General features: G+C 42.3%; 3 protein-coding genes across 8 annotated transcripts in view; 2 read left to right on the top strand and 1 right to left on the bottom strand.

The window, feature by feature from the left end:
• Positions 1-289: 289 nt before the first annotated feature.
• On the bottom strand, positions 290-6858 carry gpr137ba (G protein-coupled receptor 137Ba). The gene is made up of 7 exons (XM_076285522.1): positions 6021-6858; positions 3849-3898; positions 3495-3717; positions 2786-2935; positions 1816-1944; positions 1101-1222; positions 290-871 (listed from the first exon to the last, which is right to left on the bottom strand). Exons 1-7 carry the CDS (start codon positions 6444-6446, stop codon positions 760-762), a joined length of 1212 nt encoding a protein of 403 aa, XP_076141637.1. The 5' UTR covers positions 6447-6858; the 3' UTR covers positions 290-759.
• A 4170-nt stretch (positions 6859-11028) lies between these two features.
• Positions 11029-37414, top strand: nid1a (nidogen 1a). The gene is made up of 20 exons (XM_076285521.1): positions 11029-11322; positions 13724-14026; positions 14394-14623; positions 14981-15300; positions 16465-16605; positions 16754-17005; positions 18310-18510; positions 18716-18952; positions 20335-20472; positions 21494-21622; positions 22047-22190; positions 24266-24385; positions 26254-26481; positions 27703-27869; positions 29846-29972; positions 30441-30612; positions 31834-31991; positions 32693-32816; positions 34754-34866; positions 36740-37414. Exons 1-20 carry the CDS (start codon positions 11119-11121, stop codon positions 36868-36870), a joined length of 3639 nt encoding a protein of 1212 aa, XP_076141636.1. The 5' UTR covers positions 11029-11118; the 3' UTR covers positions 36871-37414.
• Positions 37415-40462: 3048 nt separating this feature from the next.
• The window catches only part of lyst (lysosomal trafficking regulator), a 113689-nt gene continuing 103356 nt past the window's right edge, over positions 40463-50795 (top strand). For 4 of the 6 annotated variants that reach the window (XM_076285517.1, XM_076285518.1, XM_076285515.1 and 1 more), the window contains exons 1-2: positions 40463-40505; positions 41288-41592. In XM_076285517.1, coding sequence (XP_076141632.1) covers positions 41512-41592 — 81 coding nt within the window. In that variant the 5' untranslated portion in view covers positions 40463-40505; positions 41288-41511. Of the gene's footprint in view, positions 40506-41061; positions 41593-50795 lie in introns of those variants that run through there. The other 2 variants (XM_076285520.1, XM_076285516.1) reach the window with 1 other exon arrangement.

Raw genomic sequence — 50795 nt, 5'->3', positions numbered from 1 at the left:
TTTGGATGTTCGTAGAAACAATGAGTGAAAAGGGGACGGGGAAAGAAAATTATTTCCTTGTATTACGTAAATCAGTAGAGTACTGAGACTCATAAAGATATCAGTGATATCAATCTGTGCTTTAGATATTTGTCTCTGTCAGGATTTGAAAGTTCAGCAAAATGTCTGGAATGTTCGAAATGTCTGGGTCATATGTGTCTATGGTCTGGGTAGTCTATTGATCTTTCATTTAGAATTCTCTAAGGTGTTGGCGGAACCCACCACTCTCATCCAAGTCTTAAAAGACTACTTCCTTATAAAGTAGGTTTTATTCACATCTTCTTAGGTGTGTACAGGTATTATCATATCATATACACACATAATTGCACACAGGGAAACAATATGACGCCTTAAAAAATGAATTTAGAAGAGGGGGTAAAAAATGAGAGACCTCAAATAATTATTCATAATAAATTAATTTAAAAGTGGATTTCCAAACAATCAATAGAAAAAAAATATATACATTGAACAACCCATAACATTAACAATCAAAAATATATTAATGATCATGCTAACAAAACATACAGTGAAGTCAGAAGTGATGAGATATGCACCAATCGTTGCACAAAAATACAATAATTGTTCTTGGTTATTACTGGCTTTAAACTCTACATTACAAAAGTTGTAGGCTACTACAAAATATTTGAGTTTGTTGGCTTTCTCCAATATCCACACCTAGCCCTTGTCTCCTTGTGTCCTTGAGAGGCCCAATGGAGGGTGTTAGTAAGGGTTTAGTTCCTCAGGGGGTGGAGCCAGTTGGGAGTCCTCGTCACCTATATAGGCAGCAAAGCCACTTGTCTGGCTGCCCCAGTCATAGTTGTCTGCTGTGAAGCTGTCAGAAATACAGAGTGATAGGTTCAGAGACCAACCAACTCTAACATTTAAAAGTTGGCAAATCCGTGAAAAAAAATGACCTTCACATTCAAGGGGGTGAAAATAATGGTCAGAATTTTTGTGAATTTTGTGAGCAGAGCTTGAAAAATTTTGGGTAAATAGCTAGGTCGCTGGCATTAGCAATGAGTGTTTTGACTATTTCTGAATAAATGTCTATTCCTGTGTACCTTGCTTGAATATTTTGTGGGATAATGCTCCATGCCAGGTCATCATCACTGTCGTAACGTCTGGGGTTGTCAAAGAAATAAGCCCTTGATGAGAAGACATGACCAGGGATGATGGCAGCACTCTAAGAGACCCAAGATAAACACCAACAAAACATTTTAGCCTATCAAATATTTGATCTGCTATTACATTTTCTGATTACATAAAACTTGATGCATCTAGCATGCAATGAAAGTTAAAGGAACCGTATGTAAAAAATGTAATTCAATTAATCATAAAATGGCCCTGATTTGTCACTAGACATTAGGAAATCATGCTAATTTCAAATATTTATATCACTGACAACAGTAATCCGGCCAGGATATCGTCATTTAAAAAAGTGAAGTTGCAGCCCTCAACTGATGTTGATGTTTACATATTTGTGTTTTAGCCTGATCCGCCACCCTCCACCTATCTAGTAATCACAAAGTCAGTATGTTTCGGCATCTGGGTTGCCAGCTCTGCTCTAGTTACCACATTTGCGGTGTAGGCCTACACCACTCTACAGTATTTTGAAAGTGATTGTAGTGCAGTTTTGGCCAAAATCCTACATACGGTTCCTTTAAATTGAATCTAATCTGAAATTACCACAAGTGATTCAGCAAATTAACAGCAAAATGTCCTTGATCCAATATACTGACATGGGGTGAAATTTCCTTTAAGAGAAGGATTGCTTACTCTGTCCAGAGCTGGCCTCCGAACCCTGAAGAAAAAAACCACCAGAGTTGTAGGCAGCAGTTCCCACACAAACAAGATCACGCCGAACACAATGTATCCCGCATCCCCTAAGGTGGAGTGTAAATCCGCCTGAAGAAAAACAGGATGCACTCAGTTTGAAACATTATTTAAACCTGGATTACACAACCTCATGCAATAATATTGAATTTCAACTCAATACATCAACCAGCAATTTACCATCAGTGGTTCTGTTGTGAAGTGAAGGATGTAAAAATGTAGGATACATTTGTATTCATTATAATTTAACCAGAGGTTAAAATGTTAAAAGTGCTATGTTCAAGAATGTTCAAAGAGCAATAGAATGTGAAGAAATAACTGTTTTGATAGAATGACAAAAAAAATGCCAATATCCACTAAATGTTTATCATCTAGCCTTGGACCAAACTCTTTGTACCTCTAGTGGCTCTACACTGAATGCATGCAAATCGGAGTGTCATCACAGATGTAATGGTACATTAACCCTTCAGCAGGGCAGTTTTGAACATTCTAACAGAAGATTCTGTTCCGCAACAATGTAAGGTTGTAAAATTCCATGTTGAATTCAGTGAACCCAGATATTCTTTAGAACGTTCAATTTCCAACATTTTTGTAAGGGCAGACAACTTGAATCCTACTGTACAAATAGCCCATATGTTATTACTGTAGATATTTCAAATGCCCAAATATACTAGCTTGCAGAAAAATTACCAATACTAGTTTTTAAAAAAATGACCAATAGCTTTCAAAAAATACCAATTTGTCGCAGAATGACTCATTCTTAATTAGCTCTTATGCAATGTGATAATTTCATTTGCAAGTTGAGAGGTGTAAAAAAAAAAACAATATGATTGGCTAATACAGGATTTTAAAGTCTCCCAGCTAAAGAACTTAGAATTGAATGACAGAAGGCCAAAACTGATATGCTCAATACCTGGTCTGACACATTGTACCAGTCATAATCAAAAGAGTTTATGCTTTTGATGTTGGCGAGAGCAAGGACCACCAGGTTGTAACAAGCACGTGATGCATAAAGCAGAATGACTGTTGCTCCAATTATAGTCACTTGGCACACAGACGTTCCCTGCACAGACAGAAACAAGTATTCAAATCAGCATTTGAAAACAACTGTTCACAGGAAACACAAGCGAAGTTATGAACTTTTATTATTTGTCCTTTTTTACAGTCTACCAGCTGAAGCATTTTGAAAATTTTTGTTGTTTTGTTTTACTCTCCTGGTAACAAAATGTGCACCGAACTGTTGTAGTCTGATTCACTTTGCTTAAACGTGCATATGGGAAACTCAGCAGGACTAGCACATTGTTGCCTAGCAACCCCTCTCAAATAGTGAGCCAGCATGTCAGTGATGAGGAGAGGAGAGCACTCTTCATTCTCACACCAACCCCTTGCGTTTCACGGCTATTTTCAGAACTGCTCCACAAGCACATAAAACAGCAGCTCCATATGGAGATGAAACACATTTGTTACAGATGTGATGATCACTTTCACAAATTGACTTGACATATTTAACAGAAACTTTAATCCAAAGTTTATTATCAACTAAAACTCAGTTTTTAGTAAACATAAATGGTTTTCAGAAAACAGCAGACATCTGTTGTATCAGGACGGAGTTGCGTACTCACCTTAGACTCCAGGTAGATGTTTGCTAGGGACATCTTTGCGATCTTGTAGAGACACAAAGAGAGCGATATAGCACAGAGGACAAAGAGTGTGTCGTTGATGGCCACTCGCACCAGGACGATGGTCTTGGTCTCTGTGTTTGTCATCTTAACCAGGAGAGCGCAGGTCAGATTCACCACCAGGAAAAGTAAGCTGATGGACAGAAACACCAGATACAGAGGTAGCCTGTAGGAGAGTCAGACAGGTTAGTGGTTGTAAAAGATCAAGAGACATCCACGGCTGAATTAGGAAGCTGATTTTAGCATTTTGTGTTTAGTAAGACCATGACCATAGAATTTGAAGTCTTTTTCTATTACCTGTACTTGAGAAGTTCCGGTGAGTACTTGGACTTGGCCTTGAAAACAACCTGTTGGAGAGGACACATATAAATGATTCAGTTTATAACAAACGTCAGACTTTTGTAGGGCTTTTTCAGATATTGTGTAAACACAGATAAAACTTAAATTGTGCAGTTAAAGGCTTGGATTGCATTGTTTGCCTCAGAGTGAGTTTTGTAGTGAGGCAGTGACTGAACTGAACAAATGTTTGGAGAAAAGTGTTGTATTGCAGATATGGGCTTGTATTTTTTTCAGGAATCACATTGATATCCATGCTTCCTTCCTTTCTACTTGATATCCTGCTCTGGATTTTTGTCAGTTTCCCATTATAAAGTCATAAAATAAGAAGTGGGATTTTGCTTGGTATGTTATGTTTGTTTATGTAACAGTTTGTATGACCAAAGTACTTTTATTCATTATTTTTTATTAACCCATTACCAATTAATATAAGAAAGTTTCACTATCTTAATTACTCCCCGAACAGAACTGTTTTGCTGAAAAATGGCCCTTTACTGTAGTCAGAACAGCCTTAACTGCTCACGATGTTTGTTGTGAGTCAGAAACCACAAGCAGAAAAGGTCGTTTCACTTCTGCTTTCACGTTTCGCTCACACCCACCTGCCCCCGCCACTTTTACTGCATCCTCTGCACTCTCAGCAGACAGCTAAACAGGAAACCTACAAACTAGCGACAGATTTGCAGCCTGACAGAAATCTACCAATCTATTAGCTGCCTATTTACACTCGAGTGCCACCGAAAACAGAGACCGCTAGAAGGGGGCATTGAGAGAGTACAGACCCAGGGCAAGGCAATACAGCTCTGGTCTATGCAAGTAAAACCTGAGATATCGGTGTATACTTGTTTTTTTGTATGTCGACATAAACTCTGTCCAATTATGATCATAAGATGTACATCGCCTTCAGGCAATCAGTTTGATTGTAAAACGCTTCACTGTTGCATCAGTTCATTAATTCCATATTATGAAAACATGAACTGTCACTAAAGAAATGAATGAATTCCATATGGCACAACAGTAGCAAAAGCAAAACTAAATGACTAATGTTGTCTAAAGTCGAATTTGCTCCAAAATGTTATAGGTTCGTCCTTGGACATGGCTACACCTTTCACCAAGTTTCATGGAAATTCAGCTGGTAGATTTTCGATCCTGCACGCAGACAGAATGACAGATGAATGGACGGATTGACAAACCACACCAAAAACCTACCTCCTGGCGGACGTAAATATCCAAACATTTGTGCTCTGCATTGTACAGTATCTCTGTATTGATCAGAATATGGGCTGTTATTTCTAATTGAGGATCTTGTATGGACAACTTACTCATAGGGGCCAATACTAGTTAAAAACTGTGCAACCATGTTATGATAAATTATTCCATGTGACTATGGGATTCCCCAGCTGGAGCAGACAGAAGCAGTTATTCACATTAGAATAATATTTAGCTTTCCCCCAAAGCGTTAGGTTAAAGGTGACAACCCTGGCACAACCTCCTGGGGCATGGGAAGCAAAAACACATGTGTTCAGTTGTGTTTGCAATATACGTTCCAAACCAAACTTGCAAATACACATACACACTGACAATGTCATCAAAGTCAAATTGAAAGCTCACGTTCACAGCAGCAACCAATCCAGCCTGTTGTTTTAACTGTCAACTGCCATAATGCATCAAACAGTGACATTTGTTGGCAATCTTATCCAACAATTTTGTCTATTTGATTTTGACTCAGAAGATTTCATGTTTTGAAGTCTAGTATTTAAGGAACTCGGGTGCTTCCGCTCGAAAGGCCTTGTCTGTGGCTTTCTGAAATGATCTTTACAATATAACATACAGAGTGCCTTTACAGCATCAGTCCAGTTATCTTAGTTGCTCCTCTGCATAGCACAGCATCTCTCTCTTCATCACTTAAAGAGAGACCTTCAATAAAGACATTAGCTGGTATATCCTTCATTCTACTCTCATATTCCACTATCATACAAACAAATAACAAATATCATTACCAAATCTTTAAAAGGTTAGAATAGGCTAGCTACATGGGGTAAAACCTGAAAAGTGGCACGACTCTAGCACCAGGACGCCCACTGACACCACTGGCGTCTCAGAGCGTCCGGCCCTCTCATCTCATCTCAGACCCACCTGGGCGAAGTACAGGTTCATGAGGCTGAGTGTGAAGAACTGCAGGCAGACTGGGCAGCAGTAGAGCAGCCAGAAGGCGAAGGGCCCGAGCGCGTTGGCCGTCACGCAGTCTCTGAAGTAGAAGGAGAAGAGCAGGGCGCGCAGGGCGGCCCAGAGCAGGCACAGGAACAGGAACACCGTCTGGTAGCTCAGCCGCTTGTGTCGGTAGCGCAGCACCAACCACAGCTGCGCGTACACGAAGACAAAGAGCAGCGAGTAGAAGATGGTGTAGGCCACCGTCAGGCCCAGCTTCACGTAGGGTGGCACGGCCGGGCTCAGGGTGGGGGGAGGCATGGACTCGTTGGCTGCCGCCGCTGCCACCGCCGGTACTGCGGGTGCTGCCGCCGCCACCACCGCTGCCCCCGTCTCCCGCACGGGAGCCTCCATGGTTGGTCGCAGCAGCCGCTGGTGCTGCCGCTGCTATCGTCCCCGCCTCTCTCTCCCGGCTCCTGCCAAGGAGAGGAAGGCGAGAAAGAAGGGGCCTCTCTGTCCGGCTTCAGCTGGGTCTATTGTTCCTCCTTCTCTTCGGGTCCCCCCTTTTTCTCTCCGGCTCCACAGACAAGATAGTATAGGTGCTGGAGATGCAGCAGCACAGTGCAGCCAGTGGAAGGAGAGAGGGAAGGAGAGAAAGAGAGAGAGACAGAGAAGGAGGGATGGATTAAGACAGGAGGACAGGGGAAAGAGGTGAGAGAGATAGAAAAGTGAGCTCGGGAGTGGGAGGGGAGCGAATCTAAGCAGCGTACAAGAGAGGAGAGCAGAGGAGAAGAGAGGGGAGGAGTGAGCAAAGAAAACAGGCTTTCACTTCCTGCTGCGGCTTTGTGTGTGCCCGTGACTGGGGCCACATGATCTCTATACAGCTGGCAGGAAGTAGAACAGCATTGTATGGGGAACGCTAAGCAACGGAGGAGAGAGAGAGAGAGAGAAAAGTCGGCCCACATATCCTTTGCACCATGCTGACGCACTCCTCTCTACCGTTAACCCTACGTTGGAGTCGACTGTCTCCCTTTTTTCTACTCTTGATGTTTTCATCTGGCTTTTTCATGCGTTTATATCTTCTCACCCGCAGGCTCTCCTGATTATTTGTTTTTAATCTGTAGGACTACTGTTCCTGCTCAGCTCATGCTCCATACATTGTGAGTGGAAGCCATCTTTACCATTACTGTTTGGGCACAAAATGGTGTTTGGACTTGGGTGACTGGTATTAAAGATGTACCAAACCATTTTTGCATTGTTGCCTACTGAATGAAAGAAGATTGCATTGCTTGATAGGGCCACTTTTCTCTAACTTTCCTTCCAGGAGTGACAATAGTTGTTCTATACAGGATATTACAGTCCAGTTTTTTATTTACAGTTATGTTCTACATCCAGGAGCACATATACCATACATTCAGGAAATGAACCCTTTATGTTAGAATATTGCATTGCCCCGGGGACGGCATCCTGTCTGTGCTTTACTGGGTGTTTTTATGCTAATGCATGTCTCTTGCTGAACATCTTTTTCAGCATATTAAAACCCTAAGAATGCTTGTACAAATTGTGGTGCAAGAAATTGTGCTACAAAATGTTTAATCTGAAGAACAACCTCACATCTGAACATGTTTTTAACCATGTCTGAAATTTAAACTTTAAAACTGACACATTGTAAATGTACAGTAAGTATGTCATGTAGTGTTTTGTATTTTGAAAAGAAACAAATAAAACAAAATCATACTATATTATCATTGAGTTCTAAGTTGCAGTGAAAAGAGTGTTCAAAGACAATATTTCTTAATATCTTCAAAATATCAGACGTGTGTGAACTCAGTGCACCATTGGCAAGCCTTTTCATTTGGGATGCTTAGTATATGAAAGTCTCTTAAAGGGACACCAGGCAAGCCTGATACTTTTTCTCTACGAAACTCCCCCTCGCTCGGTCTGAAGCTCTTTTCCTTTTCTTTGCGTCTTCCGTCAAGGGTTTTCGCTGCTTCTTCGCTGGCTCTGCCATTATACACACGTTTGCAACAATCTCTAGCGTTTTGTTAGCCTGCCTCTGTGCTGTAAACTGATCCTGCTTCGGTCAGCAGGTAGGATACACCGAACTTGCAAGTGGGATATTCTTCCTACAGGCAGTAGGGGCGGGCGAGAGAGCCTTCTTTCGCCCCGTAATGAGTCATTTAACCATATACCGACTTACGAAGATGATTAATTAACACGAAAACGTTGCATGGTGTCCCTTTAAAAGTACATTATGCAGGTTTAGGTATTTTTGGTAGCATCTTTTTAGGAGACATGCTAGTCTGATGTTGCAAGTTTTAGTCCAGTGCAGAAATGTAGCTTACAAATACACGCACGCACACACACACACACATACACAGAAAGGGGGTGGGATTGGCACAGTGAGTCCAAAGGGCATGTGAATGCATAGAAATGCATGGAATGGAGGTCACAGAGCTTGACCTTTGACCTCGGACTGTTCTTTTTTTCTCTTTCATGTATGTGGCTGGCCACTGGGGACGGCCTTTGAAATGTTTTGTGGAACGGCACCTCCAGCCCTCCTCTGTGGTTGTTATCGTCACGTTAATCTCTTTATTCCGCTAGTTAGTTTCATAAAACAGGCACAGAAAATAAAAAATGGCACTTAGTATTTAGATTCTAACTCAAATTGTATACTGCCACATTCATACAGTAATATGTAATATATCTAATGCATTTATCTACATACCATAATCTTTCTTTCACTTAATGCACTTTCATGCACTTAATGTTTCGTTAAATACTAGGAAAATATATTCCAGGACCATTAGCTAATGTAATTTGCATGCTAATCAGAGTCTGGAGTGTCAATAGATTAACTGTGCTTGACGTGAGATATGCTATAATACAGTCACAACTCTCATTACTGTACAGGCGAAGGAAGCATAATGCTAAAATCAGAGGCAAACTTTATATTTGATTCCTTTCTTCTCTCTCTCTCTCCAAGTTGGTGGCTTGCACTGTGCCAAAGATTTGCCTAAATATGGGCATGTTTGACGTCAAAAATGTTCTCAGGCCAGAGAGGCGAAGTGTAGCCCTATGACCACAACAAACTGACAGACAGACAGACACCAGGGGCAGAAGTCAGATCTTGGTGACATCAGAGCTCTCTCTCTTGAGATGGTGGGCAAATGGGTTTCCTCTATTTTCCCAGGAGACGACCTGATCAACCACACACTCAAGGTCAAATGTGAACCAGAGGGCAGATTATTATTATTACAGAAAGTGTCTCTGCTACACATGCTCTTTAAAGAAGTTTTTGGTGGGATCGTGTTGATTTATTCCTATGATTCATGCACTTAAAAGCAAGTAAATTCCCTGTTCAATAACAGTAATTAAATTTACTCAACAGGTAAGAAACACATTTAAAATAAAAGCTAATATATGCAAAGCTAACAATGCCCTAATATGTTAATTCCACTGTGTCCCCATCACCTATTTCAAATCTGACTAACATGGAGCATAACTGATAGAGTTCACTAGAGGACACTCGTTTGACTGAATTTGAAGGTCTGCATCAGGCTGTACCATATTCCATCCCAAAACCACTGCTGTTCAGACTGTTAAATATGATTGTGGAAATATGTGTCTACACTGAGATACATTTAATCAGAGTTTTTAAAGTCAGAATCCTTCAATGCAATTGCAAAAAGCTTTGAAGACAAATTTGAACAGAACCATAGGGGCAGCTGGGAGATGTCCCAGTCATACAATGAAGCTTCAGAACGATTAGGCCTACTTGACCTGTTATTTTGGCATTTTGATGCATTTTGACGTGTTTGTTCGGATTTGCTGCCACAAGATGGCGCCCTCGCAAAACACTTTGACTTCGTCTTCAAATCACAAGCTGCAGCCAGGGGCTTCTCCTTTACAAGAATGATTAGTAAAAACTCTATTTACAGCACACGCGCAGAAAAGTTGAAGTTGTTGGAATCAGTTATTACATTCTAATGTCTTCTAATCTAGGCTACTACGTAGGCCTATAGCATCAAAAAGATTGTCTTCCTCGAAGCTGCTCTCCAATTAGATGCGCAATGGCCCCACGGTATTGTTGTTCAGTTTATGAAATAGGCCTAGGCCTATGGCACCCAGTGTGCCAAATTCAGGTCATGCTCTGATGACTTTTTGGAGTGCGTCCAGGTCCCCAGACCCAAGGACAACACCAGTGTTTGTTTAATAGTGGCTCTTTGAAAGACTTGGTGGAGCCTGTCGGCTTTATGCTGCTTGGATTGACCCGAATTATGCATTATATGTTCTAATGCTTGAATAGGTCCAAATAGATGCATAAAGCAAAATATCCACGCTAGTCCGGACAGGGCAGGCATGATAGCTGCTCACTTTGGCCCATTTCTGTGCACTGAGCCATGCTAAGGGGGAGACAACCAAACCCATAGATTGGAGGAGCGTTTCTCTTTGAAATCCAGCGCTTACACGCAAACACCAGAGCACAGTCTGTAGCCTATAATGCGCAACAATAAACGTATCCTATCCGCTCTGAGTTTGTGAATAACATTACCCAAAACGAATGCCATAGTGCGCGGGGACACATCTGGCACATCTGGTATATCAATTGGAGCGCTGTGAAGTTTCACAGAGGAAGCTATGTTGAAACTCCTGTTTCCTATGTCACAATCAAAAAAGCAGGTAGACTTTAATACTAGTTAAAGTATAGGCCTAATAGTTTTGTTTTTTGATTAACTCATAATTTTTATAGGCTAAATAGCCTACTAAAGTCAGTCTAGTCTATGGCTACACAATCTAGGCTGAACACGATGCAGACCTACCCTTGGCTAAAAGATTGACTGTTTCTGGTGAAAATATTTCGCGGTGAAACAACCTCCGAAATAATCAATGTTGAAGAGGATAGTTCGCATCTCTCCGCCCAGCCCAACTCCGCCCCAGACTGTTCTACCCTCTGACAACTTCGTCAAAGTTTTCTCTGCGCTTAACACAGCCCTGCGCAGGGGTGAGCCAAGTCGTGAAAGAGGCTCCCTATAACTTAAACTCCATTAAAACTATCTGTCACAGTACGTGCGTCGGTCTGAATATGGGTTGTCTCGGGCAAAGCTGGCTAATATGGGTTACGCTTCTAGATCTTTCAATCTCAACTCTAGGTATTAGCCGGCTGGAGCTGTTCCCCTATGGTCCCAGTGCAGGAGATGAATTGCTAGATTCAGGGAATGATCAGACGCGCGTATTTACACTGGATCACCCACTGATGTTCTTCGATGGAAAGTTCAGCAAGATCTACGTAAGTTTGCCAAGATGCTATATGCAATTTGATTAGTTCTTCATGGTGTTGAAAATATTTTCCCAGTGATATAGGCTACAGAAGATCAGTATGTGTTTAGTGGATTGTGTGTGTGTGTGTGCGCGCTTGATTGATCACATTAAAGGTAGTGTTGCATGATCATATACAATTCACTTTACTGTTCTTTGGGTCTGCACAGCTGAAGGGTCCTCTGCCCCCCCCCCTCCCCCCCGTGAAATGACTTTCACAGCACAACACTTCATGTGTTGCCCTCATCAGAAACACAGATGTCTTACTATGCCATTACATTTCCATTAGGAAGATTTCTTGCTTCACTGTCTGTTTTCCATGTAAATTCTCTCTTTCACTCTCTCTCAAACACACACTCATTTATGCCCTATTTTTACCTCCTGGTTTGTATTTTGATGTAATCGAAGTGTTGGATGGGATGGTGAGTTCTCTCTAGACATTTCTGGGGCCCTAGTGGAAAATGTTTCTGAATGCTAAGTGCAGACCACTCCTCTCCCCCACAGAACTCAGACTTTTAACTCATGTAAGAAAAGGATGTTGTGTGCTACCTTATCACTCAACTAAGACTAAACTAAAGATTCCCCTCTCCCTTCATCTCAATACGAATTTGTTTTTTTTTGTGCTTCTATAACATCTAGTATGTGTTTGATTATGTCTACTGAGCCTTGTGTTTGAGATTGGTTGAGGACAGTGGGACTGACGATAAATTAAGTTTGAGTACGGAGCAAGCAAATGACTTTTGTTAGCAGTGATTTTTTTCAGTATAGACATGTTTTATTTTTCATTCCATTGTGTTCCTGATAGCATGCTGAAAGAGTCTGTCTGCAGTATCTGTATTCCCTATGATTTTCTTTTTCTTTTTTTAACAAGAGGGACATACTGTAGGTGTACTTGGTGGCCATAAGTGTACCAGCAGTTATTCATTCATATGCCATCACGTTGACCAGCTGTGTGAATTCCAATTCCAAATGTAATAAGTAAAACGCATGTGAGCACATATATACATGCACTCTTGAAATGAATGTGTTGTCCCTATCTGAACACGTTTTCAACACATTCGTTTTAAGAGTGTGTCTGCATGTGGTTAATGGATGAATGAATGAAAGGTTCAGTATTTCCCTTTTTTTTCTTTAGCCCTGACATCCCATTACTGAAAAAGCACTGCTTTCTTGTGTGTGTGTAAAGGATGAACCTTGTCCGTGTGAGGCCACATTCTGCATGTGTGGAAAGTTGGAACTATCTGCACTGTACTGTTAAACATCCTGCACTGATACGTCTTCATAATGTTTTTAGTGTCTACCAGGAAGCCAATCTGATCTTGAATCCAAGCCATTTAACATTGTCCTTGAATGTCCTGCAACCTATTTGAGGTGTCAGAGGGAAGCCAACTAGAGCCACACACACACAATTAGCAGTGTTTAAATCACAATTAGTATTTCATAAACATGACATTTGTGTCCAACTGTCTTCTCAGACAAACTGTGTCCAGCCAGCTAGAGAGACTCTGCTTCCACAGGCAAAGCTTAGTTCAGCGGATTCATCGCTGTGTGCATACTTTGTTACTGATTTGTGCCAGAGCTAAATGCGCCCGAACCTGTAAAATCAACACCTGTCAAGACAGTCTGTGGCCTGCAGTGCTTGTGGACCAGACATGAAAGATGGAAACGCAAGAGCAAAAGACATGGATGGATGGATTCTTATGAGGGACAAGCTTATTCTCAAAATCCCATCAAGACATCTGTGAGAATTGTCTGTTTAAAATAGTACGTATCGTCTCCCTCTCACACGGACTAGCATTTGAAAAGGGGAGCGCAAGACCGAGAGGACTCTTCTTTCATCCAGCCTCTCACAGGAAGTGCTCCGGATGATGTGTCTAAATTTCATCAATCTACCAGAGAAACAGGAAGCTTCAGCCAGGAATAGAACTGTTTTTGCTTCAGCGAGGAAAAAGCTATCAGGGAAGGCTATTACCTATTTCATGATTGTCTCCCTGTCTTGTACGTGTAGACATGGCCTTTCCTCAGGAGACAGTACCTCCTAAGCTGTTGTGTCTAGCTTTTTGTCCATCTATTTACTGTATGTGGTTGTCCAGAGATGTGAGAACCAGTTAGTACTGTGTAGTTCCACAAGTCCTATATGCAAATATGCTATATGAAAATCAGCGCATCTAGTCCTGTGACACCTGCACATTTTGTACTCTCCCTTGGTGTTTGTTCTCAACATGCGGAAATAGGCTTCCCTAAAAATGTATATGTCAGATATAGCAGTGAAAGTCTAGTGTGTTTCATGCCCCAAACCAAGGCTGCGGTATACAGTATATAGCCTACTGTAGATATAGCAGTGACACACTGTATTACATTGCTCCTTCCAGGTGAACACCAATGGATTCATTGCCACAGCAACACCAGCAAAAGAGGAAGAGTACCTGGGAAAGATGCCAGCCAGATTTGGCATGATCGCCGCCCTGCTGGGAGATCTGGACACCAGTGATGGGGTGGGTAAGGTGTACTTCCGTCAGGACTCAAGCCCATCCACGCTGCAGCTAGCGGGAGACCACGTGAGCAGGGCATTCCCTGACGACGATGAGGTGACCCCCACACACATCTTCATCGTCACCTGGGTGGACATGACCACACACAAGGCCCTGTCTCGAGGACCTGGGCCACATCACAGGGTAAGACACTTCCCTTTACAATCATAGCTGTGTTAACATCTCTTATGAGTATATTAAAGCCTCATGAATACATGACAGTGAGGCCAAACAGTAAAATCAAGCAAATCAATCAGCTTTAATGGTCAAGTACGTTCACACATACAATAAATTTAGTTCCGGTTGTTGGCGTTGTCACTCTAGCATTACAATAGACAATATATAAACTATAGTGTGCAAGAAAGCGTTATGAATACATAAATACAAGAAAGCCCTAATGGATGCATGAAATCCTTATGAACGCATGAAAGCATTGTGTTTACAAAACAATGATCTCTAACCATGAAAGTCATGCAAATGCATATTGACTTTTAAATCCCCCAATATGTAGAGGAACACCTTCCAGCTTGTGATTGCATCGGTGGAGTCCACCTCCTACGCCATCCTGCTGTACCCGAGAGATGGACTGAAGTTCCTCTCTACCCACAACCCGGACGGCAGGAGCTCAGTGATCCATGCCGGTTTCAGTAAGGGGCAGACAGGTTCTTCGTCCTGGTCGAGACAAGGGATGTATTATCGCACCACTGATGACAAGGAGGCCTCCGTCCAGTCCCTTTCAGAGTGAGTATAGTAGGCTGACATTGTTCTCGCCAAGAATGAATATTGTATTTTTAGCACACAGATGGTGCACACAGCACACAGACGGTTTGCACAGGAAGCAAGAACACTGAGATTATTATGGGCTGCCTGTGACACCTTTTGCAAAGCACTGGAAGCTTTTTCTAAGGAGCTTTTTTTATTTCCATCAGCAAAAAGCTATTTGTGAGAGTTTTCTTTTGTAATATTTGTTTTTGTCAGTTGACATTGAGTGAGAGAAAAACATCAAACACTGATGTCTGTCAACCAAACTTGTTTCCCTAAAACTGCTCTTAGCTGCATTTTTGTCCAAACTTTGAGTGCTAATTGTGTGCCCACCAGGAAGACCAACTCGGGAAAGGGCGGCGTGTGGGTGTACGAAATAGGAACGCACCCGTACTTCACAAACGTGGCACCAGGGGAAGTGACCGACCTTCCGCCCGAAGACCTGGCGGACTCTGGCCTCTACTACCCCAGGCAGGGGCAGCAGCAGGTGGTTGAGTACCCCACCTACCACCCCGTGGCAGAGGAGCTTGAGCAGGTGGACCTCTACCAGAGCCCAGCTCGTCCCCTGCCCATCCATCCTGTCCAGTACCAGCCTCACCAGCAGCAGCAGCAGACGGACGACCTCGCCCTTCTGGACAGTGACATCCAGGTCAATGGTGAGCTGTGAGCTGATGAACATGTAGTCACTGTTAATAATCGCTCTCTGTGCTCTGGTAGGTAGTGTTGTGTATATGCTTTCCAAATATGAGAGTATGAAGTAGCAAGGAATATAGATACAAAGGAGAGGAGGTTCATTTACATTTACTCATTTAGCAGATGCTTTTTTTATCCAAAGTGACTTACACATGTCAATCATATTGCAAGGCCCATTGTCCCCAGAGCAACTCGGGGTTAAGTGCCTTGCTCAAGGGCACAACGGTGGAAGCCTGGACTTGAACTTACAACTTTTCAGGCTACTGCATGCTAACCCAGCTCCTTAGCCATTGCACTACAACCGCAGGTTCATAACAACAGGAACCCTATTGGAGGGCCATACTGAGAGGATCCTGTTAAAGTAACACAATTTGAGGCTTGATATTTATCCCTTCTCGTCAATGTACTGAGTACCCCTATAGCTTTATTTTTTAATGTGTAGGGCGGTCTGATAGACTTTCATGGAACCCTGCATTGTGTAAAATGACGCTAAAAGGCTGTATCCAGTGCGTCGAACGTTGAAAAGGGCCATGCTCTGGTATTTTACTTAGTGTAATACCGAACGTTCTGGGCATTGGCAATGACAGAGACACCATTCTTATAAAAATTTGGTTGTATCATCAAAATGAGTTTGAAGCGGTTAAAAGAAAAAAAAAATACTATATAGTGTTGGTTTAAGTGTGGACTAAGTTATGATGACATTACATTACATTACATTACATTTGGCTGACGCTTTTTTAGCCAAAGCGACTAACAACATGGTAAACAGTTTAAGTTTTAGAGCAATTCTCAACAATTTTAGGACAATTTAAAAAAACATTAGAGTACAGTAAGAATAAGTGCATCAGTGAGTGCTGTTTTTAACAGTTACGTGTCAGTTTAAGACGGCTGGTGAGTGCTAGGATCAGCAGGACTTGTAAGTGTTGCTATGAGAGGAGATGTTCTCTAAAGAGCTGGGTCTGACTAAATATACACATACACACACTGATACAAATGTGATTCATTTAGTTAGAAAGTTCCTCTTGAGAGTGTGACATGAAACTGTTATACCAACTGAGTTGCTCTCTGAGGCTTTGTCCACAGCAGACTGTGACCTCTGACTCCTCTGTCTTCTGGATGACTGATAGTGTTCTCGTACAACTCGGACACCTGTGAGAACAACCGACAGAAGTGCTCCCCGTTTGCTGACTGCAAGGACCACGCCAGCGGCTACTGCTGCCACTGCCGACCTGGGTACTTCGGTAACGGCAAGCAGTGTGTGTCTCAAGGTTAGTCAGACTTCAAACGTCCATTTGATATGACTTCTGCCTAGTCTAATAATACTCGAGCTTGCAAGTGCTTGAAGCAAGCTCTCAGGATGTGTGAAGTTTAGTGTCTGGATTGATTGTTCTTTATGTATACTGACTTCTCTGACAGGAAAACCTCAACGGATGAATGGGAAAATGCACGGCAGGGTGTACGTGGGCAACTCGCCCTATCCCGTTGACTTTGCCAGCAATGATCTGCACTCGTACGTGGTGTCCAACGACGGGCGAGCCTACGTGGCCGTCAGTGCCATCCCCCTTGGAGTGGGCATCTCCCTGCAGCCCCTTGCGGGCATCGGGGGCGTGATCGGATGGGCCTTCGCTCTGGAACAGCCTGGCTACGTCAATGGTTTTAGCATTGTTGGTAAGTCAAAGATACTTCAGGGGCTTCATGGAAATGACTTCATGGACGTCTTTGGCCAAATGGGTAAATGTCTATATTAGCAACAGTATAGCATTGTTTGTAAGCCAAGGATACATTTGTGAGAGCACTAAAGGCATTGACCAATATTGCACTAAAAACCATTATAGAGTGGTAAAGGCAGTGACCATGGAACGATACAGTAGTTATTCCAACATGTGGACAAGACAAAGGATGCACTTGGAAGGTTAAACAAATTACTACTTACAATTTGTTTAACAGATACACTATATGGACAGAAGTATTGGGACACCTGGCCATTACACCAACAGGAACTTTTATAACACTAAACCTGCAGGCATAGGATACCTATAACAGCATCAACTCTTCTGGGAAGGCTTTCTACAAAATTTTAGAGTGTGTCTGGGGGATTTCGTTTTTAGTCCATTCATCTAGAGAAGGATTTGTGAGGTCAAGCACTGATGTTGGATGAGAAGGCCTGGCATGCTATCTTTGTTCATCCCAAAGGGTTGAGGTCAGGGTTCTGTGTGGCCTTGGGCCAAACTCACCCAACCATGTCTTTATGGACCTTGCTTTGTGCACCCTATACAGTTGCACGTAGGACAGAACCATGCTTGAATTCACTGAGCTTTTCAGAGCGACCCAATTCTTTCAAAAATGTTTATCAATACAGACTGCATGGCTAGGTGCTTGATTTTTATACATCTGTGGCAATGGGTCTGAATGAAGCATATGAATTCAGATATTAAGTGGTTTTAAGTGTACCAATTAGTTTGTCCATATAGTGTCACTATCCTCTGCCTATAGATTTAAGTTTAAGTAAATCAGTGTACCCCTGATTGCACCGCATGTAAACGTAGGGTCTGTAACATGGATATCATGCATCTGCATGAAAAGTTTAAAATTATGTCTCACATAGAAACAGTACATAGAGAGGATAATTTTAACGGAGCAAATGAGATACAAAAAAAATCTCCAGTGTCACAGCACTGCAACACATGGTGTTAGAAACCACCTTTGAAAGTGATGTCTCTTTTCCTATTGTAAAACCAAACCCAAAACAAAAGCTAAACAGTGCGCAAGAACCCAATATGACAAACTAAACAACTAAACAGTTCTCTCATAAGACCCTCTTCCCAGTTCCCTCATTAACACTTTTAATTATGTGTTTCATTATATATTTTTTATTACATGAACATGAGGTGATAAATTGAGTGTCTGGTGTGTGGGGTTTAGATGACAGAACTGGATGTTTGACCTGAGCTTCCTGCTTTGTTTGTACATAGGCGGAGAGTTCACGCGTAAGGCTGAGGTCACTTTCCTGGAGGGCGGCGAGAAGTTGACCATCACTCAGGAGTTCAAAGGCATTGACCAACATGACCATCTGGTGGTTGACACCCAGCTTGAGGGCCGAATTCCGGAGTTGCCACAGGGGGCAACCGTACAGATCGACCCTTACACCGAGATCTACCAGTACTCCAACAACAGTGAGCCAAACTCCACACAAACAATGGCTCTTGATTGGTTGTGATATGATTATGTTCCGATTTTAACTTTACAGATAATAGACCTCCTTTCTGATTGTTTTGCTATGCATCAATATGAGGCTGACTGTACTTTTGTTTAAAACAAATGAATTAATATATAGGCTGAAATGTAGTTCAAATCATCCTCTATGTTTTGGTTTGCCAGTCGTAACATCCTCCTCCACTCGTGAGTACGTGGTCAGCTTGGAGGATGGCACCACAGAAACCAAGAAGTACCAGTGGAGAGAGAGCATCACCTACCAGAGCTGCGCCCATGACGAATCTGCCCGGAAAGTTCCCCAGACGCAGATGCTGCGAGTGGAGCAGGTGTTTGTCATGTACGACACCACGCAACAACTCATGCGCTACGCCATGAGCAATAAGATCGGGGACATGAACGGTGGTAAGTGCCACGAATGATCTTTACATTATCTATACATTTCCAAGAAAAAGAGGAGGATGTATGGTCACCCTAGTATTAGTTGTGAGATCTTTTTTAAAGGTGCTCTAAGCAGTGTTGGGTAACGACACTTCTGTTGAGGTTCAAACAAAACAGAGAGCTAGCTCGCTACTTCCTCCCCCTCCCTCCTGTGCAATTGAAACTCTTCTAAACGTGCATCTTGTCGGTGATTGGCTTGAACAGTGTTATGTTTTTTTTATGGTCCAGGCTGGACCATGTTTGGAGCCTGGGCTGTCCGCAGGGACCACGTTTTTTACAGTGTATTCAAGGCACAGGCAGCTAGTGGATGGTGTGGTGATGTTTGCTGTATGTGACAAAAAATGTAAATAGCTTAGAAACCCGTAACATCGCTTAGAGCGCCTTCAAGTCAAACTCAAACCTGGGTCTCTGTGGGCTCTAAGCTCATTTAGGAATGATTTTAAGTAGGGCTGTCAATCGATTAAAAAAAATAATCAAATTAATTACATACTCTGTGATTAATTAATCTAAATTAATCACATATATAATTTTTGCTGTGAAAATATTTTCAATATTTAAATTCAAATGAATCATTGAATAATCAGCATTAGTGACATTAAAGTTCAAAAACTCTTTTTTTATTATTTTCACTGTTCAAATAATGGCCATAATAATCTTTGATATGACCTAATATGCTGAGGAAATAAATTCAAAATTGCTTCGGGAAGAAGGTTTTTTTCACATACAAGGCATTTCAGGCCACAGATATAACCTAGGGGACACAATGAAAATAAATTAACACTCCCCTCAATGTCAACACTATTTCTTTGCATTGATGTTTGACTTTATAGTTGACGAACTCCGGTGCAAATTCCTTGCTGCAGACATTGCAGAGGACTATTTTAATCAACACTTTATTTTTATCAACACCATCAGGCCGTTTTTTAAAAGTAAATGTTCCAATCAATTATCTAGGCAGCACATTTTCTTCTCTCTCCTTCATTTTACAGTCTAATGGTTACTGACTAGAACGGCTCGGGGTCAAAGGTCATACGGAATCGATTAATCTGCGTTATTTTTTTTAATCAGTTATTTTTTCTCAAATGAATTAATCTAAATTAATCAGTTATTTTGACAGCCCTAATTTTAAGATGTTTTTAAATTGGCGATTAGAGTGACAACCACCTAATATTAATTTACTACTTACTATACGTTTTTTTATACTACTGACTAAGGCTGTTGAGTATTGACCTATTGGCATTGTTCCATCAGTTCAAACCAGACAAATAATTAAATGGAATGTTTTTCTATTGAGGGTGGTTTATAATTTTGTAATGAGGCTGTGGCTTTTTTTGATCCGCTGTTAGGTGGGGGTGTTGATGAGAATGCTTGCTACACTGGAAGACATGGATGTGACACGAATGCCATGTGCCATGCTGGAGAAGGAACCCAATACACATGCAAGTGTGCCTCTGGCTTCACTGGGGATGGCCGCATCTGCTACGGTACTATTTCATACAAGTGCCAATCATTTCATAACTACTAGAACTGCCAAAGCGGACATTTTGACCCTTAGATTTTAAAAGCTGATATTCTTTTATGTCAACAAAGACAAAGTCATTGTACATACAACTTTTAAATGGTCAAAATGACTCATTGCGGCAGTTCTAGTGTTAACCTTATGAATGGTTTTGTTGGAAATACTGTATGTAATATTATGGCTTTTTATAAATTTCACACAGTCCGGATTTTTGGTTTCTGGTGTCACTACAAGGTAATTGTCTGTTATAGAGTACTTTGAAAGGCAGATTATAAGATTATAATCTGCCTCAGATTTGCTCACATCTTTGAATGATGCAATCTCCCCCATTGTGACCCACTTAAGAGCCTCTCTGGGAGGATTCTTGGTTATCTCCTTCCTTCCTTCCTTCCTTCCTTCCTTTCGTGGTGACTGGGGAACTTCACTCACTCCAAACATTATACTTTAGTTAGACTCACTGTATACAGGACACTGCCAATGTGCTTGACCCTGCTTCATTTAAGAGGGGACTTCTGGGCCAAATGTTTAAGGAGTTAATGTGCCTGCCGTTTCCGCCTGAGAGTCCTGCACACGTAGAGTCCTGGCTAGTTGGATCAAGGGTTTTTCCAGCTGATCCCAAGTGGGAAGATGGAAGGGGGGAAAAAGGATGTTGGAAATTGGTCAGATTCTATCTTAAAAACATCTGTAATTACTAAACCTGATGGTATCCTCTCTAGTGATTCCTGGGAATGGGTCCGTGTAGAAAATCCGAGTTTAGCAGATAACCACCGCTGTGCATACACACACACACACACACACACACACAAACACACACACACACACACACACACACACACACACACACACACACACACACACACACACACACACACGTTACTCACAGGAAGAGATGCCAAGGAATGAGAGTTGTTGTTGGAGGAAGTGTTTGAGTTTGAGAGGCAGGTTACACAACTCTGTCCTGTTCTGTTCTTCCTTGTATTCTCCAGACATTGACGAGTGTCGAGAATCCCCACAGGTCTGCAGCGCTCATGCCCTCTGTAACAACCAACCCGGAACGTTCCGCTGCGAATGTGTTGATGGCTACCAGTTTGCAAGTGATGGACAGACCTGTGTTGGTGTGTGTCTTTAATTTTTTTTGTTTACAGTATGTGTGTGTGTGTGTGTGTGTGTGTGTGTGTGTGTGTGTGTGTGAAAGGGTGAGAGAGTGAGAGTGTGGCTGTGTATATACAGTAGATACTATATGATCTTACATGTACGATCTGCAAACTAGCTTTAAATGATTTGACTTGGATGGCTTGCATAGTTGGATGTAAATTTCTATCTCTGAGAATAGCTCACCCACACTATGCTTTCTATTCCACATCAGACAAAACATTGTAAGTCCTTTACTGTAAGGCCTAAATTAGCTGCAGGATGTTGCCCATTTCAGCCTATTTTAGCTCACTGGCCAAAACATCCCGCTAGTGAGGTCATATAACATGAACTAATGGTGTTTTTGTTGATGCTGTTGTTGTTGTTTACGTTGTTTGTCTGTGGCAGAGGGGGACCGCCCGGTGGACCACTGCCAGGCCGGTAGCCATGACTGTGACATCCCGGAGAGGGCCCGCTGTAGCTACTCTGGAGGCTCGGCTTACATCTGCTCCTGCTTGCCAGGCTACGTGGGCGATGGGAGATCCTGTCAGGGTAGGCTTGCCAAGGAAGAAGCACTGAACTACATACGGGAGAGCAGGAGACTACTTAATATATGGATGGACTCTAGATGGAATAGTGTGTGTTTTGTTTTTGTAAGATTTTTAAAATAGTTGGTGTAAAAAAATAGGCTAGGGTTAAGGTTAGAGTTAGGGTTAAAAAAAAAATCCCTGTAATTTTGGGCACCCCTGTGGATGGAGTGCGCCCTGAGAATTTGCCTATACTGTCCGTGCCAAGGGCCTGCTCTACACACAAGCACACATCCACACACATCCCCTAACCTCACCTATACTGGGTGTATAAGCTTCTGCCAGCAGGCAGACGGTATAGGGTGCCGTCTTTCCAAACCAGCTCGGCTCACAGATCATTCGTCCCCACCAGTATGAGGCTGTTGAATAAGCTAGGAAAGGAAAACACATGAACCTCAGTGTGCGTTAATACTGCAATTTACTACTACAATAAAATGCTAGTGATGAAACTGCACTTTGGTGCAGATCTTTGGTGTTACTTGTACTAGTCTTTTGGTGTTTTGTGTATTGGTCTTTTTGTGTTAGTGCACTGGTCTTATAGTGTTATGTGTACTGGTTGCTGGTTTGATGTGTCATTGTTGTTTTGTGGTTGTCTGTCTGTCTGACATGCTGTTTGGCCTAGACTAAATAAGGACTAAATTAACATCTACAGTATGTGTCAGACACAGGCACTGGAACTGGCAAGAGATATTAAGACTCTAACAACAAAGACAGTCTGCATAGTGTTGTGCACTCCAGAAGATAGTTTTAATGAGAAGCATAACATTTTGACCAGCAACCACCAAGAGTTTTGATGTTTTTGATCAGTTTTGATGTTTTTGTGAAATGCTGAACACAGTGTTTTCAAAGTTAGTAACATGGTTGTTAGTTTCTGCATCACCCCAGTAGGGGAGATGAGCTATATAATGTTTTCAGGATAATGTTTTATAGTTGACAGGACTTTCTTGCCAAGAACCAACTCGTTGTTGCATTTTTTCCTTGAAAGGAATGCTTGCTATTGCACCGTTTAGTCGCTCGGAAAGCTCCATCAAAGGCTCCTACTTCCCAGTTTCCAACTCAGCAGAAACAGCGCCTGGCTGCCAGGCATACTGTAATAGCGAGTGTTGGAGGCAGATGAGGAGAGTGTGTAGCCTTCCAGACAGGAATGCGTGTAGATAGTGTAGCTGTGGACAAGGCAGAGATGAGTCACATATGGGATTTTCCTGCACTCTCTCACTTGTTTCTTTCTTCCTCTCTAAAGGTCTTTCTCTCTCTTTTTCTCTCTTTCTCTAAAGCAATCTCTCTCTCTTTCTCTCTCTCTCTCAAAAGGTCTCTCTTTTTTTCTCTCTCTCTCAAAAGCAATCTCTCCCCCCTCTCTCTCTTTCTCTCTCTATCCTTCTCTCTATCTCATAAGGTCTCTCTTTCATTTTCTCTCTTTCTCTCTAAAGCAGTCTCTCTCTCTCTCTCTCTCTCTCTCTCTGGCCTCATGTGACCCCTCCATAGCCCTTTCTCCTGGCCAGACACCAGCTGGAGCCAGACCAGTGAGAAGCCCCAGGAGCTCCATTCACTTGCGTGCACATGTGGCCTACACAAGAGCTAGACATTAGAACAGACATACAGAAGCTCCCGCCAAGATATATGCTACATAGAGACATTTTTATAAGTCCTCAAACTGATGGCTTCTGACTACTGTTGCACACTCTCTTTCTTTTTTTATTCAAAGTTGCTTTATCAGCATGAATGTATGGGAACAGTGTTGCCAAAGGTATTGTTGATAGTACCATACAAACTAATTAATACATAAACAGGAGGGGGGAGATACATCAGTATGCGGGTGGACATAAAGGATCTAGAATTAACACTAGTAAAAAGCAAGAGTAATAATAGTGTGTGTGTGTTTTTTTGTCTTTCTCCTTCCATATGTCTTTCTTTCTCTCTTGTTCTTTGCCTGTCTGTCTCTCTTTCTTTGTCTCTCCCCCTCTCTCTATGTCTTTCCCTCTCTCTCTCTCTCTCTCTCTCTCTCTCTCCCCCTCTCTCTATGTCTTTCTCTCCCTCTCATAGATATCGATGAATGCCAGCCAGGCAGGTGCCACCCTGATGCCCAGTGTTACAATACGGACGGATCTTTCTCCTGCCAGTGTAGACCAGGTTTCTATGGTGATGGCTTCTACTGTTCCTCAGGTACAGTAGTCTGGAGATTTGTACCAGCTCACGTCACTGTCATGTCAATCACTGTCTACATACCTACATTTTACCCTTTATAAATATTTTTCCCCTATGTCATTCTATTTAATTTGTAGGATAAAGGCTCAAAACAGTACTATGAAATGATATCTGCTTTTGAGGAAATACGCTACTGTGTGACTCTCATATCAGTAACGTCCTGGTACTGTTTATTTACAGTGTGAAATTGTTTACTTCCCTGTTAGACTAATTTGTGCCAAAGTGAATTCGTTCAGACCATTTCTGGATTGCAGGTCTAGCGTTAGCTAAACGCCGCTTAGCACCAGCTGGAACATGTCTATCAGGAATGTTGGATCTGAACGAGGGAATTTATCTGCCCCGTGTGACAGAGGGTGGTTTACATGCTTCTGCCATTGCAAATATTGTTTCATTTCAGCCCGGCTTTGTCCACAGTCGCAGGTGGTCTCCAACCCTGGACTCAAGTAGGACTTACAGTATTATATAACCTTAACACAGCAACATATTCTTTAACCTCTTTGGGATGTGATCTCTGGTCTCCTCTGGGTTTGTGTTCCATGACTGGAGTTAAATAAATGTCATGCTTTAGGATTGTACTTCATAAGGTAGATGTTGATCTCTTGCTGTTGCAGCTGTTTGTAGGTTGTACCATTTTGTAACCCTGTACTACACTGCAGTATCCTTGTGTACGATTTTGCGACTTTGTTCCTTAAGGTTTTTTGACGGCTATAGAGATTATGCCACTGCAACAAATCTGACACAGTCACGATGTTCGTGACATTCAATTAAAGGCTGTATGCATACAGTATCTGTCATCTTCCTACATGTCGGTAACCAGAGGCGTTTTAGCAGTATAAATCCCCAATATTATTCCCTTTGAAAGCATCAGTAAAGCATTTAAAAGCATCATCAATACCATCAGCTAAGGGGGTTTTTAGGCACTCCGCGCTAACAACACCCCTTAGAATCAGTGTAACCTACGGCCTCTCGGGGCTTATTGCTTAAATCAGTTGTATTCCTTTAAAAATGACAAGTACCAGCCAATGAATGCATTGCTACCTGGTCAGGGTGACATTAGTTTGGCATTGTGTTTTGGCTTGGAGTTGTGATGTTCCAGAGAGGAAAGACTGAAGAGTGAGTGTGTGTGTGTGTGTGTGTTCGTTCAGGCTTGTTCTGTGGCCTCCCGGTCTGCTTGTTCTTCTGAATACCAGACTGGAATGATTTGGCTGCGGTGTTTGTCCCACAGGAGGCTGTGGGACGGGTGGGGGAGGAGGGGGGTGGATTTGGTAACCACACACTCCAGATGTACTCCCTCTGGGGTCTGAATTACTCATAGCTTAAACCCAATTCTTGATTATCTTACTGAGGTGTGTGTGTGTGGGGGGGGGGGGGGGGGGGGATCACAGCAATTCGGTTCAGAATAAAAAACTACACAAACTTTCTCCGAATGTTGAGGGACTTCATGAAGAGTTTGTGGTTTACCTCTCCACCCCCCCCCCCTCACACACCCCCCTGATGTTTTGAAATGCCCCCCATCTGTTCGCCAGGCCATGTGGAGTTTGTCATGTGTGTTTATGTTTGTGTTTTTATGTGGGCTTTGTGTGTGTGTCTGTCCACTTATCGGTTCTCCATGTGTATATTTGTGTTTGCATGTGTTTCATTTGTGTGTCTGTGTGTCTCTACTTGTGTTTGCATTCTTATATTTGTTTCATTTGTGTATATGCGTGTGTGTGTGTGTCTACTTATTAATTCTCCATGCTAGTTCAAGTTTGTTGTGTGAGTATGTTTGTGTTTGCATTCTTATATTTGTTTCATGTATGTGTGTGTGTGTGTGTTTCCTCCTCCAGAGCGAGAGAAGACACGCTGCGAGACTCACAGAGAGAGCGCCCTCAGTGCCTCTGAGCCTGGCCCACGAGGTCCTCGCCCCCTGCCCGGGCAGTACGTGCCCACCTGCGACGTGGAGGGCAACTACGAGCTCATGCAGTGCCACGGCAGCATCGGCCAGTGTTGGTGCGTGGATGCCAACGGCCTGGAGATCTCTGGCACCCGTACTGGCCCTGGCAGCACGCCAACCTGTAAGGGAGCTATTAGACTGGCGAGCGCTGCTTGACTCTGTGCTTGTTGTGGTTGTGGTCTGTCGGGCTAAGGTTAACACCATTTATGGATGTTTCTTAGTGAGAGAGAGAGAGACATTCATTAAAGATGGCATAGAATGGAAAACCGGTTTTACTTTGCCTTTGTTGAATGGGGAGAGTTCGGTGCATGGTCACAAAGCTACGAACCGTGAACCGGAAAAATTGTTGTTTCATCCCTCATATACAAATCTCGGACTTTCAGATGTCCACTAAAAATAGGTGAACCAGAACAAATACAAACTGTGATGCAAGCCATCCCTCCATTCACTGCTCCCTCTCCACACGTTACATAACCACTTTGAGTTGGAGACTTCGGTAGATGTTGCTGGAGACTATTGTAAACAGTCTTTGCCTGCATGGCAGCCAATCAGTGTAAAGTTCACTTAATTATTTAAGAGGGTGCCAGATAAGCATGAGGGGGCGCTAGATATCTGCTAAAATTGGCCATTTTTATTCCCCAGCCCAATTATAGGGTTGTAAATGGGCTTGTAAAATAACATCTAAGCATATTGACAGACCAAAGTTGCAGACCTTCTATGTTAACATCATAGAACAAGGTCAAATACTCTGCTCATGTCATCTTTAAAGATACAGTCTGTGACTCTAATCAAGTATACTTTTTGTAAAATTCATGGAATTGCTCCTCATAGCTATCTAGCTATCTATTCTGTGTGCGTGCTCTGTTTATTTGTATGCTATCGTGGCTCTGTAAATTGGAAATAAACATTTGGCTTGAAGCCATGTAGTATTCTAGCCAACTAACACATCACTTCAGGAACACAGTAAAAAGGGGTGCAATTTGATTGGCTGTTGACTTCAAATATCAACAACCTCTCACCGCTATCATGGACTATACCTCCATTGAAGTCATTTAACGCCATGATTCAGATGCAAAAGCCTTTAAACCCCACCTCCGTCAAAAATGAGATAATGATGGTGAGTGAATGCTCTCCACACATAGTATACGTTAATCAAATAATTTCACACCAAACCCACTGAATACAACTCTCTTCCTGGTCTAAAATATAGATTTGTAGGCAAAAACCTAAAGGAGCCTGATAAAAAAATGCTCATTTAAAAGAAAAGTGGTCAGATGGATTTAGAGGGGTTTTACATTTGAACTCTTCACATGTACTTATGGTTCTCCCCTGACGTGTGCAGGCAGTGGAGAGACAGGGCCCGTAGTGAGGCCCACCCCCAGGCCAGACATCTACCCCCTACCCGCCGGCACCAACCTGCTGTTCAGCCAGAGCGGGAGGATCGAGTACGTCCCCCTGGACGGCTACAGCATGAAGAAGAGTGAAGCCAAGACAGCGCTACACCTCCCAGTAAGTAGTTAGGGCCACGGCAAGTGCACTGTTACTAACCCTTAACTTGGATAGCCCGGCTATAGCGAACAGATGGTTTGTTGAAAGATCACCTTCTGTAAACCAACTGTATACTACTGCCTACACTGCACTATATATCCTGTCCTGTCTATGCACCACCTGTCTTTGTATATCACATTGCACTTTTCTGCTTTTTTGCACTTTTTGTTAGACGCAATAAAGTTTAATCTAATCTAATCTAACCAAGCCCAAGTTGTTTACTAAGTGTCAACAGATAGTTTGATTGTTTATATTGTTTGATAGATTGTTTATAATCTGAGCATCTATAGATAATCTATAGGAGACTATCCTATGTAAAGTGTGACCAACTAGAGAGGACTGACCCTCAGCCAACTGGCAGTGACAGTACTTTTTTACACCAGTTCAATGTACCAGGGTTTACATAGATCACCAAAAGCTCAGGCCCTCTTAGGTCTTCTAAATTAAACAGATGTCTCTGTGTTAAGAATCACTAATGCCATAACACTTCTGCCATTGTTTAACAGTCCAGATGGAAGATATGTAATGAATGTGAAAGTAGTCAACAAAAAGATCTTGGATTGTCTTAACCACAGTTGAAATCACTACATTCAGTCGCTACTTCCTTTTGTGGCTATTTGTGTGGGCCTCCGATAGTTTAGTCGTCTCTGTGAATTCTGTGTAGATGTGGTGTTCTGTTGGGAAAGAATGAGACATAGCTAATGGGATGGCGGGTTTGTACATTGCTCAACAATGTGTTTTCTCCACAGTATTTCATCTGGAGAGGGAAATACTTGGAAAAAGAGCCATTTTATGGACACTTCCCTTGACATTGTTTACGCCCGCATATCCAAGCCATTGCATTGTGGCACATTCCCAAGCAGGGGAAGCTCGTACTCGGAACCCTTAACCATAAGTCCAGCATTGTTGTAGGAGGAGGGCCCCATGGCTTGGCTGCTGTGCTGACCTTTGGAAAGGAGAAATATTTGACCACAAGTGATCTCAGTGCACAGCAGATGTCCTAGACTGAACTGTTTGAACAGGATAGTTGTGACAGGACCGAGGCTGTTGCGCTACAGCATGGGGGAGTGGGTCAGTTGGAATAACACTGTTGGAATGCGTAGAAGGGCTGATTGGAGGGGCCTCGTCGTGGAGAGGAGATCCTAATACCTTAATAGACGTTGAGCTTTCCATGCTGGGGGGCAGGAGCTCAACATCTGGAGCCATATTATGAATCTGAGCTGGGGAGAAGGCAATGTTGAGCAGTGTAGGGTTGTCTCTTCTAAAATGTCAAACTGCAATACCTTCAGGTTTAAGTCCTCCGTTTTTTGAGGGTAATTTTGAACTAAGGTCCTATTTCAGTTGTTGTATTGAAGTAGTTAGTATAGTTGCAATGAAGCCCGACTTTGTATTCACTGACGTGATTATTTAATTTTTTGGAAGAGTTTTCCCTCTCGTGACCTGAGCCGTGCTTCAGAGAGAAAACTGCATTTTCTGGCATGTTCATACGGCATGCACAGCAGAGAGTGAGTCAGTTCTCCAGGTTATGGTCTAATCCGTGCCTTTCTCATACCTTTCATCCGTCTGGTCTTCATTATGTCCATATGCCAACATTTACACTAATAGTTAACATAAGTGTGACCTGACTGAGATGAGAAAACAAGCTCGCCTGCTTGCTTTCAACACACGGCTCTGTGATATTGATGCCTCAGGATGATCTGAGTTTCGCACTTGCTCGCGTGCTGGTGTGTTTGTGGTTTGTCTACCTGGGATGGCCAAGTAGAAAAATCTGAACAAACTTTACGTTTTTTAATCTTCCTTCCTAGAAAAACAGGGTCTCAGCTGACCCGTAAAATGTGTTAGGGGCGGCCAACCACCGGAATCCAAATGTTCATGGGACGGCTCAGTGGTCATTTCCAATCTGGACAAACTCTACTTTTTTTTTCTCCCACTTTTAGGAGAAGGTGGTGGTCGGGGTGGCGTACGACTGTGTGGACAAGATGGTGTACTGGACAGACATCACCACCCCTGCTATCAGCAAGGCCAGTGTGCAGGGGGGAGACACCATTCCCATTATCAGATCAGGTGGGTGATGTTCAAACACCTGACACTGATAGCACTGATGCAGCAGTGATAAATACTCAAGCATATCACACATTTAGAAAACTTTATTATGATTAATGCTCACTTGCTACTTGCGTGCTAACTTTAGTGGATGCACAACATCCACCACATACTGTATATTAGCACTCATTGGTGTACAGTATGAAGACTTGCCAGTGGAGCAACTGATGGAGGGGAAAGGGTAGAAACAGCTTACTGGCACAAAACAGGAAGAGAGGGAGGACAGTCTGAAGTCTGTACTCCACCCATATACTAGGCTTAAGCAAGCTCCAACAGTGACAAATTCTAGCGTACTCACACATTTCATACGTAAAACGTTTTGACTTTTCTTGACTTGCTCTCATTTAGCAAGGACAAAAAGTGCCTCGGGCAGAGATGTTTTGTAGCTGTTGTTTCTCCAATGTTTGTTTGTTGTTGCTCACTGCATAGATCTGGGGAGCCCTGAGGGCATTGCCATAGACCACTTGTCTCGGACCATGTTTTGGACCGACTCGATGAAAGACCGCATCGAAGTGGCATCTCTGGACGGAGCACAGCGCCGTGTGCTCATTGACACAGATCTGGTGAATCCCCGAGCCATCATCGCTGATCCTGTGAATGGGTATGTGTGTGTGTGTATGTGTGTGTGTGTGTGTGTGTGTGTGTGTGTGTGTGTGTTTGTGTGCGCGGGTGTGTACGTGGACGTATACGCGTGCGTTCGTGTGCATGTGCGTCCATGTCACCCAGCATCTCTCTGTATAAAAGAGCTACAATATGTGAACTCACATGGCACACTTGGTACAGAGTGGTATTACAAGAAAGCTGGCGACTAGCTGGTTTGCATGCTACAGTAACTTCCATGAATCTGTGCAACACAAAGCATTGGCATTTTTAACATTACATCAAAAACGGTTGTCTCTTCACATACTGTTGCTATTTCTCAAGTCATTTAAATGTTTTAAACAAAACTCAAATCTACACATAGCACATAGAACAACTCCATGTTGGGGGGTTTACCATGAAATGGGGTTGTTGACCTGTAATAAAAATGATTTATTCAGAGATGAGGTTACAGTCAGCAAGTGCTTTCACAACACATATCATCCAGTGGATCACAGGGTAAACATTGTTCTGCACGCTTATGAGATGTTGCCCAAGTTATGTTGCAGATTACTCAAGATATAGCATGGAAAAATGTTGATGTTGGAAAATGTGGAACAATGTTGGATAGCAGTCCAAAGGGGATACAATCCTGGATGCTGTGAAAAGTCCAAGTTACACAATGTTAAGCTAAACTCTTTATGCAATCGTGCAATCGTTAAAAAATACACATGAAGAGTCCAGATGCAAAATCCTCTAAATGCTACCTCCGTCAAAATTGAGATAATGATGGTGAGTGAGTGCTCTCCACACATAGTATATGTTAATCAAATAATTTTGTTTCAAAACTCGCTAATTACCACTCTCATCCTGGTCTGAGATATCGATTTGTCTTGAAAAAGAGATTTTATATCTCAATGAGACTAACCTGGTTAAATAAAGGTTATAATAATAATAATAAAAACCTATAAGAGCTTGATAAAAGATGTTCATTTAGAAGAAAAGTAGTTTAGACAGATTTAGAGGGTTTTGCATCTGAACTCTTCACATATCATTGTCAGCTTGGTATAAACGGGATGTTTGGGTTAAAATCGATTGCTTTTTTACCCACATCATTTTGTTACCTAACAAATCCCTCTTCCTAGATAGATACATATGACAGATCTTTATCAGATGACTATGCTGATGATAAATGTGACTCTGTAATACCAAGTACTAAATGTTTGTCTTTTGTGTCGGTCAGATTCCTCTACTGGTGTGACTGGAACAGGGAAGCGCCGAAGATCGAGGCTTCTCACATGGATGGCACCAACCGAAGGCTGCTGGCCAGAGATGGCCTGAGTCTGCCTAATGGTTTGACCTATGATCCCCAGACATCCCTCCTGTGCTGGGCAGATGCCGGTGAGCCCCCCCCCCCCCCCTCTTTCTCGCACTCTCTCAAGGCGTGAAGGCTTCTTTCTTGTTCTTGCTGACTTTTCTTTTTTCTCTCTCTCCCTTTTCTCTTTCTTTCGTTCTTCTCTTCCTCTCACACACAGAAACACAGACACACACTCTCTCTCTGTTTCTTCTTTCTGTGTCTTTCACTCTCAAGCTCTCTCTGTTTCTGGGGCGTTGCATAAAGGCATCCCGGGTAGACAGTGAAAGGTCGTGTTAAAATCACACCTGTTAGGCCTCTTAAGAAAGACAAACAAAAACCCGAGTTGAGGTCACAGCTTCTTGACCAGAAGCCTTCCAGTCATGAACTCAGGGTGTGCCTGGGTGTCCCCTCATAAATACTCTCAAGCTCACAAAACTCTCACAAAGGGGAGAGCGTTTCATAAAATTCAGTTTTGCCATGAATAAATAAAAGCATGCAAGTTAAATGGTGTGGCTATGGGGTGAGCCATACATTATATACTGTAGCTGACATAATATTTGTTTGCCAATGTGATGTTTCACAATCTGGAAGAGCCTCTGGACTCAAAGTGCTAGATTGCCAAATAATTAGTTTGTGAGGTAGGCTACAGTATATGCTGTGTGTTTAATTCCATACCGCTACACTAGTATCTTTTTTGAAGTAGTGATGTGCATAAAGATTCTTCTCTTTGTCCTTTTGGGCACAGGTACCCACAAAATGGAATGCATGAACCCATCGCAGAGTGATCGCAGAGAAGTTACTGAGGCCATTCAGTACCCCTTCGGCCTCACTGCGTACGGGAAGAACCTCTATTACACAGACTGGACGAGGTGAGCCACTAAGCAGCCATGACAGTAGCCATTCTCAAATGCACACTGCTCCGGGCTACAGCAAGACAAGATGAAAAAACGGAAAGTTCCTCTCGTCTCGAGTGATTTATCGTGGCTGCTTTGAAAAGTGCTACAGCTTGATCTGCATCAAGGCTCATGCAGCGTCAGGCTCTGGTGAGGTGCCAGTTTATGGGCGGAAGAGAGATGGGGTCAAAGTTCAAATGGCTTGGCGTCAGACATCAACGGCTCTCTGTTCGACCGAAGCCTTGATGTTTCTCGGGTGCGGGGGCTGGAGTGCTCAGGCTGCCGCATGCTTTACGAGACTAGTTCACCAGTAGGCATGTTTGCCATCAGAAACAGAGGTGGGGTCAAGGAGCCTGCTCAAGCAATAAGTGGTGGCAGCTGGTTGTAATTTCTCAGCTGTTCGGTTGTCAGTGAAAGGCAGGTACTGGGCCTCACTCCCTCGGTCTTTCTCTCTCTCTCTCAGGGGTGGGTAGAGCACTGAAAATCTATACTCAAGTAAAAGTACAATTACTCCCTTCAAAAATTACTTAAGTAAAAGTAAATATTACTATCTGAGAAATCTACTCAAGTAAAAGTAAAAAAGTACTTTGTTAATAAATTACTCAAGTAACAAGTACATTTTTATGCCTTTTTTTTTACGCCTATTTGCTTTTCTCCTTCTTTATAGGCAAACATGTTTTAACAACCCATTTCAAATATATTTTATTTAATATACTTTAATATTACCTGACACACTTGTGTAGGCTATCTTGTTGCTACAGGTTGAAAAGCAGTCACTTCAAATCCATTGCCAGCTGATTCTTCTGCTTTGCATTGATAGAAGTCTGGTTATAACTTCACCATACAGAACATAGTGTACATTGAGACTACATAAACGAATGCTAGTTTTTTTATAACTTGTGTGCTCGATTTCTGAGGCATTTACTTTGCTTGTATATGAATTTGTAGGCCTACTTTTCTTGTCCAACGTGATTGTTGAACGATGCTGACCAGAAATGAATATAGGTGAAAGTTTCCGTGTCATGTCATACCTCTCATCTCATTGCTACGCTGTCTCACCAGAAGATGCAGCAGCTGGCAGGACGTCATTGCGTTAACTGAGCTGTTAGATATGTAGAACATTTACTTCCGTGTAGTAGGCTACAACGTGATCTGATTGATTCTACATACAGGTAGGCCAGTTATTACTTTTATAATCGCGGGGCGATAGTAGAACGTAGAAATGCATTCTGAAGCCCTGTTTCTTTTCTCCCAATGACGTTGTACACCGAGGGAGAGGTGCGCTTCCCTCTAAATATTCTCTCCTCCGATAATAAACTTGTACTTGTAATGAAAGGCAATTGAATATGTAGCGAAGTAAAAAGTAGATTACTGGCTCAAAAATGTACTTGAGTAAAAGTAGAAGTACCGTTTTGAAAAAGGAATATGGAAAGTTGCCGTTCCACGAAAAAAATACTTTTTTACTCATGTGCGTTACTACCCTGCTCTCTCTCTCCCTCCATCCCTCCCTCTCTCTCTCCATCCATCCCTCCCTCTCTCCCTCCCTCCCTCCATCCATCCCTCCCCCTCTCTCTCACTCTCGCTGTTCCTTGAGCTCTATCTGGGTAGTGGGGCTTGGGAGGGTGTTAGGTTGCCGTGCTCCGTGCGTCAGGAGCCAAAAGCAAAGTCTGTGCCTGGAATGAATCAATCGAGACGTATATTAATCGAGACACACTCTACCTTGAAACCTCCTTGATCCTCGTGTGTTTATCATCCTCGTGTGGTCATCATGATGTTTTTCCTTCCACTGTTGACCACAGAATGAATGAATGTAAGCAATGTGGTGTACTGATGTCCGAATTCTGTCTGAAGCTGTATTATAATTGCAAAACCAACGTTCACTGTGTGTTTGTGTGCTTGTGTGTCTGTGACAGGAATGCTGTAATCACAGTGGATCGTCACACAGGAAGGGAGCTAGAGGAGTTCCATCCCCAGAAAAAGTCTCGTCTATATGGGATCACAGCTGCCTACGCCCAGTGCCCCTCTGGTAAAATGCCTGCGTTTCCTTACCCTATTTATCTTCGGCAAAAAAAATCTGTATACTGTGCACTGGCTCTGTAGTAGCGAGTGGCGTTTCCCCCCGCCAAGACACAAGTTGTTGATGTAGCCCCTGACATGGCATGCAAATATAGCAGATGTTTGTGTAAAATGCCCACAAGACTGATGGTCATGGAAAAGGCTCTCCTCCCCACATCACCACTTTACTCTGAAGACCCGCTTCTTAGAATTCTCTCTCAGGCCTCTCTGTGAGGGGCGACTGACTGCTGTGTGAATGAAGTAAGTCTGGTGTAGCTCGTATCCCAAGTGACCTCCGGCAGTCAGTCAAACAAACCCTTTATCCTTCTAACCTTGGGTGTACCCACGCAGGGATCGATTTCTGGCCTATGTGTTTTTGTGCTAAGGGCAGCTTTTACTAACTTTGATTTTAGGACGGACATGGGTGGTTACAGTGAAACCATCACTTCTCCTCAGTAACAGAACTTGGGTTTATAGACTGTGACAAGGCAAAGTCGGCGAACAGCAAGGATGAGGCCTCCCCTGGACATCTGTGTCTGTGTGTCTCACTTTCAAAATGAACTAATTGAAATGCTTTGCCTAAGTGAATAACTGAAATTATCACATGACATCACATGATTTCTGTAATTGAGAGGGAGACACACATGGAAAATCACGGCAGCACAAAAGATCATTGGCCGCCGCCTGCCTCCCTTGGACAACATTGCAAACACACGCTACCACTGCAGAGCCATGAACATTACCAAAGATTCAACACACCCTGCTCACCATTTCTTTGAACTGTTACCATCCGGCAGACGTTACAGATCTGCAAAAGCACACACATCCAGACTCAGAGACCATTTTATTCCTAAGGGTGTCACGATTTCGATTTTATTTCGAAATCGATCGAAATTACATCTCAATCTCGAACTTCGAACTTAAAAGTAGAATCGACGATGCAGCCACACCCCCAATGTCACGTCCAGCATGTATGCCAAGACGCACAAACACACATGCACGTGCTGAACTGCAGCGTCAACACTCCGATCGCTGCAGCCAGTTAAAATATAGGCCTACACATCAACCTACCGAAATCAAAGCCCCTCTTGCTACTTTGAATTCACCGGTGTGGAAGTATTCGTTCATTCACGTCAATTAAAACTAATTTAGCCTACTCAACTTAGCCAGTGAAAAGATGGTCTAATTACAGTCCAAAGTTACTTTAAGGCTTAAAATGCACATTTATAAGTACATATTCCATATACACTAACCTTGGGTCTTTTTGGAGTGTGCTGAAACAATCAAATTAACATTCTGTGTTGTTTCATTTCAATATGTTCACGTCTCTGTTTTAGCCTAAAGTTAGTTCTGTTTACATTACAACCTCGCGGTTGGAACGGTTTCAAAGCGGTTTCAAAATAAAAGCCCCCTGAAAAAGAAAAGGAAAAGACCAAAAAGAGTAAATAACATATAAGGAATGCATTAATAGTAATATTTGAAAAAGATCGAAAATCGACTCGAATCGTGACTTTAAAATCGAAAATTACATCGAATCGAGGATTTGGAGAATCGTGACACCCCTATATTATTCCTAGCCATCCGGACTCTAAACACTTACCGGTACTTGTAACTTCATCCCTGGCGCATTATATGACTCCCAGATGCACTTTAGCCCCTACACAGCTGCCGACGCTTAAAGTCATATTTATTACGTATTATGTGCATTTTGTGTACTATATGTTTTGTTCTTGTTGTTGTTTTTGTGTCATGCTGTAGCACCATGCCGAGCTGCGCTCCAATTTCGCTGTACATTTGCTACAATGACAACAAAGCTCATTCAACTTTGCTTGCTCTTTCGCCAGGACAAAATTACTGCTCAGTCAACAACGGAGGCTGCACACACTTGTGTTTGGCGACACCTGGTGGGCGCACATGCAAGTGTCCGGACAATGCCGTAGGAGTGAGCTGTGTAGAAAGTGAAGGGAGGTACTGAGGTCAAACGGTGGAAGAGAGGAAGACCAGACGAAAAACACTCAGCAGCACCCCGGTGACCATCCAGCCTCGGAAGCTGAGATACTGACCACTGTACCTAGCACCTCAGTTTCTCAACAACAAGAAGCCACTGAATCATGCGCTCAAACTGCTGTGTGCTCAAAATTATTTTATATAGCCTGTCACAATTTTTTTTTTTTTTTTTTTTTAAACATTAAGTTTATTTCTAAATCATATGAGTAATATTTCAGCGATAATATTTGTACATAAGCCCATATCCTAAATATATTATTGTTATATGGTGCTGTTGGGCCCTACATGGACATAAGAGGTGTAAGGGAAATAATTACTGTGAAGGTTAGCCTACTTCATTGGCTCTGTGACCTATAAACATAGACCCCTGGCTTCCTATGGGGTAACACTGAATTAAAGAACCCTTTTGTACTGATGTTCTTTGAAGTAATAATCACTTCAAACAGCTGCATTTAAAGAAGAGATGTTCACCTTGTACAGCTGTGCAATAAAGGTTTTTGGCTATTTTCTACAAAGAATTCATTGTGTTATTTATTTGTTTTGACCAGGGGCCGTATTCACAAAGCCTTTTATCTTACCACTAGGAGTACTCCTAAATCGCACTAAAAGATTTTAGCTAGGAGTTTTCTCTTAAAAGTTATTCACAAAGCCTTTCAGATCTACTCTTAGTAAGGAAAAATTACAACTCCTAAACTAAGAGTGAGTCTTCGTTGCTATAGATGACGTCATTACTCATGCACGAGCTTGACTGAAGTGACCACCTTGATTGGCTGATGATTGTAACGCGGAATTGATTCCAAACACCTTACGATGATGAGTGACAGGTGACAGGTCTGAGAATGCGTGCGAAGGACGGAAGATGATGAATAACTGAATAAAAAGGCCTAGCCTAAATGGATAAAGAGTAAGACAAAACAAATAGCCTAGTAGCCTAATAAAACATAGGCCTACGGATTGATGCAGTAGGCTAGGCTATCTTTGCAACATTATTAATCTGTCACCATATGCCTACGTTTGCAAAGAGGATAACATTTTTATTTGATTCACAATGAAACGTTACATTTAATTTACATGTTGACAATGAGTAGTTTTGGTTGTTGTTGGTGGCGTTATAGCATCCCTTTTATGCCTACAATGCAAAATTGTTCCCTCGCGATTGGAAGCTCCTGTTGCGCATACCCATTTCAAAACATCGCAACGTGAAATGCCACAAAAAGCTGTTTGTGAATAGGTCTTAGTGAGTTAGGAGTCCTCTCGACTTCTTTTAGACTGTCCCAGACTTATGTGCTACTTTTAGGTCTAAAATGCTTCGTGAATTACTTTTAGTGAAAAAATTAGAAGTCCTAAAGTTAGGAGTGACACGCCCATTATTTTTAGGAGTTGCTCCTAAATTCGCCACTTACAGTAGGAGCTACTTTTAGCCTTAAAATTCTTTGTGAATACGGCCCCAGATATGGTACATAATTCCAGTGGTAAACAATCTAGTCCCACTAATATAAACAGTCAAGTCCCACTCAAGTGTCTTGTTCTGACATGTGCACGGGCTTCTTCAGAGGATGGTTAACAATAACACTATGGGCCCTAAATGTAACTAAATGTGCGCCATATCGTTCAAATGGCTGAGTATACCTATTTGCTTGCAAATGATTGAGTAGGCTATAGTGCAGCAACTCCAACTGGGTGCAATCCACCATAGGGCCTTAACATGAGTGAGTCAGCTCAATGCTCACAGGATAGCTTAAGTTCATGCATGAGACAGACACACATACATATATATATAGACACACACACACACACACACACACACACACACACACACACACACACACACACACACACACACACACACACACACACACACACACACACACACACACACACACACACACACACACACACACACACACACACACACACACACACACACACACACACACACACACACACACACACACACACACACACACACACACACACACACGGCCTACTGGTTAGCGCTTCGGACTTGTAACCGGAGGGTTGCCGGTTCGAACCCCGAACATTCGTGTGTGCTTCACCTCACTGTGTGATCGCTGAGTGTGTTTCACTAATTCACGGATTGAGTATATACTCTTTTGTATAAGTATATATGCTCTTTTGATCCCGTGAGGGAAATTTGGTCTCAGCATTTATCCCAATCCGTGAATTAGTAAAACACACTCAGCACACAGTGAACACACAGTGAGGTGAAGCACACACTAATCCCGGCGCAGTGAGCTGCCTGCTACAACAGTGGCGCTCGGGGACTTCAGCCGTTCCTACTGGTCGGGGTTCGAACCGGCAACCCTACGGTTACAAGTCCGAAGCACTAACCAGAAGGCCATGGCTGCCCCCCAGTAGGCCACAGCTGCATGCAGACCAAATTTCCCTCACGGGATCAAAAGAGTGTATATATAGCCTACTTATACTCAATCATTTGCAAGCAAATAGGTATACTCAGCCAAACTGTAATTCACATGTTAACCACTGGATGTCACTGTTTACATATGTATTATGACTAGTCACCTCAGCTGAGGTTAGGGGAGCGCTGTTGCCATTGCGGTTGCGTAGCCTATGGCATTTTTAGATATGCACAAATTTGTAGGCTGGATCACTAACATGGCTTAAGATGGTCAACCGTGTTTGAACAGTAGGCTGTTTTTCACGATGACAAGTTTCTTAATCTAACACAGTCTCTAGGGTTTAATCATGAAAAGTATATGTAAATCAACACATTTAGGCTACCTCTGCAATCTAAACCACAACGTATTGTCCGGAAAGTAAACATGCTGACATACTGTATTAAATTATGATCAAAATTGGGAGGTTGGACCAACCAGACCAGATATTAGATGGAGTCGCCATATCGTTGCTAAATTGCCTGCCCTGTCCAGACAAGGCTGCGGACCTATGCATGACTGGATGGCATTAAAGGGGTGCTTGACTGACGGCTTTTAATAATGCACGGATTTGTATCAAAGGCCATGACGAAATGGAACAGTTTGCCTGACTTCCGTTAACAAATTAGGTGCGAGACACCGTAGCCAAGGCCTACAATAGCTCATACAACTTGCATGGTCCAGAAATTACAAATAGGCTATTCCTGACAATTATCATTTCAAGTTCAAATATATCAGGCTTTGCCCTTTTTAATAGATTAAAACAAAATGAATGAATGTAAAGTAAGGCGTTGCACAGCTGAGGCTTAGGCTACTCCAGCAATCTAAACTATGATAACGAAAATAACTGTTGTCGTGAGTGGAGTAACACAATAGCAAGATTCTGAGATATTATAGATCGGTTGTGAATGAAATTCAGCTGTAAACGATCCTGCATCTGCTGGCGTCTGTTGTTAAGCGGACAAAACTCCACCTACAAAGGGGGACACGATTGACGTCATCTGAGTGATTGGTGACTGTGACCGTTCTTTCATGAAATTGCATTTGATTGACTGGGAGCATATCTATTTTTAACCAATGGAAACGTCAAACCTGTTTTGTGGGCGTTCTTTTCAGCAATTTGTGTGTTTCGCTTGTCATGTTCACGAGTAGATGGCTTGCATGTATTTCAACGATACAACAGAAGGTATGTTTTATCTAAACTCAGAATTAATGAATTGAAAAAACGATGAAAAGTTAGGTTAAGCTAAGGTCGTGTAATTTAGGGCATTGAACATTGGGACATTTGAAGTGTCTCTGCTGTTATGATAACGTTAGTCAGCTGATAGCTGGGTTGGTTATAATGCGATGCGGGACACTGCAAAAATATTGCAGCTGAGCGAGGGGCGTGAGGCAGTGCGATTAATAATCTTGCACTAACGATAAAATACTCTCTTTTGTCTTTTCATATGAGAACAAGAAATTTGCTATGCAGACTCGTAAAATCTACTCTAATGACTTCTTAAAGTAAGACTATCTGCTACTGCAGTACAACCGGCTAGCCAACTAGCTTGACGGGCAACTCAGTTAGCTAACGTCAGATAACCTGAGCATTGGAGTGGTGGTGGTGACCCGACACTGGCTCAGCAAGCTAGCGAAGAAGCTAACGTTAGCATGTGTGCTACCTGCCAATTTGTATGAGAGTAATGCATTCATGAAATATGAAAATATCACGAAAAAAATGTTGGTATTACTTTGCAGTATATTTAGCTAACTTTGCATTGCCTTTCAGCTAGCCAGCAAACTACCCATCCAACATTAACATAAGCTAAGTTAACTAGCTAGCTGAGTTAACACAGTTACTGATGCAGGCATCACATCAGCTTGCAAGTATCAAGCATGTTCAAGAAGTTTTGGCCTCTCTGTTACTTAAAAACGTAACGTAAGGACTATGTCTGACAGGGACTGTTGTCATTCTCCTCCTGACAGACAGCGGACACTTGGAATTTTGACTACCGTTAACTCGAATGCTTAGTGCATTCCTCCAGCATCAGGAATGGGTTGTGTGACTGGGATAAGCTTTGGAGGATTGCATCTATGCCATGCATAGTCTATTGGAGCTGCACCAGTACCTCTCTCACAACTGTGACCGTAGATGAGGAGTGAACGGTTGCCTTCGGTTTCTTCCCCTGGTGCCTGGAGTCAAGTCCGCCATGGCCAGCCCACACCTGGCAAATCTTGCCCTCGCGTGGGAAAAGTATATGGACTGCCGAACACAAGGAGCTGATCTACAGGTAAGCCAAATAGTATATAAGTACAGTACGCTGGCATTGGATGCACAGAAATGCATACGCAGAATTTATGGTGACAGTTGGTGAAGAAGCTGACCTAGACAAACATGGGCATTGCGTGGTGGTGTAGCCTAGCAGCGTGAATAAAATCGCGCGCGTAAGGCAGCATGGGAAAACCCAGGCTACTGGTGGTGCTGAACTTCGAGAGTTGGTAGGCTACATTTTTGTGATGTTTGCTTGATTCTCTGCAGTTTTACTGGGGATTTATTTTGTTACTCACAAATTTAATTTCACTTGGAGAAAACATACCAGTAGTTTAAATTTCAGGTTGTTTTGGTATGATATCAGACACCAGATAAGTATTGTGACTGTTATTTAAAAAATAAAAAAAACAACAACGTTAGTTAGCCACAGACTAGAGACTTACCCTGTGAAAACCGCAGAAAAGTTTTGTGGACTTGCCAGTTTCGAGATGACTGGCCATTGCAGTCCATTTTTGGCACTATGGCTCAAGAAGACTCATAGTCAGCATTGGCTTCATTAATTTTCATTGGTCCCAAAGATACTGTTCTCCCAGCTGTGCTATAAATTAAATCTGAGGTCATGTCAAAGGGTTCAGATATGCCGGACTGCCAGGTCACCCCCTGTCCCTATCCCTATGGCCCTCAATGTTTTTTTGTGTTATACCCTATAATAATCAGATTGGTGTGTGCAACCCCACACCACTCCACCTGCATGCTTCCTAGACTATTTTGCTCACACATAGAATAATACATTTCATTTTAGCTTTACTGCTTTAGATTAGATTCAGGTGGGAGTCTTCAGTTGGAATAATGTCTCTGAGAAGCCATCTCCAAGCAATGGACGAGGCTTCTACTTTACAAACTGTCACAGGTGTTATAATTACAAACACAAGTTAATGACTACAATTCCTGACCATAGACAACAATGCATAGCTAATGGAACAACACAGCCACAGAGGAATACATAATTATAGTGGATGGAATCCACTATCTTGAAATCTCCTGGCTTCTTCTTCTTCTTCTTATAACCTTTTCTTTTTACCTTTTCAAGAATGAATGCGACTCTAGCTGCTTAACGTACATGTTGAAATAACCGTTGTGTAGGTCTGGAGTTGGACAAGAGAGTTACTTTTTCAGATTTTCTTAAAAGTTTATACTTTTTGAAAAATAGGGGATTAAAAATGTCAAAAAGCTCATTTCCCCCCCCCCATAGACTTGTATGGCTGTGATGTCATAATGGCCTAAGCCAGCTGCACTGTGTGATTTGTAGGGTTGTTACCGAACGTTCTGTAGGCCAAAATCAAAACACTGGTGAACGTTCTCAAGACTACCAGACGCGAGCCTCTTTAACCTTTAAGCTCCCAGAGAAGTTCCCGGGCTAATTAGAACACTGGCACAGGTGTCACCTGTGAATTCAACTGTCTCAGCTTCTAATGCATACAATCTGGCACTCCCTAAAACTACAGATCCTGTTTAAGTGTTTCCCGTCTGTCAAAATAAGTCACAGTCATATCTCATTCTTAGCGCATTATATCTCCAGAACGGCTTGACGCATATGCTTCAAATTTGGTACAAGTGTTTGTATGGACTCAAAGATTAAGTGAGCTGATGTTGGAGGTCAAAGGTCAAATCCATGAATACTCTGAGCGCGATATCTCAAAAATGCCTTGACATGCATGCCTGAAATTTGGATTGAGTGTTTGTATGGACTCAAAGATGAAGTGAATTGATGTTGGAGGTCAAATGTCAATGTGAAAAACACCTTGAGTGTTATATCTCAAGAACACTTTGACACACAAGGTTTTTTGGTACGAGGGTTTGTATGAACTCAAAGATTAAGTGATTCAATGTTTTTTTTCCAGGAATCTCCCTACCAACATTAAGCCAGCAGCTTTCCATCCACAATTGTAATTCCTCTGGCATTACATTTTCTAATGTTGACTTACTATTTTAAATTTTTTGTCAGTCTGGCGACTTCCAAAAATGATCTTGCAACCCCCTGGTTGATAACCACTGCTATACAGTATTGTGACTTAATGGTCAAAATAACAGAAAAACCATCTGCTGTCTTATAATTACTAACTTGTGTAAGGCTTTTCTCTGCATCCCAGAGATATTTATTTATGTCTCTTTGACTCTCCTGTTCTCCCAAAGCACAGCTTTCACTTTGATGAAAATGACACACACTTGCTTTTGTCCAACACACTTTGTAAAAATGTTTTGTTCACACTTTTTTCAATAGCTTATTAATAGCCTAAAACATTCATTTGAAACACTGCTGACATTGCCTTGGCAGTGGAACACATCTAACAATATATAGCTCGAGTTGCTACAGCCAGCAGCTAACGTAGCCAGGCAGCTACAATGCTACGCTCTGTGGGCATGTATGGGAGCTCACGGACAACGGGGATCAATCGAGAAACGGAGATCTATGTGAAAACTCGCCTGATTTCTCCTTTAATGCTTTGATCAACATGCTTTCACCTTAGCATAGATGGATGGAAACTTGTTTCCCTATGTGGATCTTTAAACACCAAAGGCACAAATGATCCACTCTTGTGCTCAGAGTTTCTATAGATAGATAAGTATACTTTATTGATCCCTAGGGAAATTCAAGATTTCAAATTCAAGATCTATACTTAACATCCATCCAATATAGTCCACAGAGACATGTTTTGATAGTGTACATGTAAAAAAAAAAACAGGCTAGACATGTTTCTTTTCCATGTCTTATTTTAGACTGAAGATAAGGATAGATCACCCTACATCCAGGATGTTTTCAGGGCAACATTAGACATTAGCGTTTGTTTTTTCACTAGGGGCCTGTATGAATTTTGTCATTCTGAGTAGTTGTGACAGAACCACTATGGTTGGTTGCACAGAGGGTATCTGTGAAGACCTCTAGGGAGATCGTGTGAACGTTTTGGAGAAGAGGTGTAGAATCTTGGTCTAAAACTAGCAAAAAGACTACTTAAAAGTACTGTATGTGAACTTTGCAAACACCAACAACAGCACATTTGGCACTGGTAAAGGCTTACTAGCATGCTGATACTAAAATTAGATTGGCTATGATTGGCATTACTCAAAAAGTGTTAAATTACTGCAGAGTTATGAATGTATAGTTCACAGTGGGGTTGATGGTGGGAAGTGTGTTAATCTGCCTCTATACGGATGTGACCTGGTATGAGCAGTGTCTTACTGAAGCTGACTGCAGTTGATCAGAGACAGAGCAGCCTAACTGGGTGTGTTTTTTCTTCTCCTCTTCACACTTTCTTGGCAGTGGTGGAGCTAAAAAAAAGGTCGGTCGGTCTCTCTCTCTCTCTCACTCGCTCATCACCTTCCCCTCTCCCTTCTCCTGTCGTATGCTCTAGCAGCTCACACCCCTACCCCCACCCTCACCTCATCACGGGACTCTAATTAGCATTCACCTCCAGAGCGGGAGTGGGAATTAACTATTTTCCCTTCCTCTGTGCCTCACTCACAAATGTGCTGTTTTACTTTACTGTTCACTTTTATCTGACGCAACAGAATCTGATTCAGTTTAAGGGTGATTTTAAAGATGGTAGGAAAGGTAAATGCATCAAATGTATCATTTTTAACAAGATCCCTATTTGGCAGTCTCCAGTGTTGATCTTATGGCCTGGGCGTAGGCTACAGTTGTCATGTCCTGTGACTGCAGTTCTCTCTGTAGCCTAGCTGTATTGTTTCTGCTAGCCTGTCGTCCTGAAGACTACACAGATCAATTGTTGTTCTGTGGATATAAAAAAAAACATGACAACAAGGAGTGTTGTTGACCCCTCACACACTCACTGTCACATTCCTTCTTGCCGTTGAGCTGAGTATTTGCATTGACTTGGGCCCTTCGACTCCTGCCACAGAAAACAAAGCATCCCTGTCTGTGGGGTTCACCTCCAGTGTGACGGAGGTCTTAAGGGATGACCAATCATGGCTCAGAATGATGCTGTGCTACAGAGCAAGGACCAATCAATGACCCTGTTATTTAGCTTGTTTTGTTTCCTCTCTTGCTTGCTAATGTTGTTGAGTCCCTTGTCCAGTTTGTTGTGGCCCCCCCCACCAGGTCTTGTAAGAGCCGCTGCACATGGAGGGCCAAAACAAATTTGTCCCAAGTGTTGAGATATGAAATTAGAAAAGAATGTAACCTAGCTAGGAGTGTGGAGTGATTTTGATTCTTTTGGAGATGTTTAAAGGTGATTCCACGCCCAGATAGTATCTTATCAGAGTCTTGTCAACATGTTTGTGTTTGTGGATTACTGTATTCCTTCTGGTATAGGCAGAGTTGTATTAGGAAGGGCTGGTGTATAGTCGTAAAGGTGTATGCTTGTTCTTCGTGTGGGTGATCGTGGATTATAAAGTCACTGTACGCATTCTCAATATGCAGTTAAGTGTGTAGTGGAAACCCCTCTATGTAGTCTAGTTCATCGTCATCATAGTCATCAGGCCCTCATCGTCATGTCAGTCATCTCTTAAGGCTTAAAGGCTTCCTGAACTACTGTACACTGATATGTTACTTATGATTAAGTGTGTGTGTGTGTGTGTGTGTGTGTGTGTGTGTGTGTGTGTCTCCCTCCTATCACCCATTTTACAATCCTTGCAGGCACTTTTCTAAATGAGTGTTACATCCACCTCTTTAAGAACGCTGTAGAGTTGCTTACCTTTTGTTGAGGTTTGTTTAAGGTCAAGGACCTTGCCCTGTCCAGGATAGAGTTGCAGGCAGGCAGGGAGCCCTAACTCCAAATTGATTTTCTGTCTGTGTGTCCTCTAATAAGCTTCACTGTAAATGACGCCTGCGACTGTCGAGTGGATTCTCTCTGATTTGAGTTTCTATGCGGTGACCTTTAGTGATGCAACCCACACAGTGGTTTCCACTCCGAGTAACTAAGAACTTTCAGTTAGTGCGTGTGTGTGTTTTGTCCATGTGATGATTGCTGTGCTGCTGGCTGTGTGTGTGTTTGAAGGAAGGATGTTGTATCACGATTCTGTCAAGAAGCCGAGTGCGGTCAACTGCCAGTGCTCCGAGATCTTCTGGGTCTTACCTTGTTTTTAAAGCTTCAAGGCGTCACACTTTTTCCTGGCTTTTTTCAACTCTGTATCATGGCTTTGTAACCAAGTGGATTTTTCTGCAAATTCTCGTAAGTTAAGTGCATACAAAAGAAAGTCAGACCACGTTGCAGGCAGCAGAGCAGGGCTCTACACTAACATTTTTTTCCAGGAGCACTTGTGCGCCCGAGTTAAAAAATTTAGCAGCACAGACAAAAATTTGGGCGCAGTCAGTTCTGTACTTAACTTACACATAATCTAACATTATACTGCATCTTACAGTTAAACATGCCAGTCTGACAACATTTTGAGTCTGTTCTATTTCCCTACATTTTGTTAATGTAAAATAATATAATACATTGCCATATTTGCATTTAGCCTGTATATCACGTATCCTGCCAAATGTAGGCTAATTTATTTATTTGTGAATCCATCTGAAGCTAATCCAAATATGCCTATGGTGACCTATCTGACTGCATACTGCCTAATACTACTACTAAAACAGTCAATTTTCTCTTCCACAAAACCCAACATAGGCTAATCAAGGATATATGTTTTATACTTTTAGTTTTTATTTGAAATATCTGCATTGATGGGGGCAGTAGGCAAACGTTAGGCTACTTTCGTTTTGCACTTCAGCTTGTATTCGGTGTAAACAAACAAGCATGCGTGGAAGCCTGGAGTTGTCAGTAACGTTCTACCTTTTGAATAAAATGGAAGTATTACGGGATTACGGTTCGCTACAGCTATATTTTGCATATTGCAGCCAATACATCAACTGGGCTAAAAGGCATGTTAGGTTACCTTTCCTTCTCTCACTGCATTCTCAGAATCTCATCCTGTTTCTCCTATATCCAATAAATTCGGTGGATAGAAGAACTAATTTCTTCAATCTTTGAATCTTGGCTGGCTAGTCTTTCCGCTTTTTCTGCGCGCTCTTGGATTTGATAGAAGCTACTATTAGCGAGTCACAACGCAAAACTGCTAACGTTGATGGGAGGTGTAGTTTTTATGCTGCATTCGCGACGTGATTCTATGGTTTGCACCAGTAATGTTTGCGATGTATTTTATAGACAAACATTGACATTTTTAGAAGTAATTCGCACCAGTGCGCCTAAATATTTTTTTGCTCTCGCACGGCATCATTTTTACTCGCATGTGCGAGTGAAATGGGCGCACTGTAGAGCCCTGCAGAGTGATCGCCAATGACGTCAAGCAGCACTCTGGCTTAATTGAAATGTGCTACTCTCCATACAGACCATTACTCTCCTCGAGCCTCAGCATCAAACCTCACTGTTTAGGTGCACACTGTAGTTTAGGCTACTGTACTGCATGAGTCAGTGGATTCTCTTTATTTATAAGCTTCATGTCTGTTACCCCTCAAGCCACTTAAACAAGCTCTTCGTGGGCTACAAATAGCTTTTAATGTTATAATTTTAATGTGTTTCTGTCTTCTGAGAGACAGAGAAATGTTCTTCTGTAATAACTACAGGATGAACAAAACTGAAGGGTATTCTATGTTTGAACAGGTTTGATGAAAAGTTGATGCCTTCACAGTTGGGGTAAAGGATGCACAGTTAAGTTCAAATGCAAGTACCTTTGTTTCTTTTTTAAGTCGCAGTGTACCTGACTGAAAATCCAGACACTTTTGTCAATGTATTACCGCTTCTTTTCCTAGTGGCATCATTTTCTTTTTATCAATAGGCGAGTAATGGGTTCTATTATGGACTCCTAAAGCTCATGTTTATATTGCACTCCCCTGTTGACTCCATGCTGAGCATGCTGGCAAATGTGTGCAATGCCTGTTGGTCATTTTGGATGTCAATCAAATGTCCTTGTTTAGCATACTGTAGGCATGCTCTGGTGTTCTGACACCCGATTGTCAATTTACAGTATCAAGAGATATTCCTAGTGATATCCATGCTGTTGTGCATACGTTTGACAGACAGTCTGATAATGAGTCCCTTTAGCAGCTGCGCGATATATTAGATGCACCAGTTGTATTGTTAACCTCTTTGTATCACCTCTGTTTAGCAACGCATACAACCGGTCACTTAGTTACCCATCCTATTGTCATAACAGTGTAGTGTTTGCTTCACTGCATTTTGAAAAATGTGACGTGTGATGAGTTTGTGATGGCTTAGATAAAGGTAAGGGTGTATTTGTGCTAGAAAATGTGGCAAGGCTGAGTAGAAGAACGAATCTATCTCATTTTAGTCTTTTGTAAGTCATCCACTGGGCATTCATCCATACAATTTCAGACCAGAAAAGGATGTTGTGTGTGTTTGTGCAACCAACTGACTTGCGAAAGTGGGTCCAGTGGTTAGAGTGACTTCTCTGCTTTATTGTGTGAAGTTCAACTTAACTGTTGAATTTAGTAAAATTCTCAAATGCACTGCAAGCAAGAGTTCCTTCTTTACTATTCAGCAACAACGTTTCATTTGAATTCATAGTGATTTCAGCCGCTTGAGTCGAACATAAACACACAGATGTTTGTATAACATAAGCAGCTTATAAGCAGCGAAAAAGAGGTTGGACAGTCTGACAGGTACCAGTCAGTGCCACTGACTAGACCAGCTTATTCTGTCATGGAATTTTCATCTCCCAGAATTCCATCAGAACAAAAGGGCCTGATTGATTCTGAGCAAGTGAAAGTAAGTTATATGTTTTTATAATCACTTTGGACAAAGAACTACAAGCATTGAGCGTAATCACTGACCTCGCCACACACTCACTGATTACGTGCAGGAAATGGAGGGAAATGTCCTGCCACAGCCATCGCTCACAATGTGTGGGGGTGTTTGAGTGTTCCTGTGGGGTGTGGTGCTTAAAATCTGGCCTAGATTTTGGTCAGTCATGGCACATCAGTGGACAGGGTTGCCAAATTCAGTTGGGAGAGGCTTCCAAGGCTTTTTGGAGTGGTGCAGGGCTACACTGGAGCACACTGAACAACGTGGATGGACAGGGAGTCAGGGCCATGACTCGTGCGAATGTGGCTGAAGTAGGAAGCACAATGTTAGGGTGTCTTCTTCATGCCACTGATCTATGAGTGGAAGGAGAATGATGGTGATGAATGTGAAGCCATTGCTCTTCAGGTAAATAGTGATCTGCTACATCAGTTACAAACTAAATGAGTTTAATCTTTGTTAAATGCAGTTTCTGGACACCCTGAGATGTGGAATGAGTTTTTTTTCTTCATTTTATTCATTGTCCTACAGTAGATGACTTCCTCTATTCTTATTACATCAGGATTATTATGGTTGTGTCGTTTGTAGAGGAAGTGCTTCCTTCCTTCACACCTCCATGCCACACTTCCTTCACCCATTTACATTTTTTTCACATCTAGGCCTCTGGTCTTGTGTGCATTAAAGGCACACTATGCAGGTTTAGGTATTTTTGGTGATTTCAGAGATCCCTTTAGTGTCGCGATACATTTATATTTTACTCTGCTGTTGTAAATAGCAAACTTTTTGTGACTTATCCCCGCTGTACACAATGAAAATGCTTTTGTTGTGGAAGTGAAGGATTAACAACAGGCAAAATCTCTCATGAGCTACAGTATATCTACTGACAAGGTAATGTTTCACGATTCTGACAAGATTTGTTGGGCCGCCGTTCTTGGCTTCATGGCTTGGTCTGAGCCCCTTTGTTTTGTCTGTTTTGTTTGTTTGTTTGTTTGTTTGCTTGTTTATTTGTTATTTACAACAGAAGGGTATACTTACTACACAGCAATATTACTGGCTTACCCTGGTAACCTCGGGAGTAACTGCTGATCCCCAAAGAAATAACACGTCACTTTAGAAACAATGGCTGTTTACTGCAGTGTTCTTAGAGATCAGCGGTTACCCCCAACCTGGCCTGTTACCTCGCCTCATAGTACAACCCTCAGACTATTTATTAATTTATTGAGTTGGAGCAATTATCTCATTTTGACTAAACGTGTATTGGATTTCAGCAGTGGATTAGGCCCTTTAAGAGTCTTGCATGCAGTCTTGCCTTGGCTCCTTGTGCCCTCCTGATGTGCTGCTCCTGGCGTGTGGATGGGCTAATTGACTTGGAGAATTGCTGAATAATTCATTTCTCCACGCTTCGTATGGTGACTCACGTTTCCATGTCCTGTCCTAC

This window comes from Alosa pseudoharengus, unplaced genomic scaffold, assembly GCF_046254945.1.
Source record: "Alosa pseudoharengus isolate Yale_2024_CS ecotype anadromous, Long Island Sound unplaced genomic scaffold, YU_APseudo_1.1 YU_APseudo_1.1_scf_15, whole genome shotgun sequence".
Classification (NCBI taxonomy): Eukaryota; Metazoa; Chordata; class Actinopteri; order Clupeiformes; family Clupeidae; genus Alosa; species Alosa pseudoharengus.
The sequence above is the reverse complement of the archived record's forward strand: the minus strand, read 5'-3'. Positions and strand labels throughout refer to the sequence as shown.

Bases quoted from the DNA above. Each gene is read 5' to 3' on its own strand.
- gpr137ba (XM_076285522.1), bottom strand. From the start codon at position 6,446: ATGGAGGCTCCCGTGCGGGAGACGGGGGCAGCGGTGGTGGCGGCGGCA. The intron at 1,945-2,785 runs GTATTGAGCATA...GTTTTTCTTCAG, and splicing joins GGTACAATGTGTCAGACCAG to GCGGATTTACACTCCACCTT. The intron at 1,223-1,815 runs GTAAGCAATCCT...TGGGTCTCTTAG, and splicing joins GGAGGCCAGCTCTGGACAGA to AGTGCTGCCATCATCCCTGG.
- nid1a (XM_076285521.1), top strand. From the start codon at position 11,119: ATGGGTTGTCTCGGGCAAAGCTGGCTAATATGGGTTACGCTTCTAGAT. The intron at 11,323-13,723 runs GTAAGTTTGCCA...TGCTCCTTCCAG, and splicing joins GAAAGTTCAGCAAGATCTAC to GTGAACACCAATGGATTCAT. The intron at 14,624-14,980 runs GTGAGTATAGTA...TGTGCCCACCAG, and splicing joins TCCGTCCAGTCCCTTTCAGA to GAAGACCAACTCGGGAAAGG.